Raw genomic sequence first — 72,089 nt, 5'->3', positions numbered from 1 at the left:
TCACACCAAAATAAAAAATATGTAACTTTATTGAAAGGTAACCATTTCCTTGTTGTTAATTGTGTGTACTTGCATTTTTTATAACTTTATAACCCTCACTATCCATTTGATTTTAATGGTAAACATCTGAAACATAATCTCATTGAGGGATTTGGAGCATTTTATACACTTCTTTCTATTCAGTGGTATTGGCGTGCATTCATTTTGTGTTTTTGTGTAAAATTATTTTCTGTATTGTTTTTTTTTTTTGAAGAAACAAGATTCACAGGTGAGTTTCCAATTGCTAGTAACAATGGGCATTGCTCTCTCTTTGGTGTCATATGATAATCATTTAACACATTTCTGAACATGGTATTGGCAAGATTGCCTTACTGTTCATAATTAGAACAGCAAATCGGGATCTTTGATACAATGATATGATAGATATGATATACACTTTCTTTGTTACAAAGATTTGCCCTATCACTACATGGCTCATATACACGCATCAGAAACATTTGATCCTCCTTCTCAGATAGATTTATTTTTTCAAGGGAAGAAATAATTGAAATATTTCTTTTATTTTGAGTAATTTGGTATCTTTATTTTTGTAAACAGAAATTCCATTTATGTTACTTAGGAGCAAAGGGCTCCAAAATAATACAAATATTCGCATGCAGTTTGCTTGTAAAAAAGTTAAAGTTTTAAACAATGTCTTTCATTGCAATAAAATCAAATTGGTTCGGCATAGATTTTTAAAAAGGAATTTAAGAAAAATATTGTTTCACATCATTGATCTTCAAAATCATTTTTATTCTCTTTTGTAAACCACCGACTCATATTATATTAAATTGTTTGAATTTATTTGCAATTGTTTTGAACTATGAGTTTTCCCTTTTTGTAGTCTTCCATCATTTTAAACTGTGAATGTAACTTGCATAGAAAGCTCCTTTAGAATTGTTTTCTTCTTCTAATATTTTATTCTCATCGTGTCTTTTTCGCATTCAGTCGGCCGATGCTCCATGACGTTTAAATTTTTTCGACCTCTCCAGCCTATGCTAAACCTTAAATTACTTGCTGAAGAAAACATGTATACCAAATATTCTCAAATAAAGTGTTTTAAATAATCTGAATAATATCAGTTTATTAATCATCTCTTGTAACGATATAGGGGAGAGGTTCGTGGATTGACTTTAACAAATTGAGGCGGTTTATTTCAAACTATATTGTGACAAAAGTTTTAATATTAAAAAAGTGGTTCGCAAAAAAGCAATCTCCCATTCTCGAAAGAAAATTCAGAATGTAGTTATTATAGATTGAGATAATCTTCAAATCTTGCAGATTCATCCACCTTAACTAGTTTCGTAAGCACAGCTTTACTGATTGTTTCAAACAAAAACGAATAATAGTAATTTCGAAGCAATTTTAATTTTATATAATTCAGAAATTTCCGTTCCGTGTATTTACAAATATAAAATTTGTGGTTTAAGCTGGATTGAGAAGCCTGGATTAAAAAAGGATTTTGAGTTTGAACACATGTCCTATATTCCATTTGTGCTTGTCAAACATTTTTCAGCAAGGAAAAAAAGCTGTCATAAAAGAAAAGAATATTTTGTTGAGAATAACCATTAATAATTAAACCTGACAGTATTTGCAAGGCCCCTTTTAGTCAAATGACGGTATTCTAAATATTAAAGTGTTATTTTCGTTTGCATAGACATATTGGACAGAAAGATCTTTTATATATAAATTTAAAGCTAGGTCAGTTTAAGTCAGTGAGATCATATATCCTATTACATCGCGGCTTCGATTCCGACTGAGGGACATGGAGACCGTTCGTTCGGTTGAGAACGTATAAAGCGATCGCGATGTCCCGTGTCGAAGTGGGTGCTGACACGAAAAAGATCCCTCACTGCTCAATGACCCAAAGTGCCGAGAACAGGACAACATTTGCAGCTCTCTGCTAGCATGGGATGGAGAATACATATGCGTGAAAAATTCTCGAGAGATACCTTAAACAGCATGTAATCATTAAATCAATCAATCAATTAATATATGCTTCCTTTACCTATTTCCATCAAATTCAAATTTTGATTTAAAGTTGTTTTGAGACATATCTGTGTTGAGACATATCCGCCTATTTCAATGCAAATTATTTTAAAAATACATGTATATCTTTAAAGTCTTCATTGATAAAACTGGTAATGTTTGTTTTAAGCCTCATTTTAAAGTTTTTCAAGAATTTTAGCATACAAAATTTAGATGGCATGGATGTCTTATTTAATCATAGAAGAATAAAATAAAACAACTAAAGTTTTTTTCATTCAAAATAATTATATAGCCAATTCAAAGAAGACACATTTTGGCAACGTTAAATACTTTTCAACTCAGGTAAAGGTGCGATCACACGATGCGACTTTTCATCCGATTTTCCATCCGATTTGCTTTTGACTAAAATCTTACCGTGTGACCGCCCAAGTCGAAAGTCGAAAGCAAAGTCTGAAAGTCGTTTGGAAATCGGAAGGCCGTCAGATTTTCAATCGACTTTCTGAAGAAAATCGTGACGTCACAATGACATTTTCCGCGACACGAAATAAAAAAAATATGTAAAATAATAGCAGTTTTTAACTTTTTATATATAGATAAACATGTGTAATGAAATAAAAAGAAAACTCCTAAACCCAAAATCATTGTGTGGAAAAGAAAAATTACTAGTACATGCATATAAAAAAATATCATGTATTCTTCAGCCATAATTTGCAAGCACGGAAATTCGTGTCTTTATTATGCATTTATGATTTATCACAAATACTTTTTCGATTATTTAAGAGCTGAATTTAATAGATTACACTTCATTCAATTCGTGAATATTATCCAAAATGGGGGTATTTTAAAAGCAGCATGTTACATGTTACTGATTAAAATTAAGATCTTTCACGCAATTAACGCTGTTAATTACTACCGGTATCTACAAAACATAGCAGAAACCCCAAGCGACAACTTCATTCTGTACCTGAAATTCCGAATTCTAGAAAATTAAAGTAAACAGTTTGAAATAAGTTAAAGAATTATTTTTATATAAATCTTACATAAATTAGTAATTTCTTGATGGCGAACGCTTTAATTAAAATACATGCGAATACAACGTATTACATGTACATTAAAATAAGCGATCATATTATTTGTGTAGGCGTCAGAACCTGGAGGGATTAGCCCCCCTCCTCCACTTTTTTTAGAAAGATAGACATAATATTTGCATTAAACCTTGGGATGTAGGTTTAGCCCCCCCCCCCCTTTTCATGACATAAATAAGTTGCATTTCAGGTAAGAGGTAGGCTTTGTGTTTGAAAAAAATGGCACTGAAAGAAGATCGAGCCCCCCCCCCCCCCACTTACGAATTATGGTTTTCGTATTTGACCAATGGACACATTTTTTTGCTTGACGTCAAGTTTTGCTTGTAAGTTTGTTTGTTTTTTCACTTTCACTTAGCCCGGCCCCATTTCAATTTGCTTCCGATGTCAATGATTTGGGAGGGGAAGGGGAACTCCTATTTCTCTTACACAATTTTTTTCTAAAATAATCAGCAGTAATTTCCTTAAAACATTTCAATAATCAGTTAATTTACATACTCTCAGTAGAATTTATACTTTTTTAAATCTTATTTTTAATTATATAATAAAGAAAATAGTCTATCCTTTAAGTAACTACAAAATAATTTTGTTCCGCTTTTATCTTCCCTTGAAGAGCGTCTTATAAACTGTTTCTCGCCTATTCATTAATACCTTTTTCATCAACGGCTGGCCTATCATACAAAGTTAACTTTTGTGATGCATATTATTTTACCTTTGTTGGTAGACCAAAATATATTGCAGATTTTCTTTTTGCCGAAGTAGAAAGTAATAAACTTCGATTCATCATTACTTTTGAGTGATCATTGACATGTGTACCTGTATACTACGTCAACATCAACGTCATAATGGGGTAAAATGACGTAATATTAAATTGAGGGGATTTTTCCCCATTCTTTTATCCCGACTGAACAGAGACGTCTTTGAACAGAAATATATGTATTTCTTCTGAAAAGTAAAAACAAGTACCTGTTCATTTCTTGCTGAAAATCTTTTGTAAATCGAACGTAAAATCGGATCATGTGACCACCAGACCAATCGACTCCATTCGACTTACCTGAGCAAGTCGAATGAAAATCGGATGAAAAATCGTATCGTGTGACCACACCTTAATTCACTCATCGTATTGTCGCAACATCGAAACAACAATAATTGCAAGAAATTCTATCGTTAAATATACATCACAATAATCATTTGAAGTAAAATACAATATCCCGCACTACAATAAACAGGTTAAGAAAATATTTTAGATGTAGATAATATGAGAGCTTGCAGTAGTTGGTACGTAAAAACTTTACATTTTTTCTTTGGAATTTGTGCTCAACTAAAACAAAGAGAGAGAGAGAGAGAGAGAGAGAGAGAGAGAGAAAGAAACTAGACACGATCTCACTGCGAGCAACGAGTGAGTCTTCCGTCCGATTCTTGATGAGATGAGATAAGATTTTAACTGAGATTTTCATTCAGAATCATGATAAAGATTGTTAAAAAGAACGATTTTGCCCCCATTATGTGTAAAAAGTATTGAACATTAAACACTTATAAATTCGACTTTTGGCCTCTAATATAAGTGATCAGCCCTTTTTCCTTCATATTATCTCTATGCTCTCCGGATTTTGAACACTTTTTGTTCAACAACTATTCAGATAATTCTTTTTCGTTTCTGAGATATTTGCAAAAGAAATATTTCAGGGGCCGACCCTTTAACTCCTTAATAGAGACGTTTAGCAAAAAATGAAAGATTGCATACTATTAAGAACATTATTTAAACATCTTTTGTTCAACATTACTTATCAAAATATTTTCCACTTTCGAGATATAAAGTGGCAAAGATTCAGCATTCTGGCCCCTTTTGACCCCTATTTATGTAACATACGATATAAAAATCATAATATGTAGTTATAGATTGTTAAGATAATTATTTTCGCTTCAGTAATGTATAACAAAATGTGGTTTATTAAAGAGTTATAGATTAAAGACTTTTGGCCCCTATCGGCCCCTAATTGTAGTGCCCAGTCCCTTTTTCTTGATGTTAATGTAAAGCTCTAAAGATTTTGAACACTTTTTTGTTCAACAACTATTCAGAGATTTTTTTTAGTTTCTAAGATATTTGCAAAAAAATATTTAGGGGCCAACCCTTTGACTACTTAATGGGGACATTTAGCAAAAATTGAAAGGTTGAATATTGTTCAGAACATTATTTTGAACATCTTTTGTGCAATATTACTTATCAAAATTTTTCCAACTTTCGAGATATTAAGTGTCAAAGATTGAGCAGTCTGGCCCCTTGTGGCCCCTATCTATGCAACATATGATATAAAAATTCTAATATATAGTTGAAGATTGTTGAGATAATTATTTTTGCTTCAGTAATTATAACAAAATATTGACTATTGAAGAGTTATCAATTAAAGACTTCCGGTTCCATTCGGCCCCTAATTTTAGTGCCCAGCCCCTTTTACTTGATCTTATCTAAAAGCTCTCAGGATTTGGAACACTTCTGGTTCAATAACTATTTAGAGATTTTTTTCGTTTCCATGATACATGTATTTGCAAAACAAATATTTAGGGGCCAACCCTTCAATCTCTTAATGGGGGCATTCGGCGAAAAATGTAAGGTTGCATATTGTACAGAACATTATTTTATACGTCTTTTATTCAATATTACTTATCAAAATATTTCCCACTTACGAGATGTAAAGCATTAAAGATTTAGTATTCTGGCTACTTGTGGCCCCTTTTTTGTGACATGCGATAAAAAAATCATAATATATAATTGTAGATTGTTGAGATAAACATTTTTGCTTCAGTAATGTATAACAAAATATTGACTGTTAATAGTTATCGATTAAAGACTTTTGGTCCCTATCGGCCCCTAATTTGAAAGCGCAGCCCCTTTTTCTTGATGTTAACTTGAAGCTCTTATGAGAAATGTATAAATATTGATAAGAATAGTGAGTACATTTTTTTTAAATACTCTAATATGTATAAAATTATGCATAATATGCATAATTATAACTATAAAATCCTGAGAAATTTAATTAAATAAATTGCAATTTTTGTTGAATTCTGCTAAAACTGTTGCAATTTTGTTGATTTCGTTCAAATAATTACTAGTATTTGTCTTTAAATTAAAGATAAACATGACAGCAAAATTCCTGATTATTGAAAATATATAATTTCCTGTGAGTCTCTTTTATAGATACAAGAAGTTTGAAATAATTTCCTATCAATATGTACATTGAATTATTTTGTAGTGTGGAAATTGATAGACAAGAAAATTCAGCGAGTTAATTTACCTCACCAGAGGTCGAATTCTGTGCCATGGAGGAGTGAGCATCCTTTGTCGAGCGGTCAAAATCGCCGTGTGCATTTTCTCATGATCGGGAAATAACGGGAAAATTCGTCATTAACTAAGTTTAAATCTTAGGAAGTCGTTTATATTGCAAAGAGCAATATATGATGTGTCGTAAAGGGCCCCTTAAAATGAATACCGTAATTTTACTTTAAATTTAGCTCTAATTTACACGGCTATACATGTGTTCTTTATTGATTATATTTAATTAGATCAAAATGCCATTAATTTAGAAATATGACATAATAAAGTTCACGTTTTCCCGCCCGCCATTTTTGCATATTTTATATAAAACTGCTCATTTTCAAGCATTTTTCTTCTAAAAAATATTGTATCTGTACATGATTAATTATTTACAATTTTTTTTTTGAATGTTACAAGCTGCGCTCTATATTCCCCAGAAGAAAAAATGTCAAAAAAGTCCATTTTTATCTACTTATGGTTGGATTGCAAAAATAGCGCCATTTCTGACATGATTTTTAGCCTGTGAGTGCATATAAATGTTATGTAATCTCTCATACAGATAAAAATCAATTATACACATATGAATATCGTTCTAAAATGTTGCTTTTAGGGGACTAAAATTGACTCTTGTCATACATGTATATAGCTCTTTCCTTACCTGTTGTTTGATACTAAGTTTTACGTCGGTGGAAGATGCAATCGTTTTTGGCGTATCAGCTTTAATATATTCAGAATAAAATATAGATCTAACATAATGTATGAAACAATTAAGCCAAAGTTTATTTCAATGCTAGATAGTATTTCTTAATAAAGTCATTTTAAATAACATAGAATTTACGAATATCCAGGGACGTTGATTTCCTAAAACAAGAATTTGTGAGTAGAATAGCTTGCTTTATAGCTACATGAATATATATCGTATCTGAGCTAAAAAAATAAAAAATACGAGATGAAATGTAGATTTGCATAATGCTTATTTTTACGTTGAGATAGAAGTTTTTACCGAATTTGAACGTAAATATCCCCACGTTTGTATATATAGTTAGTTCCGAATTAGGTCTGAATTTGAAGCCCTTCACAGGTACACATCATAAAATTAATTAATGATATAAAACTTTGCTGTGTGAATGTCACAACAAAATCTAAAATATGTAACTTTATTGAAAGTCAACTTTTTCCTTGTTGTTAGTTGTGTGTACATACATTTTGAATAATTTCATAACCCCCACTATCCATTTAATTTTTAATGGTAAACATCTGAAACATCATCTCATTGAGGGATTTGGAGCATTTCATACACTTCTTTCTATTCAATGGTATTTGCGTGCTTTCATTTTGTGCTTTGTTTAAAATTATTTTCTGTATTGTTTCTTTGAAGAAACAAGATTCACCGGTGAGTTTCCGATTGCTAGTAAACAATGGGCATTGCTCTCTCTTTGGTGTCATATGTTAATTATTTAACAAATTTCTGAACATGTCATTGTCAAGATTGCCTTACTGTTCATAATTGGAACAGCAAATTGGGACCTTTGATACAATGATATGATATACACTTTCTTTGTTACAAAGATTTGTCCATTATCCACATGGCTCATAAACACGCATCAGAAACATCTGATCCTCCTTCTCAGATAGACTTATTTTCTTAAGGGAAGAAATTATTTAAATATTTGTTTTATTTTGAGTAATTTAGTATCTTAATTTTTCGTACTTTGTAAACAAAAAATCCATTTATATTACTTAGGAGCAAAGGGCTCCGAAATAAAACAAATATTCGCATGCATTATGCTTATGAAAAAGTTAAAGTTTTGAACAATGTCTTTCATTCTAAAAAAATCAAAAGTCGTTTGACATATTGTTGATGTTTTAAATGTAGATTTTTAAAAAAAGAATTTACAATAAATATTGTTGCACATCATTGATCTTCTAAATAATTTTGATTCTCTTTTGTAAACCACCGACTCATGTTATGCTTAGTTCTGCGTAATTTATTTGCAATTGTTTTGAACTGTAAATTTTCCCTTTTTGTAGTCTTCCATCATTTTAAACTGTGAATGTAACTTACATAAAAAAATTCCTTTAGAATTGTTTTCTTTTTTCTCTAATATTTTTTATTCTCATTCGTGTCTTTTTCGCATTCATTCGGCCAATGCTCCATGACGTTTATATTTTTACGACCTCTCCAGCCTATGGATGCTAAACTTAAATAACTTTCTGAAGAATATAACAAATATTCCCAAATAAAGTGTTTTTAATTATCAGATTAATATCAGTTCGTCAATCATCTATTGTAACGATTTGAAAATAGGGGAGCGTATCGAGGATCTGATTTTCACAAATTGAGGCGGTTTCTTTCAAACTATATTGCGACAAAAGTTTTAAAATCAAAAAAGTGGTACGCAAAAAAGCAATCTCCCATCCTCGAAAGAAAATTCAGAATGTAGTTATTTGATATTGATATAATCATCAAATCATGCAGATTCATCCACCTTAACTAGTTTCGTAAGCACAGCTTTACTGATTGTTCCAACAAACGAATAATAATAATTTCGAAGTAATCCTAATTTTATATAATTCAGAAATGTCCGTTCCATGTACATGTATTTACAAAAATAAAATTTGCAGGGATTGCCATTATCTGTTTTCCTTTTGTGGTTTAAGTTGGATTGAAAAGCCTGGATTTAAAAAGGATTTTGAGTTTGAACACATGTCCTATATTCCATTTGTGTGGAAAAAAAACTGTCAAAGAAAAAAGTGTTTTGTTAAGAATAACCATTAATAATTAAACCTGACAGTATTTGCAAAACCCCTTTTAATCAAATTACGGTATTCTAAAAAAAAGTATTATTTTCATATAGACATATTGGACAGAAAGTTCTTTTATACATAAATTTAAAGCTAGGTCAGTTTAAGTCAGTGAGATCAAATATCCTATTACATCGCGGCTTCGATTCCCACTGTGGGACCTTGAGACCATTCGTTCGGTTGAGACCGTATAAAGCGATCGCGATGTCCCGTGTCGAAGTAGGTGCTGACACGAAAAAGATCCCTCACTGCTCAATGACCCAAAGTGCCGAGAATAGGACAACATGTGCAGCTCTCTGCTGGCATGGGGATGGTGAATACATATGCGTGAAAAATTCTCGAGAGATATTGAACAGCATGCAATCATTAAATCAATCAATCTTATCTCCTATGCTTCCTTTACCTTTTCCATCAAAATCGAATTTGGATTTAAAGCTGTTTTGAGCCATATTTTGTTGAGATATATTCACCTATTTCCATGCAATCATTAAATACATGTACCTCTTATATACTCATTGTATTGTCGCAACATCGAAACAACAGTAATTGCAAGAAATTATATCGTTAAATATACATCACAATAATCATTTGAAGTAAAATACAATATCCCGCTCTAAAATGAACAGGTTAAGAAAATATTTGTGATGTAGATAATACGAGAGCTTGCAGTAGTTGGTACGTAAAAACTTTAGATTTTTTTCTCTGAATTTATGCTCAACTACAGAAAAAAAAAATAAAAAAAATAATAAATGCACTATTATAAACGCGCACTATAAGGGAAACAAACGGATAAAGATATACACAAATAAATTTAGGAAAGAATTTATTTTGAAAACCCTTTAGTTAATTACATGATTTAAATTTATCTTGAAATGCATAAACTAATTTGACGCTATCATACATTCACTTTATTTAATAATTTTAGTGATACATGTTAAAATTATAATGTAAAGCATGTGAGCTTCATATATATTTAATATACAAAATAAATTTTGATATTGCAAAACGCATTTATATAAAAATATTATTGAATGTTTATATCTCTCTCATCCTTTAAAATTCCCTCAATATAAATGTTTCCGTAAAATATTCATTCTTTACATTTAAATAGAATTTAGATTCTTTGAATTTCAGGTAAAATTATTTAAAATATGTATGGATCTATGAAACATTTTATGTGTTGATTAAATAAAGTCACAAAATCAACAACAGCAAAAAAGTAAAAATACTATAATCTTTAAATGAATATGAACATTGAAAATCGTATGGTCTATAAAAATTATTAAATTTAATTCAGATTGATCATGAAATATTTCCATTTCTATTTTTTTCTCTGTGATAACTCTTTGAAAGTTAACTGAGTTGATTTCTTGATAATTCTACTGGAATGTAAATTAGGCAGGTCGATAGGTTAGGAGCTAAGGAGGTCAAATATGCATGCAAATCTCGTGCGAATCTGTCTCTGTGTATGACGCTAAGGAAGTCAAATAAGCATGTAATTCTTGTGCGACTGCCTTTGTGTTTGACGTCAGTGGCCAAAGACTATTGAAATTCGCATGGAGGTCCTCGTGTAATATAAATCTGTGTCTAAAATTTTAAAATGTAAATCATCAATTTTATTTCACAGTGAAATGGAAATATAAGGAATCACTGTCTAGTAAGTATAGTATGCCAAGAACATCAACGGTAGTGGGAAACATTGGATAATTATTATTATATATTATGGGGTAACGTAGCAATCGTTGTGTTCTTGCAAGTCGTCTTTTACAGTCATACCTTTCAGATTTTACTATCATAATACAGAAAGAGATAAATGTCATATCATTTCAAACCTTAAAGCTTTTCCCACATATAAGCAATAAGCTAATCTGCAAGATACAAGAAAAAAAATAAAAGTAAAGTATTTTTAAAAACGCAAAGATAATCTCTCGATCCTTTTACATGGACTATACAATAAAACATATTTAAGAAACATTTTTTTCGTTTAGTAAATAAATACTAAAAATAATTAGAAACACTTTTTATGTACAATAGAAGGACCAGATTCTTCATATTCTTGCTTGCTGATCGACATCTCACGGAAGTTTGAAAGGGAAGCGAGGATCGATCCACCAGTCCAGGCGGCGTATTTCCTTTCAGGTGGCGCGATGATCTCAATATTCGTTGCTAGTGGAGCTAAAGATGAAATTTCTTTCTGCATACGGTCTGCAATTCCTGGGAACATGGTGGAGCCTCCAGACATTACAATACTTGCTGACAAATCCTTGCGAATATCAACATCACATTTCATAATGCTATTGAATGTTGTTTCATGTATGCCATCAGCTTCCTTTCCAATTAAAGAAGGTTGGAACATGGCTTCTGGGCAAAGGAATCTTTCCTTCCCAATAGATATTACCGTGTCATCGGGTAACTGATAAGATTTTTCTATGGATGACGAGGACAAAGCTGCTGTCATCTCCTGTTTGAAGTCAAGAGCAACATAGCATAGTTTTTCTTTAATGTCTCTCACAATTTCCCTTTCATTCGACGTCGTAAGAGAATGACCACGGTCTTCCAGAATTTTCGAGAGATAATTGGTAAGGTCACTGCCAGCAAGATTCAATTTAATGATTCCATGAGAAAGAGCATTTCCCTCATAAATAGGCACTGCGTGAGTAACACCGTCTCCTGAGTCGAGAACAGTACCTGTTGTAAGACGAGAGTGAAATAAAGAAAGTACGGCCTGGACAGCTACGTACATGGCTGGAAATCTGAAGCTTTCGAACATAATCTGTGTCATCTTTTCTCTATTAGCTTTGGGATTGAGCGGTGCCTCAGTTAAAAGAACAGGGTGTTCTTCTGTTGCCACATGAAGTTCATTATCGAATGTGTGGCGCCATACCATTTCCATATCGTCCCAATTTGTGACAATGCCCTGTTCGATGGGATACTTAAAGTTGAGAAAACCTCTCTTTTTCGTAGCCTCGTATCCAACATAACTGTCCTTTAGATTCCTATTAGGTATCATGCTCTGAAACTATAAATATCAATTTTGTAAAACGTCAATTTATGCGTTCATTTGAGAGCAATGGAGAATAATTTCATCAATAGAACTATAAATGACACGTTCTTAAAATAATTGACAAGATATATAATAAACGTATTAAATTTAACTGTTTAATCTTTTAAGCACCTTTGGCTAAAAAAAAAGCTTCCACCAATTGAAGACCGAGACTAAATACATTTTGAACAAATATTCATTATAAGAACATAAAGAAATGCGCTAAATCAAATTTACGCTAATTTGCTCAAAAGTCAATTTCCGTCAGATACTGTAAAACAAAGTCTTGATTGCGTGCGAGAAATTTGCGCGAAGTTTGCGAGAGCCCCGTCATCGGAAATATTTCTTGCCGCGAACCGGTCCTTAAAAAGTTTATGTGCCTATTAACAATAAATTTACGCCTATTAACAATAAATTTATGTAGGCTTTGTCGAGAATATTAATCGTCGCGACCTAGTTTATTCTTGGTAAATTACAAAATAAAGTAGTTGCGAATAAAAGTTTACAGAATCGTACACACCAAATATTTTACATTTAACAAACAATCATTATACAGAACTAAAAAAATATGCAAAATGAGTACAAGTTTGAGATAATCACGAACGTTTCATTTATTTATAACTTTGACAATGTCAGATGATGTCGATGATTTAAACAATGTTGTTGCAAGGACATGCGTTCTGAAGAACATTGTCGAAAACTTATTAATCTGTAATATTCATCTCTTGTAAATGTTATTATATAAATATTGCATGTAGTTGAGTGTAACATTGAAAATGTTCACCCCAAGAAAACTATTGTCTATCGAGGCGCAGCCGAGGCTCACAATGGTTTTCGAGGAGTGAACATTTTCAATGTTACACTCAACTACTTGCAGTATTTATCATATTATACTGAATGTTTTATATAAATACATATTACAGTGAACCGTGCGCGCATAAATTCCGCGCAGTCGCTATTTTTTGGAATATCACCCGTCGTCAAGCAATGTTGACTGTTGCTACGCAGGAGGGCGTGGCTTCATTATTCAGAGGGTAGTAGTGTTTTTATCAAATGTTTCTCGACGAATCAGATTCAAGTAATTTACATGAAAGTATAATATTATCTTTTATTGCATTTATTATTGCAGTTATTAACATCAGATCTTATAACTGAATGAAGTCTATATACCTCAGTCTATTCGATACACAATGTATCCTTGAGTCAAATGCTGACTGACGTTTTTTTATACTAAGTGCTAGTCCGTTATTTATACACTAATTTGACAGAGCATTTTTTCGTTCTTTCCCGATCATATGACAAGAAGCACACGGCGGGTGTGACGCCTAAATAATGAAAATGAAAGGTATAACAAACAAAATTATTGACTGTGTTCTCGGCAAAATGCCTCCGGGAGACAGTTTGGTTTTTGGGTCCGACAAACGCATGTTGCCGTCATAATAAATGTATATTGTTTTACCCTTTCTCACTTTTACCCTGAATTTCTTACTATTTCGACTGTTTTCCACGACTATCGGTCAAGGAACTGTTACAATAAACTGTTAAAAAGGACTTGCCCTCTGACGTCAAATGGCTCCAAACTGAGTCATTTTTTCATTCGGTAAACGAGTGAGAAAACATTTCTAGATAGGAGTCTCTATAAATAGTCGATATCTTATACCGGAGTGCAAATTGTTGCCCGTGGCATACGAACTTTGGCTTGCACTCCTGTCCAACAGATCGACTGTTTCCCTCTACCCCGTCAACAACCGTATATATAATTTCATGAATGTTGTTTTTGTATTTCGATAACAGATGTTTTATAAAAGATGTTCCTAATTTTCTTTCGATTTCATCTTTATCTAATGTTAATAAATATGGTAAACACTGGCTTTCTGATACTACAATTCTGCTGAAATATCACTCCGAAGTTACAACTTCTTTCGTTTTTAATACTGCATGTAAGAAATTTCGCAACTAAAAAACTACGTATACCCTAAGCGTATACTTATGTTCATCAATGCAGCTGTACGCAGTAAAAGACAAGTATAACGAACAGTTATTACGGTAACCGTTGTTAACATTATAATTGTAAAAATGTCGAAGATATCCCTTCAAATATATACGCTATAAATTTTTGAATATCTTTGAATATGTAACAACATTTAAAAATAATTCTTTAATACTAAAAAAAAACAAAAACATTATAATAATGGTTATTTTGTGAATGAAAGATTAATATGTTTCTATCTTAATTTTTTGTACAAGTAGTATTTCTAAGCAAACGAAAATTACTTTTGCACATTTTCTCATTTCACTAGTACAATACATATACAAGCTAGGTCGGAAATATAAAAATAATGAAAATATCTTGTTTCCCTACATAAAATGCCTAACTTTGGCATTCAAATTGTTTGAGAAACATGGAAAGATCTAAAACTGATGAACTCTAAATCCATTCTCTTGCAATAATTATTTTTTTTTTATTTTTTGTGCTGTAATCTTGCGCACGCTTTAAAAATTGTGGTTGGAATGCTTTTTAATAATTTTGAAACTTTTTAGTATATGTACTTTTAATTATTATATTTATATATAACTTATTCAATTTGAGAAATAAACGAATTTGGTCTTTTGCAAGTATTTTAACTAAAGTCATTTTATTTAGACTGTATACTTAAAGTGACTACCTGTATCAGAAAAAAATTTAAGTGAAAATGAAAACAAATTTCATTCAACATAAAATAACTTGTCTCTGTACCTGATGTTTTGGGCGTCCTACAAAGGCGGGAAACACGACTCTCGGGGCGTCATCCCCTGCGAATCCTGCCTTGCACAGTAAAGATCCATTGTCAATAACTAAAGCTGCACGATCTTGGCTCATTCTTTTTAGATAATTAATCCTTCAATAATAGTATTACAAGGTAATAAGTGTTCTTGGAAACTTGGGTAAGTGGGCTGTGCAAATGTTTAAATACGACATGCAGATATTTTCAAACAGATATATTGCCTTATATGGTAAAAGCTCCATTATATAAATATTTAGAAATCATTTGACCAAAAACAAGGCATAATTTATGGGAGGTATAATATAAGCAAGTGACAAAAGGAGCAGACATAAAGAGTATTTATTTATCATACGTTAGTATCACGCAATAGAGTAACTTAATATGCTGTGAATGCAAACACCAGAGCTCTTGTCCTACCTATTTATTTTGTAAGGAAGATGCTCTCAATACTAAGTATTCTATCGACTTTTCTTTTTATGTTTTTGCACAAGAAGACACCAATGATTCAAACACCTAATGTCAAGAGTTTTTAGCTGTGTTTAAACATAAATCTGCAGACTCATTTTTTTCTCTTTTTTTTTAAACTGCCTTTCAAATTTTTTCAACATCTGCGATTTTGTTTTAACTTCATAAAGAATAAAGGCTATTATACTGCTATTATACTTATGTACATGCAAAAGACCGTCCCTTTGAAATACTATTGTGTGTAATCAAATGGGTATCTATAAATTCATAAAAGGGGGTAATTATGAATCAAATATAAATTATACAACTAATAGTTAAGCTGTTGCAGTAAACAATTAGGACAAGTTAATACAGACCTGGAGCTCTCTGCTTAAGAAAATCTACGCAGATAAAACAGATAGCCGCGGATCCAAGCGCTGATAAAACTTTCGACTTAATGCTTTTCATCGCTTTTAAAACGATTTTTGATAATCCATTTACTATGTTTTTGACTCTCATTTTAGGACAAGCGGATTTTCTTTGAAAGAATTTTTTTTTACACACACGATCTCAAATATGGACGTTGGAATGCAAATTTTGTAAACAGACATTCGAAAACCATAAAAAGAATGCTTGGGCCATTCAAAGGTAATAAAGTATCAAGGATAGTTGTGAAATATCAGAAATAATTAATCAGAATTTCAGATTCGGGGAAAAGCTAAAAATGCAAGAAATAATACCTTGAATGCGCAAACAAAAAACGTAAATGGAAGGATTTTTTTTTACAATACTTGTATATGAAACTCTCTGCTTTATCTGTCTTAATTTTTTTTTTTGCAAGCTTAGAGTTACAGTTTTGCAAAGTCTAAAGAAAAAGGAAGACTCTTTAACTGCGTAATTATATAATTGGAACCTTTTTTTATTTGTATCCGTCAATAATTTTAACAATTTCCTTACATTTACACAAAATACAGAATAGATACAAGTACATGTAATGATACATAAATCACGGCTCTTGACAAAATTAATAGAAATTGAAATCATCATATCTTTCCAAATACTAATACCCCTTATATTGATATTAAGTAAGACATACAAATATGAAATATCTTTGATCTTTGCTAAACGTTCCTTTTCTCCGTGTAAAATTCTTCCACGCTTTGAACACAGTTAAGAACATAAGTCAATATGAGCTGCAAGTTTGATGTCGAAAATTTCTGTTGCAATATTTAATAAAACGTAATGGTTTTAATTATATACAGATGTATCTTAAAAGCATTTATGAACAATAGCCAAGTGCAAATTCATTTTGACATAATAACTAATTTATGGAACTTTCTCGTTTATTAACATTTTCGTGTACTGTCGTGAACCCAACTCACAGTTATTGTACTATCGCAGAATTTAAAGAAACCGCCCTCACTCTCCATTTTCATAAACAACAAGACACTTAGGTATGTTGCACTTTGCCACTAATGTGACTTTAATTATAGAAAAAAAATTGGTAATTGATATTTAATAATTGATCATGAAACCCATAAAATTATTAATAAACAACTTATTATCTGTATCAAAAATTCACAACAGAATGAAACCGAATTATGAATATGATTAATATGTTGACCGTGATTACATAATACATGGCGTAATTTATTGCATAATATATCAAACATTTTTTTGGTCTGAATCCGAAAACAACGTAAAACACATAAAACACCAAGAAAATAAGATATAGACAGAATTTAACGTCTTAAAAAATGGAAAAGGTGGCGGGGTAGAGGCGGCTTAAAATAATTTGAAGCTATCCAACACACATGTACTTTTCACGGCGTCCTAAAAGAAACTGAAAAGTGACGCTATCTGGACGACCGGGTCCAGATTTTTATCGCACACTATTTTCATTTGGCGTTTACTAAATGTTCCCATTTCCAAGAATCGCTTGCATCTGCCTCTCCTAATCTGGACATACCAAAAACTTTCCAAGGATAATACAAGCGCGATAACTCTTACACGCAGAGCATTTCAATGTACATAAAATATTTTAAGTAAAACTTAAAAAATTCATTTATGTACAATTGCCAATGCAAATTCATTTTCACACTAATATGTGGAACTTCTCGTTCATTAACATTTTCGTGTACTGTCGTAAACCCAACTCACAGTTATTGTACTATCGCAGAATTTAAAGAAACCGCCCTCACTCTCCATTTTCATAAACAACAAGACACTTAGGTATGTTGCACTGTGCCACTAATATGACTTTAATTATAGAAAAAACTTGGTCATTAATTATGTAGAAATTGATCATGAAATCCGTAAAATTATTCATAAACAACTTATTATCTGTATCAAAAATTCACAAAAGACTGAAACCGAATTATGAATATGATTAATACGTGAACCATGATTACATAATATATGGCGTAATTGATTACATAATATTTCAAACATTCTTGTGGTCTGAAACTGCCATGTACTTAATTAAATTTATACTTTAAATTAAATTTAATCAAGTCCAGACCCCAAGAAAAAGAAGCAAAACAAAGGGGCAAAGTACAGATATATATGTATCCGTCAAATTAAAAATTGTACATTTAAGTCAGCAGAGATAAACATAAGCCCTGCTTGTCCTTTTGAATGTTTGTATAATATATAGTTCTACACATATGAACAGATAGGAATAAACATATGTCCTATGATGTACAAAATGAAACCAAGAGTCATATACAACTAGAAGAAAAATTCCAAGTCAGAGATAAACATATGCCCTGCTTGTCTTTCACAGAAGTAATTAAGTCTACTCAAGTCAGTTTATGAGTAGAACTAGAACTACTGCTACCGAGTGAATAAATATGCCACAAGTGTACTGTTTATTTAATCCAAACCAGGGATAAACATATGCCCTGGACTGAATATGTCAAGAAAGGTTTATTCACCGACAATGATATTAACTTTGGTAAATTATGCCCGACGACATCATATAAACACGTGTTCTTGCCTAGGTGGAACGTTTGTCACACCCCTAGGTACGAATGATGAAGGGTTCTCATTTAACATATTTTTTTACATTACTGTTAAAACTTGTCACTAAATGTTGTATGCATCAGAATGCATATTTTAAAAGCAAAACTATTTTTTTTCCAAAATGCAGCTCATATTGCTTTTAAATATTACAAACAAAAGTTAAAATTTAAAACTAAAGTTATTTAATCTATTAATTTTTTGTGGAGGAAGCACAGCGGAAAAACGTATCACACTATTTTCCTTGAGAGTCATTTTAAAGTCTTGATTTGTGTATTTTAGAAATATTTGTATCATTTTTGTATGAAAACGTTTACTTTAATTTCATGTACTTATATATGTGCAGTTGTAATTTCAAAGCCACATTCAATGAATCTCATGAAGCATACTAAGACAACAGTCAGTCAATAATGATAATTACACTGTGATAATAATATTTTGAATAAGACATGTTCTTAAAATAAATTCAGAAATATCTGCACTAGTTTATTTTAGTCCTCTTAATTTATGGCAGTAAACCCCTTTCCTAAAATCAAGTAAATACAACATTTTCAAAACTGTAGTTAGTTTACCAGCTTATTACACTACTAAACATTTAAAATACATGTGACAGTTTCCTTTTTACACAAAAATGAAACTCATACATCAATTTCCTATTATATGATTTATAATATTGATAATATTTAGAAGATGCTTAAGTTTCTATTTGACAATATTTATGTAGTTTATAGAGATCTAGTTAGTTTTCAAAGAATCATTCGGAATTCCTATAGACCTATTCTGTATACTAAATTGTCGCAGAACGTATTCAAAATTATATACGAGTATACAGTGTATGAGAAGGAGAAAAGTTGTATATAGACGAAGTATTTATGTTAATGATATGTTATAATCACAACTAGATACTTGATAAAAAATATTACAAAGTCAGATTCATCCGTTTCAAATTTTGATATTTTAGAAGAAAAAGACATTAACTGTAACTCTAAAATAAAACTAATTTTGATAAACGCAGTGACTTTAGTGTCTCTAATCCCAACGTACTTTTTCTTGGATGTAGAAATTATACATCTTCAATCTGATTTGGTACGAAAAAGCAATCTCTGGCTCATAAAAGATTCCAAAACGAAAACGCTTTGGGTAAACAAGTTGATAAAACAAGGTTTTCAGCAGTATCGTTTAAATTCAACATTTGCAGGATCTATCATCAATGAAATAATCTTACTCGTAAATACATTTTTCATCATTAAGTCGAAAGCTTACTGACTTTTTCATAGAAATTTTAAGGTTATTTTACACATTAAACTGTCTCGATTTTTTTCTTTTCGCCTGATCTTGACAATGAGCCAACGACAAACAAAAATGCTAAGGTAAGCATAGTTTTCTACAGTTGTAGTAGATCAAGTTTCAATGATTTTATTTGTATTTTTAGTAAATGAAATTTTCAAAGTCTTCTCTGTAGTAAATCAAACTTCAAACGTTTTTGCTATTATTACATTAAAGTTATCACCAACATGAATTACAGTTGCATCTTGTGCGGCTAAAATTGCAGATTTCTATATTCTAATAGCTGCATAAACTACACATATCAAAATACGCGTGTGTAATTATTGGGAGGGGATGGATAGGTTAAGAGTTAAGATGTATCTTTAAGTCAGATCTAGTAATGAAATAAGCCAACAAATTTCTAAGCCTTGGGAAGTAAATTCATTCAGTTTAATAATCCTTTATTACCTTATACCAAAGTCAAATACTTCTGTTAAAGAGAGGTGCAAAATTTTGTCCTATACTCGGCACTCACGGCTATTGAGCAAGGACGAATCTTTTTCGTACCAGCACCTACTGCGACATTGGACCACGGTTTATTTGGTAAGTCCATATGCTACAGTTGGATTCGAAAACGGGATGTAAGGATCAGCTCCTTACTTCACGACTCTTGAGCAGATGCTCTAACTCTGTGCCACGCGAGCACCGTATACAAAAAACAAGAACAGCAAAAAAAAATTAAGGTACTCCGTTCCTCAAATCCTACAAGCAGGCATCGACTAATTGAAAATGCTCACAATTCTCAAAGTTATGTGTTTTTACCCACGATAATTCTTCAAACTTCATCTTTAATGTTAATCATATCATATAGGGAAAATTAAATTTCAAATAATTTTTCAGTAAATGCGAACAAAAACACCTACTATGCATTTTCCAATTCAAATGTGATCAACAAATACATTTTAGAAATAAAATCATAGGTATCCAGGCTTGAGGAAATCGCACGATTTTTATACATACAAGATACTTTCGTAATTTCTCTATACTTTGATCATTTAACAATGCATTGACATAGTGTATATTTTTTCTATCATTGCAAAACCCAATAAATCATTTCTAATTTTACCATGTTAATAAACGTTGCTATCTATGGTTAGATTAAAAGAACAATATGTAATTTCAAAAACCTTTTATTAGGTAAAAATTCGACTTTTAAAAAGACCTTTCTGAGAACCTTAAAGAACCTTGAAGTCCATTGGGAGGTATAAAATGAGAATTGTTGCGTAAAAAATTAAATTTTCAAGCTTCATTTTGAGACGGTAAAAAATTAAATTATAAATTTAAGAGTTATCCATCCTGGCTGCGGATAGGAGTACCTTAAAAAAGTACTTTACTTGTTTGTTGTACCATTACATTTAAATCTAAAATCTCCGTGAAACATCTGGTGAACAAAATGCATTTATAATATCATATTTTCCTGTCCGACCATCAATTATGATATATATAAAACGTAAGTATTTATTATAGTATACATGCATAAAAATCGTTGACCTTTGTCGATTCTATTTGTTTCTGGCTTTATTCTTCTAAGGTAAGAAATATTAATATTTTTTTTAGAATACTAATTCTTAGAAGCATGGAAACAAATCTTATGTACATTTGCTCTCACGGACGATTCATTCACAATTACCGAGTAATTAACGAAAACACGACTAAAGAAATGTTTATCATGTCATATGGTGGGTTATCATGGAGTTTCGAATTAGTTAATTTAAGCTCTTCTATCCATTGCATTACATATTTGCACTTAAAATTAATATGGGAAATAACAATTAAGTCATGTTCAGTTCAGTGAAATATATGTAGATAACGAACAATATTCGCGCTCAAATGTCCAGTAAACAATACTAATAAAAACAGAGCAAATACGGACCTCCAAAACATCAGAGGTGGGATCAGGTGCCATGGAGGAGTGAGGATCCCTTTCTTACAGGCCACACCCGTGTGTGCTCCTTGTCATGATAACGAAAAAATCGTCGACAATTCCATATTTATACATGTATAATGGCCTAGAAATCAGTATTAAAAATGTCGAAATACATACAGGGATACATGGATTTAATAGTCAAAAATCTTCCATGTTGTGTTCATTTAGCAAAAAAGCTTAACAATCCAGTCAACGTACAAGTAGGTTTTTTCTATTCTGATAAAAATGTAAAGATAAGAAATTTCATATTCCATCGTAAAACACTTTAATGAGTAGTCATTTACTTATTCGAAATTGTACTATTTTTAATGTGGTTCAATGCAGTATGGTTACAAATGACAAAATCATTCAATATAGTTTCAGTATCCGGAGAACAAAACTTACAGTCTAAGTAAGAATTTTTATATTTTAATTTTGCAAGAAATTAAATTCATAGGGATGATTTTAGAGAGAATCTGGTATTGTAGAAAAATATGAGCAAGTCTTAAAACGAACTTTTTAAAACATCTTTTATACAGTCCCTGAAACGTTCTACTTTCCCATCTGAACGGTGAACGAACGGTGAACGAACGCAGAGCGAACGGTGAGTGAACGATGTGCGAACGCTGAACGCAACTTGGTGAAAGATGTGTGAACGGTGAACGCAGAACGCGAACGGAGCGCGAGCGCGAGCGCAAAGTGAACGGTGAACGAACGGTGAACGCAAGATGAACAATTTCTTCGGAATGCCTCCGATCTTTTCCTTGCATTGGAATTATTCTATAATTCTAATTTCAGGTACTTTATTACAAATACACAGTAGATAAATAAATAAAAAAAAAATGATAAAAACATTTTTTTCTGTACATGTATATGTATACACCTATGATTTTAATCGATAGTTTTATAACACGATTTTAATTGCCGTAAAACATGTGTATATTTCTTACCGAACGCGTGTAGTTTAAATATAAAATTAATCTACCGGTATTTATATATATATATAGTAAATATGCTTATCTTTTCACTAATAGAAGAGTTGACTTAAGAAGATAAAATTACTACTTATAGAATTAATTAATTACATTGTACGCGGTTGAATCAACCATACATGTATTTCCGTGCAAAGGCGACTCTGAATAAAATAACGGATTTCTTTTTTAAATTCACAATTGTCTGTTGACGTATTGCATAAAACCTCTCGTTTTTTAAAATTCTAATGCAAAATATTCTTAGTTATGTCTCTTTTGTATTATTTTTATGATAATTATTTTACGTAACTTCTACATGTATATGTAGACATTTCCCGGCCGTGATTATACTCTGCAAAATGATGGAAATTAAGAGGCATTCAAATTATTTGTAATATATTAAATTTTCAAAACTGAATAAGTAATGTGCTGTGTTGCAACCACTGTTGAAATAATTATATCCAAAGTGGTTGAGAGTGCATTTCAATAGCAAACATAGTTAGTAACCACTATTGTAATACGACCGCTATTGAAATAATTATATCAATAGTGGTTGAGAGTGCATTTCAATAGCAAACATAGTGTCACAAGTGACATTGTGTCAATGTTTATATTAGCTTATTGTACAGGTATTGGTAAGAGTTATCTTTATTTGGGCATTAAGAGTTATCGTTTGTTTCATTTACGCACTATTGGTCACTGGGTTGTACTTGTTGCTATTTTTATCAACGTATACTTGTCGAACCCGTTTGAGTAGTTTGGTCAGTTATTTGTACTGCTGGGTGTTGGCTAGTGTTTGTCAGATGAGGTCTGGACGCCGTGAGTTATGCTTTACCCATGCTGAGTGATCTTGGGTGTGCCTTTTATGTAACCCATGCTGTGTGAACTTGGGTGTGTTTTAGCTGTTTCCCCTACTGTGTGATCTTGGGATTCAGGGATGTTTTGTAGCGGCGTTGAGAGCAAGACCTGGGGGCAGACAGTATGATTTTTATGTGTAAAATGCCACAGCTCAGTAAGTTTTTACACTTTACAATATTTTTGTTGTTAGCTTTAAATAGCAATTTTCTATGTAAAACTGTTAGCAATATAGCGAGAATGTATATATTTACGCTCTAATTCATTTACTTGTTAAACGGCAAAAATACATGTTTTCTTTTGTAATTTGTTTGTAAAATCTAGTATTTTGAACAGATAAGTGTTTTGAACATTTTATTAGAAAACCCTATGAAAATTGTAGGTGACCAGAATTGTATATAATCTTTATTCGGACGGGAGGATTTGTTACGTAGTAAGGCTACTTAGGATATGGTGGACCGGACGGGACACTATGGTGGACAACATGGACAATATGGTGGACCATGGACGTGGTGTGGAGTGTGAATTTGTCCAGTGATGACCATGATTGAACTTTTGGCCGGTTTCATGTTTATTGTACATATGTAGATAAATTTGTTGTTAATTTTTATAAATCTTGTTGTTTATTGGTACACAGGAGGTCTTCCAAAATATTATTTATTTTTGGTTAGTAAATTCTATAAAGAATCCATCACAACTTGAGGTCAGTTGTGACACATAGTTAGTAACCACTATTGAAATACGACCACTATTGAAATAATTATATCATTAGTGGTTGAGAGTGCAGTATAATAGAAAACATAGTTAGTAACCACTATTGAAAAACGACCACTTTTGAAATAATTATATCGATAGTGGTTGAGTTTGCAATTCAATAACAAATATAGTTGTAACCACTATTGAAATACGGCCTCTATTGAAATATTTTTTCAATAGTGGGTGAGACTGCATTGAAATATAATAACCATAAGTTTCAACCACTATTGAAATACTAGCACTACTGAAATAATTATTCAATAGTGGATGCGAGTGCATTTCAATATGGTAACCATAAGTTTTTACCACTATTTAAATACTACCAGTATTGAAAGAAAAGTTTCACCTCGTCTGCAACTTTTGAAATAATTATTTCAATATATTGGATTCATTGTTCAATGTACTATTGAAATCAATAATTTAATCCATATTAAAATCTTTATTTCAGTGATCATTATTTCAATAGTGGTTGCAACCAATGTTTGTTATTGAAATGAATCTCACCCACTATTGAAATCATTATTTCAATAGTGGTCGTATTTCAATAGTATTAATTACCTATGTTTGTGAAATGCACTCTCACCCACTATTGAAATAATTATTTCAATAGTGGTCGTATTTCAAAAGTGGTTATTACTTATGTTTGTTATTGAAATGCACTCTCAACCACCATTGAAATAATTATTTCAATATTGGTCGTATTTCAATAGTGGTTATTACTTATGTTTGTTATTGAAATGCTCTCTGAACCACTATTGATAGAATTTTTTAAATAGTAGTAAATGAGTTGTATTTCAATAGTGGTTACCAACTATGTTTGCTATTGAAATGCACTCTCAACCACTTTTGATATAATTATTTCAATAGTGGTCGTTTTTTCAACAGTGGTTGCAACAGTGCTGTCATAGTTTTTACTGAACAGAGAAATGTACGAGAGAGAGAGAGAGAGAGAGAGAGAGAGAGAGAGAGAGAGAGAGAGAGAGAGAGAGAGAGAGAGAGAGAGAGAGAGAGAGCCTCAATTCTCAGATATCCGTTGTATTAAATAAAACTTCTTTTTATTTTTCCTAAATATTCCAAGCAGTAAAGGTAATCATTTTTTTTTAGATAAACAAATACACTTGACAGTAATCATTGGCTTTTATTTTCCGTCATCAAGTTCACACGGTTCACAGGAAGTGCACGTGTTTGTCCTGTTAATCAATATAATTCGACACAGTGGAGGTGTGGAAATCGCGTTTCACCGAACATGCCGAAGGCAGTCACTTAGTATTTCAAAGAAGTTTTCATATTTTTCCCTATCATTTCTAGATCTGATTTTTGCATTCCTGCAGAAAATAAATAAATAATGGGAATATATATTTGGAAGAAATAAGTTTTAAATTGAGTTTGAAGAATATTCCCTGCTAATTTGAAATACTACTGTCGGCATAAGTCTATTCTAAAATACTATTGTTTAATGACTGTTTAATGTTGGTTTTAAAACTGATTTTCTTGTGGTACAAAACACATTAAGTACGTATTAGTTAAATAGTGAAAATACTCACTAAGAATTTTTTTCTGGAGAAAAGGCACGCCGGGGTGCTGTGTGTGTGTGTGTGGGTGGTGGGGGGTGGGTGGGTGGTGGGGAGTGGGGATGGGGGTGGTCGGGGGTGGTCTTAATTATGCTGAATGGCAAACATATCTAGGAAGAGTGAAGAAAGGAATTTTCCTTCTCTAATAATAAACTATTTTAAACAGTTGGTCTTTTCTAGAATTAAAAATCACGCTGTCAATGGATATTTAATTAAATGAATATTTGCAGCACTGTTCTTAATCCTCAGACCTAAGTGTAGTTTAAAACACGTGTTACTGTAGAAATGATTTTTTTGTGAATTCTCGTCTTGTAAAAGACTTGGATTAATTATTATACATTGATTTGTCGACTTTGACTTTGCAAAAATTGTTGCCGTGCGATTTTCAAAATTCATACTCGTGATCTTAGAGTGACATAAACATAATATTTCTGTCTTTCAGTCCTGTTTGGTGCCTTTAACTAATGAGTAAGGAAAATAATGAACCTGGGTAGCGCCAGGTTCCAGAGGTTAGTCTCTGAGTAATTTGTGCAAAGGCACAGGTCGCCCCCACGGTGACCCGCTTACTTCCGCGGGACGCCTGGGTAGTTGTGATCTGCCCCTTTTCTATGTATAAATGAAAGTGAAAGGTGGGTGATGAAAGTATCCGATTTATTTTTTTTTTGTATTATGAAATATTTTACAATAATTCCAGATTTTAAAGTTAAGTTTCGGTCAAAGAATTAACATGGGTTATCTTATTAACATTGATTTTGCTCGATAGCAAATATTTCATTGGATTGAAACAGATCGATTTTTCACCCGTCCATACTTTAAACTTTGGCACATGGTACAAGAGGTAACAATATGGTAATAATAACCAACTTCATCAGCAGATTTTGAATGAAGAAAAGCGTATTTGGTGAAATATTATTTAAACAAAATGAGCTAATGTAAAAATAGCTATGAACTTCAACTTTATTCGGTCCATGTTATTCAAAGTCATTGGTCAAACATCCATACACATGGTAGCCTACATTTAGATATTTAGTTCCCTTGGCCTATCTTTCAGAGGTTTAGAAAATTCAAATGGGAATATCCATAATTATAATTCTTACAATATGAGTATGCTTTTGTAGCTTTGGGTTTGTTGCATTCTATCAGTTTATTTAAAATATTTTGTGATATTTTGATAAATAAATAAATAATAAATAAATAAATAAATAAATGTTCAAGGACAGGGCTACCCTAGCTGCGCCATACTACCTTTTTCCTTAAAACTGAATAAATAGAAAAAATAGATTGAGAATTAATAAAAGTTTGATAAATCGCTGATGTCATATTCTCGTCATTCCTTTTTGCGAGAAGCACTGACTTTTACAGTTAACGATTTACTTTTAGTTGAAATTGTGTATATATTCGCGAGGCTTGCCGATCGAATATACACCTTTTTAATGAGTAGGATAAAACCAATATTAAATCACACAATTATAAATGTTTTATTTATCTCATGCGTTTTTCGTTTTAACAAAACTTTGAAACTTCCCTTGTGAAACTACATGAATGATTTCTATTTTTGAAAAATTGATATGTATAACTTGATGACGTACATGTGGCATTGTTGACGTTGATGAAATGTTTTTAAAGAAAGTTGATTGTGTTCAAAATTTAGATTTTTTGCTATCTATGTCTTTGAAAACTTTTTGTGAAAATTGCTGGAGTTTTACTTCAAGTAAACTTTTAATGAAAGTTGTAACGACCAAAGGAATGGGGAAAATTAACTCTTTGTACGGTGGCAGTAAAAAACGTGCTACGCAAGGGTACTTTAAGATTCATTGTTGATCCAGGCAGAGGTTGATCCCAACGGTACGATCATCTACACGTATGAGATAAATTTAGAAATCATGCTATTGATCCAACCAATTCACGTGCTCTAAGCCCCACTTTTGTCTCTATTTGTATCGCCCGCACGTGATTGTATTTTAAACACCTTTCGTTGATTCTGTACATTTATGTAGAAATATGTACATTAACTAATTTGTAATTTTATCTCGGACAAAGGCATTGTGAAAGATAAATATGTGTAAATATGAGTTTAGCAGATTTCATTGGTGTTTTTTACTACCTTAAATGGCTTTCGTTTATTTAAAAATGCTATCCAAAAATGAGCAATTTTAAAAATAGAGTTAGTAAATGCACTTTTCATATCACAACCTGTGTCAATCGAGGCTCAGCACAAGTATTGGCAAATCTCGCACTATGAATTATTTGCGAGGTAAACGTTATATTCATGTAGTACTTCTTTATCATTTTTTTCATATAGTATTTCTTTATCAAAGAAAACCCTGAGAACAAGTCAAAACCCTCAACAAATCAAAATGTTTACGCTTCTTCCGCATATTTGATGAGTGCTTTGAGTTTATAATTTCTTTATACAAGGACAATAGAATGTATACGGTATTTGTGTACTGAGATATTTATACCATAATAGATTCACACATAATATGTATTCTTGAGAAAACAAAGATAGGCAATAAACCTGTATCAGACTGCATATTTTTTTGTGTATTTCTTTGTCGAGCATTCACAAAATGAAACCAGAAAAGGAAGAATTTTGGTTGAAAACAGATGATGTTCCAGCAAAGCTATCTATCCAAGCCTTATCTCCTGCCTCCATTCTTACTACAACCATTTTGCTGCAAGACATGTATATACTGTGGCTGTTGTTGTGACAGTGGTTATGTGCCCTTCTTTTACCTTTCAAAACCAGTGAGGTATAGGCCGGACTGTTGGCGTCCGTCATTGTTGTCCAATCGAAGACGTAAACTCCCGATTTTAGGGCGGTGAAAATTCCTTTAACAGGGATGTATCCACCTCCTATATTCAAATCTACTTCACCAAACATGACAATATTACCCTGACTTACTGACTGAACACTTCCGTTGGCGTTGGCGTTGAATGCTATTACCATATTTTCTAAAAAAAAAAAAATATACATGCAAAGAAAAGATACTTTTGTTCATTGCTTATGTGTTACATCAAGAATGCAGTCGATTTAATATCTTACTTCTGTCCCGGCTATTTTTACAGTGATCCTTAACATATCCAACAGCCACACACGTTTTAGCGACACTGTCATAGTCGTCTCTGAAGGATTTCAGGCTGGGCCGGGGTGACACTTTGTCAGTGTTAATGATGCCAAAAAGTGAACCAAATACCACGATCAACACGAGGGAATGCATTCTATAAAATGCATGATAAACTATGGAGAATAAAATTTTGAGTGCTCTTCATATTTGGAAAATTAGATTTAATTATTGAAAGTTCTATGACTATAAATAGTCTTTTATTCACTTCACAACATGTGAATTGTCCGTCAAACATTTAAATGTGGTAGTTTTCAGAATTAAAAAAATATGAAGAGATGATATGAAATACAGCATGTTTTTCAGACAAATTTATATACAACTTTATAATTCCGTCATTTTGTTCAAATATTCATTCGATCATTTATTCGGTAATTCTTAAAGGTGCACAGACACAGATTTGAAGTAAATATTTTTTGTATAATATCAAGATTCATTTATTGTAACGGCATTTCACACGAAAATAAATTAAAAATCTTATTTCATCTAAAAGTTTTTTTTAACTTTAAATGTTTGGATGGATTTGATTGACACATCCTTGCACTTTCACAAAATTTGATTTTATTCTTAATAAAAAGGAAAAGTTGCAATCTTGTTGTGTATTAATGAAAAATATTAAAACTATAATCCAGAAAATTCAGAGTAAAATTTTTCGAAAGCAAGCCATAAACACAGTATATTATTAGTCCGTGCAAGTGTGGTAAGTAGACATTAACAAATATACACACCCAGTGAATCGTAAATATTAACAATAACAGAGTTCGTGCCCTGTTTACAAAAGCTGTGTACGTTTCACGGGTGTGTTCAGTTTGCTTAACTCTGTACCTAACATTAACATATGACGATACCTGTTAAGCGGTTTTGCTTTCAAACATTTCTAAGTTTCAATAACTTTTAGATGAAATAAAATTTTTAATTTATTTTCGTGTGAAATGCTAACACAATTTTTTAGGGTATGCTTAGTAGTGTGTTAACACGTTATAGTATAGCGTTATGATAATTTATACACTTCATACAAAGTTACAAATTTTTTATCAACGATTTTTAACGTAATCTTCTTAATTTATTCTCAGCATGAACAGGTTTCTTACCTTTCGTTTTGAATACTGGATAACGCCAATTGAAGATGAAACCTTTTTTAAATACCAGTTTTTATACATTTTATTTCTAGCGTGCTACCTTATCATTTGGTAACACATTGCAATCATATCATTTGATACAGGCATCGAAAAAATTGTAAATATTTACCAAATTCCACGAAAGCTATTTCAAAAGTGGCTGTAGATACATACATATTCTGTAAAATTATTGTCTCAGTATATATTCAATTTGTATTATTTTCTTATTCAGCAGAAATAAGGGGGGCTATTTTTTTTTTAATTTTTGATACCGGTTTATCCGTTTTTTCACAAGTCTGGGCTAGGTACGTTGTGAAGCTTACGTTGGTCTGTCACATACTGTAGTTTTATATCTGAGATAAAAATAGTTTTTAGAGACAGATTTTTGACATTATTAACATTTTGATATAGCAAAAAATGAATCAGTAAAACTGTATATAACAAAATTAATCTATTTCAGCGACCATAGAAATATTTCATTGACTCACTATACTGAAAGAAAGGAATACACGCATATCTTCGAAACTAAGCATCTAGATACGGGAAAAATATTAATGAAAAAAATAGACATTAGGCGTTCTGAATATCGAGAGGTCTACTGATTTACGAAGGGTAATTAGAAACAGCTAGTGGACTAGCGCGATGAAATTACCCTCCAATGTTTATTTTTGTGTGAATATGAGACAACTCTTTATAAGAGCAATTGTCATCCAGACATTCCATTCCACTAATTCGGGCATGTGGCTTGATGTGGTGTTACATAATTTTTCCGTTGAATTTGCCATTTCACCCCATTCTATGTAAATGCTATAAGATTTTAGAATTTTATATGGAGTGCCCAAACAATGAAAAGCTGAAAAAGACATCAAAAACGGGGAGAGTTAAAAAAAAATATTTTATAACATTTTCCAAAATGGAAACTGGTACAGACCTCGAAAATATTAAAGCGAGATGCAAAGAAATTTAATTCACTCAGAATACTTGCTTTTTGCTAGCGCGCTTCAATATAATTTGATAAAAGTATGGTTGAACTATAAGGTAAAAATATGTTATAAACTTATAATAATTGTTTTGAGAAAACAATTCAAAATCATGATCCCTAACCTTTTTGTCAAGTATTTTAATAAATATACCTTCTGGAAAAAAATGGTTCTCTCATTGATCGATACACAATTTATTACACAATTTATTAAAGGGCATTTTAAAACTGGGCCTCAAAATACAACTATGTCGAATCAAAATTAAAAAAAAAAAAGTAGGTGCACAATGGCACTTCTGTTACAAATGTTTCAAGATTGTCTAAGTATAAAAAGGATGTATTCAAAATATTTGAGTGACCTAGGTGAGAACAATTTTCCGGGAAAAGTCATTTTAAAAATCAATAAAATAATGTTCTTAAAATTTTTTTCTATCAAATAATTTTTAGAATCTTTTTAGATTTTAATTTTAAACCTAATTTTTTTTTTCATTATTTTGCAACTTTGAAAGTATATCAAAAGATAGTCAAAACTGCATTTTGTTCGTGATAGCACTTTTCTTTTATATGGCGTTGTAGTCCTTCAGGTAGGCCTGCCCATTAATTAAAGTATATATTTTTGATAGACCTTGATCAAATGAATAATTCAAAACAAGATAAAATAATAAAGTGATATACAATTACATAGCACTAAGTTATAAAATTTGGTAACAAGATGAACATATATGCCTTTCATTGTCTTTTTTTATGTTTTATTACGCAGTTCCCATCAATACCCATTTACAATTGCCATTAAACCTGGGTATTTAGGATAACTAGCATAAAAACAAAAAAAAAAAAAAAAAAAAAAAACAATAAAAAACAAAATATATCAATATAACAAAAATGTTAAAAGTTTAACTTGGTCTTTAAACATGCATGTTTGACTTATTTAACACGAAATCTATAAAAAGGTTTTCTAATGAACCTCTAATGCTTATTTCTAACGTGAACTTCTCTTGAATAATATTTTCTATTCTGCTTTTCATTTTGAATTTATATATTTTATATGCCAAATATGATATTACAGTATTTTAGAAAAGAATTCTTGAATTTGTTTCCAAGTAGAATCCTACAACAATATGTTTCCATCACACATCATAGTTCATAACAATATTTAACTTTTGCAATACACCTTTTACATTATCACAATCAATAATTAGATGTTTTATATCTTCATTTTCATTTCCACAAAATTCACATTTTGCATTTCCTCTTGATTGACATTTTTTTTAAAAAAAAATAATTACAACATAGAATATTATTCAACAATTTATAATTAAATTCACTAAGACGTTTATCATACATGAGTTTAATTTTATTTCTATAAATATTACACCAGTATTTTTTACTCACACAAACGGTTCGACCTAAAATTGATTGATAACATGGATGTCTAAACTTTTTAGACGACATATTCTCATAGAAAAATTTACAGTTTTATCTGTAATACAATGAAAACCACTGTTAAAATTGAAAGAATTTACAGAAGTTGACTTTGTAAAAATACAATACTTCATATCAAACATATTACTCTGTTTCGCTACTACTTTTTTTAAAATCTTCTATTCACACAACCAGTTAGATTTATTTGTCAGAGTGTTTGAAATTTCTTGCAATGTTTCAAAGTTACCATTTTCATCAAGATCTTTCGTATACAAAATATTACTTGCAATCTAGTTTTTAAAACATATTGTTTTACCTTAAAAAATTATTTAAGATTTTATTCCAAAGTGGTTGTTGTGCAGATTTGACATTAGATAAATTTGATACTTCTATTTCCTTTTCGCATTCATTGAAATAACAGAACATTTCTTTATAAAAAGTAAACAAGTGAGATATAAGTTAGTTTTCGAGTTTTCCTTCAGACAATGTCAATATATACATGTAATTAATTTCTATATTATTTTCATTAAATGACTTTTTTCAGTATACAAGATTCATCACTAAGTCTTGGTACCCAAATTGCCTTTAAGGCCTTTAATTTCAGTTCAATATCAACTAATCCTATTCCCCCACCTTCTTGTTTGCCTATAACAGTGTCTCATTTAATTCTACCTTGTTTGTTCCATATAAGATCGAATACACTACTTTTTAATTTTCTTATTAACTCGTGGTCTGGAATGGATAATATTGAGCCAAAACATATTAATTTTTGTACAGCTAAAGAATTACCTACACAAGACTTTCCAAAAATTGTTTTTTTTTTCCATGATTCAAACATTTTTTCCATATCTTCATAAATTTTAATATCATTCAAGTAGTAGGATAAGTCTTTGTTATGATCAATAAAAATACCTAAGCAGCGAACAGCATCATTAGTTACTTTTATACCACACACATTTGAGTGCCTATCCTTGAGACTACCTAAACTTATACACTGTATTTTATTTAGATAAATTTTTGATCCAGCATGTTTGCAAAAAGTTTGAACAATATCAATTGCTGTTTCTAGTGAGGATATATCTTTTAAAGCGAAAATTATATCATTCGCATGTTGTAGATTTTTTTTCATTTCTGGCGAAGTTGCATTTAATTTAATACCTTTAATATGTTCATTATTTTTTTTATTTTCATAGCTTATATTTCTGCAACAAATAAAAATAGCAAGACTGAAATAGGACACCCTTGTCTTATGCCTCTAGACATAGAACAAGTTTTTGAAATCAAACCATTATTTTTCTTTTTTTTAATCTTTCATTGTCTCTAATTTACCAGATGTAGCAATATGTTTTCATTATTTTTTTTATTGGACATCATATTCTCTTTTCTAAATCAATAAAGTAAAACAAAGGTTTAATTTTTGTTTTAAGGTTCAATTTCTTGTTCATGCTGTTACATTTATGCCCCCTCCCCTGTTACACCAAGTCTTTACAGTTACCAATGCAAATTCCTAGTTTACTTTGCTTTGACTAAACATCTTTATACTCTGTAATCAAGTTTTTGATTGTTTACTCTAAATACCAAAATAATGTTAAAACCGTATTTTATCCCTCGATTTCAAGCATTCTGCAATAATGTTTTCCTGAAAGGAGACTTTTGCTTCTGCTTACTTTAATCATGTATACAACAGTATGTTAGTTAGTCAGGCTTTACAACACCAATATTTTTTTTAAATGTCTAACATCCTGGCATTCAGCTATAAATAATTATGAATTTTAAATATTTTAACAATTTATGGAAGATAAAGACTATGAAGATAACTAAAATACAGAATTTAATTTCTCTGTTAATAAATGTAACAGGAAAGGCATTTCATTTTGAATGACTAACTAATGGTAAAATGTCAGTATTATAGAAAGAATTTTATTTTCTACAATACGATAGATCTATGTAGTTTAACAATGTATTAATCAAATAAAGTTGAGAAAAATATAGTTTACCGATTTTCACACCCCCCCCCCAAAAAAAAAGAATGCCATTGAAAAACTTGCAAAAAAGAAACTAATGTAATTGCCCCTTTTCCTATCGCATTCTGGTCAATCCGAGAAATTGAATAAGTGATGTAAAATACATCGTCTCAAGCCAGAATTCAGAGTTTGCGTGTAGTTCTCTCCATAGCTCTTTCCTACCCGACCAGAATGGGAGATACCGTACATTTTGCCCTTGGTTTGCGATTAGGTGTAAAATGCTACCATGCATTTTCTCACAAAGTTTCTTTCACTTTCCTATGTATATCTAAGCTTACCCCGGACAGGTCAAAATGTTCAAAATGTTCAAGCTTATTCAGCATATTTGATTTTTTAAAGCAATTTTGACATTGAAATTCCTTGTTCGATGGTAGCAGAATATATACATGGATATTTACAATTGCATTCGCATATAACATATAAGCATATTATACTCATGGAGAACCTCAGATAGACAACAAAACTGTTACTAAATGACTTTTTAATTTTTAATTACGTATCTCTTTTGAGTATTTACAACATGTAGCCAGAAAAAGAAGAATATGTGTTGTAAACAGATGATGTTCTATGAAAACCATCAATCCATGCCTTATCTCCTACCTCCATTCTTACTACAGCCATTTTACTGCATGACATGTTGACACCGCGGCTGTTGTTGCCACACTGGTTATATGCCCGTCTTTTACCATTCAAGACCAGTGAGGTGTAAGCAGCTTTGTTACCGTCTGTCATTGTTGTCCAATCAAAGACATACACTCCTGTTTTAGGGGCGGTAAAAATCCCTTTAACTGCGTTGAAACCTCCTCCAATATTCAGATCAACGTCTCCAAACATGACTATGTTCCCAACACTTAAACTCTGGGTGCTTCCTTTTGCTTTTGCATTGAATGCTATAACCGTATGTTCTAAAAAAAAAAGGTACAAATATAAATGAAATAAATGGACTCAATGTATATGTATATGAATTAAGTATGTGATGTTCCACGGTAAGTAAGTAACTTACTTCTGTCCCGGTTGTTTTTACACTGCTCTTTAACATATCCAACAGCCACACATGTTTTAGCGACACTGTGATAATCGTCTCTGAAGGATTTAAGGCTGGGCCGGGGTGATACTTTGTCAGTGATAATGATGCCAAATATTGAACTTAATCCCACAATCAACACTAAGGAATGCATTCTATAAAATTCATGATAAACAATTTGAAAACAAACTTTGAGTGAGTTTTCTAATTGAATGGTAATATTTAATTATTGAAAGCTCCATTATTGGAAATAGTTTTTACAGACCTCATGAAATGTGAATTGTCGGTCAGAAATTTAATTATTGAAGTTTCAAGAATAAAATTTATAAAGCAATAATATAAGAAAAAACTATTCAGACAAAATAAATAGCTATACCGTTATAATTCCGTCAAGTTTTTTTCATATATATATTTTTTTTATGTTATTCGGGTATTCTTAAAAACCAATTTTACAAAAAGGATTTCTGATTCAAAATCTTTCTGTCGAAAATATAAGAAAAAAAATAAAATTAATAAGTATGTTTTGCCTTTCAGAAAGTTAACGCCAAAACTTCTTCAAATATAGGACCATGATCATTCATATACTCCATACACAGTTACACAAATTTTTTTTAATCAATTTTTTTAACGTATTCTTCTAATTTATTTCAAATACAAAATGTTTTCTTACCTCTTGTCAGGAATACTTGTTAGTTTGTTCTAACGCCAATTTGAAATTGAAGCTGCAATTGCTCCTTTTAGTATCAGCTTTTATATAGTTTATTCCTTGCGTGCTTTCTTACTATTTGGTAGCATATTGCAAACGTATCATTTGATACCAGCAACAAAAATTATTTATTGTGCACGTTAACGAAATCCAGGAAAGTCTGCCAACTCAGAATTTAAATTCTCTATATTTTTTTTTCTAAAAATAAATTTTATAATGTTATGCAGCAAAAATATACCATTTCCATTGAAACACGACATTTAGAAACAGAAAAAATACTGATATAAAAAAATTAAAAAGCTTGTTAAGTGTTTGTATGTCTAATGATTAACAAATGATTATTAAAATAGTTCGTCAACTATGTGGCATCATGAAATTAAAACTGCATGCTTTAGGTACATCATTGAATTTTAATACATTTAGTTATAATAATATTTTCTTATTATAGAATGAGCTATACATCAGAAGTTTTATTTTTCAAATTAATTGCTAATGTTCTTGAAAGCAATGGTATTGTCTTCCCACAAATTTTTATTAAAATAGAAAATTTGTTGTCCAAATTTTCTATTTTAATAAAAAGTGGGAAGACAGTATTTTCAGTCGCCACATCTTCCAGTATTTCATATAAATGTAATGAAATAATTCTTGTTATACATGTGTATGCATTTATCATCCAAAAAATCCAGTTTAGTCAGTGTGTGGTATCATATGATTTTCCTTAAATTTTGCTTTTACCCAATTTTAAGTAAGTTCTATGAAATGTTGTAATTTTTTTGTGAAGTGTCCGATCAATTCAGAGCTGAAAGTGACATAAAAATGGGAGAGGTAACTTATTCCAAACATTTAAAAAAAAAATTCGCATATAGAAATTGTTATAGACATAGAAAAGGTTTCGAATGAGAACGGTCTGCAAGCAATAAAATGCATAGAGAGTATTTGCTTTTCAATGCCCCAAAAAATCATAGAGATGACAGATGCACAGTAAATGTCAATTTGCACTACGGGTGTTACAAGTCAGGAAAGTTGAAAAAAGACGTTGATCATGTGCAGCAAATATTGAACACCAACAAAAACATATACGCATATTTTTTCCTGTGTATAAAACATTTACAGAATTATATGCATTGAAAACAGCTGTTCATGACACTGTAAATTCAGGTAAATTAGACGGGTTTTGGTCCTTACTTAACTCTAGAGAGGATCATGTATCATAAAAATATAAACATTTAAGATAGAGGGAACGGTAACTGAGAAACAAGGACGTATTTAGACATCATGAGAGTAAATGGCGATAGTGCCTGTTGATCAATTGTCTTTTCTATTTTAGAAAAAAATAACTCTTATCAAATATCTTTTAAACATTTTATTAACAGCTAACGAATAAAGCTAGATATGTCTTTAACTTTAATTTTAGTGCATATATATGTTTTATGTTCTCGATAAGTTTCAAAGACGTGACGATATTTTTGATAGCCCATTATAAATACAAGGAAAATATTTAAAAAAATATTAATGACATTGTAAATTTAGGAATATTAATCGGGTTTAAGTCCTTATGAATAACTTAACTGCATGAAACCTCATCCAGATACCTGTAAGTGTATAAGTGAATGGACACTGAGAAACAATGACGTTGTCTCACGTCATGAAAGTAAACAGTAACAGTGTAGGGTAATCATTTATCATTTCTATCTTAAAATAATAAATTTTTTGTTCATTTTTTTAAAATTTACTTGCAATTTACAAATCTAAGTAAATTTTTAAAGCTGTTACATTTTTTAATACATTTGCTGGTATTGTTTTTTGTTTCTTATAATTCACACATTGGTAAATGATTCAGTCCGCTTTCTCATCGGTAAGCATGCTATCGAGTCTTTTGGACATTATATTTCCTTGCTCAGTATATCTTATTCTATACAAAAATTATGATTTATTGATATATTAATTGCATGCTGTCTGAAAGTTTTATTCACGATCCCTGTATTCCTCTAGAAACGGCACAGAGTGTCGTCGGTGATGTCTCTTAAACTTTGGACCTATGCTCGGCACTCAAAGCCATTGAACGGTGAGGATTTCTTACCGTGCCAGCGTCTTTATTGACATGTATATCGGCAGTTTTAAAGCCACGACGTCTTTTTGATTCCTTTATGTGTTTTTCCAGCTAAGTCAAGATCTTACTATTACCAGTACAATATCCCAGTTTAATGTCCTTCGACCAAGCACCTGTCTAATCAAGTCACTGTAATTGTTTATTGTAATCAATGAGATGCTGTACAAGAATGTATTTAGACTATTACCAATCTCCAATACTGTTATGATGAAAAAATCTGAGTATTTTGCTTCTACTTAGTATGTGGCCGTTTGTCATGAGTTCAACTTCTTGTACAACGTATATTGGATAATTGTACATGTCAAGTTTGTTGGTATATATTAATTCATAAAAAAAAATCATTAATAATATTTTTAAGGAGAACGTGACAAAACTTAAATAAGGAATTATACAGTTCTTTTTGTAAAAGTAACAGGATGGATATTAAATGAATGACGTAGATAAAATTTCAATATTTAAAACAAATCTCTTATCTGGATGCTTTTAAATTTTTTTATACTGAAATACTGTATTATTCATATGAAGAAGAGAAAAATTATATTTAAATTAATTCTAAAAAAAAGTGTATACACTCTTTTGCATATTACATCCTGTGTCAACTCTCACAAGTAATACAAAATATAATAATAAATTTCTTAATTATTTGGCATACTGGTAAATACCTTCCTACATGTATATCGAAGAGAACCTAGTGCACTTCAAAATCCCTCAGCTTATTTCGCATTTTCATAAGTATTTTAATATTGCAAAATTAACCACGAGAGCAATATGTACTTTTCGTGTGCAAAGGAGGCAGAACAAACTTATAAACAAGGATATTTACAACTACATATCACACATAGCATAAATATTTGTAGAAACCCAGATAGATAACAAATATATTCCTACTGATTACATTTTTAATAGTGTATCTCTGTTAAGCATTCACAAAATATAACCAGAAAAAGAAGAAAACTTCTGGTAAACTGATGATGTTCCAGCAAAGCTATCAATCCAAACCTGATCTCCCGCTTCCATTCTGACGACAGCCATTTTACTGCATGACATTTGAATTCCATGGCTAATGTTGTGACAATGGTTATATGCCGTTCTAAGACCATTCAAAACCAGCGATGTATAAGCAGCTTTGTTGGTGTACGTCATTATTGTCCAGTCAAAGACGTAAACCCCCGATTTTGGAGCGGTGAAAGTTCCATTAACTACGTTGAAACCGCCTCCTATATTCAGATCGACATCTCCAAACATAACGATGTCCCCAGCACTTACTGCCTGGGCACTTCCTTTGGCTTTGGCGTTGAACGCTGTATTTTCTAAGAACAAATAAAGTACATATGTATATAAATAAAAAGCTTGTGAGCTCATTGCATATTCAAGGATGTATCTGGGTAAGTATTTTACTTCTGTCCAGATTCTTTTTACAGTTGTCTTTTACGTATCCAACAGCCACACATGTTTTAGCCACACTGTCATAGTCGTCTCTGAAGGATTTAAAGCTTGGCCGTGGTGACACTTTGTCAGTGTTAATGATGCCAAAAAGGGAAATTAACCCCACAATCAACACTAGGGAGGTCATTCTATAAAATTCATGATAAATAATGGAGAACAAATTTTGAGTGAGGTCTTCAAATTTGTATATTCTGTTTTTAAATTAAGGAAAGTTCCATGATTATGAAAAGTTTTTTATTAACCTACTGACATGCCATTTAACCGTCATACAATTACGTGTGGTAGTTATCAGTATGAAGGAATATTATCAGAGAAAAACGAAATCAGACAAATATAGCAATAACGTTATAATTCCGTCACTTTTCATTTATATTTTGTAATTTTATTCGGGGATTCAAAAATGAAAATTTTTTTTTTAATGTTAAAGTCTTTGGATTAATACACTTCTTTTAAAAGTAAAAAAAAAAAATTATAGGTATATATGTTTTCCTCACTTGTTTTGAATAATATAATTGTTTGATTAGTGATGAAAGTTCTTCAATTAATGAGTTATAATATAATAATTAAGTTTTTTTATGCATAGTAACAAATTGTGTTTTTTTTTCTTTTTCGTATAATTCTCAATCTATTTTCAGTAAAAAAAAAATATCTTGCCTCTCGTGAGCAATAAGTGACGATTAGTTTTAATCCCGTCTGAAGGTACTATCGTTCTTATTAGTATCAGCTTTTATATATTTTATTCCTAGCGTGCTGTCTTACTATTTGGTAACATATTGCAATCGTATCATTTGATACTAGCAAAAAAAAATTATTTATTGTGAATGTTTACAAAATCTAGGAAAATTTGCCAAAAGTGACTCTAGACGCATAATTAAACTTTATTGTCTGAGTATACATTGTGTAATATGTTATTTAATAAAAAGGGGTTGGAGTTATTTTTTTCTCGACAGCAGTTTGTAACAAAGATTGAATAATTAGTACGCATATTCTTGAAATGCAGTTGACAAGCTCATGTTGTTAATTGACATAATTAGCTTTTTTGGGACTCTAGTTATTTTAGGGACATACGTTTGAGGAAAAAAAAATAACATTCTTATTTAGCAATGAATTGTAAATTTGGAGAAATGTTAATAGGTAAAACTGTATATTAATACTTCAGCCACCATAGAGATATTTTTTACTCAATTTACTAATAGAAACGAATGCATGTAACTTTTCCCTTGAAACCCGACATTTAGAAGCAGGGAAAATATTTCTGAAAAAAAAAGACTGAAAGCGTTTTGAATGTCTTTAAGTCTACCAATTTACCAACAGTTGTTAAAAAAAGTTCATGAACAAGCTCTATGAAAAACAAAAATTGTTGATGTTTTGTAAAAAAAAATGATTCAGTCGTCTCAACTTCAAATATTTATTTTAGCCGATAGTAACTAGATGAGATATTTCTTTCGATATGAGCATTTGTTATCTAATAATCCATTTAATTCGATTCAGGCATGTGGTATTGTATTAAAAACTCCGAAAGACTATCAATCGATAAGGACTAAATAACGTCGACTTGCGTTGTATAAACCGGTGATGCGTGAAGTTAAGTCAACCTGACAAATGTTTATTTATTGTAAGTGTGAAACAGCAAATATTTTCTTTATCAATTTATTTGTAATTATTTTTTAGATTCATTTATGAAAAAAGTTTGATTTTTGGAATGTTTTACGTACTAAAAGAGAAGGAAGAGTTAAACGGGTGTGACCAGTCAGCAGAGGATGCTCACTCCTCCATGGCACCTGATCCAACCGCTGATGCTTCGGAGGTCTGTGTTTGCTCTGTTCCTTTATTGTATTGTTTTAGTGACTTTGATATTGAATACTGTATATTATTTCCACATCCTTCTTTCAGCTCTTTCATATGCAAAGACATATATTTAAGTGACCTGAATTTCAAATGACGTAGCGATGCTGTCACAGTTCAATAGGCGTTTGCATATTTATAATGCGACACCTTCATCGGAAAATATTTAATTATCATATAAATTAGAAACACATTGTGCATATTTAATCAATCTTGTCCATATAAATTGTTGATAAATTTCCATGTATTTATCTATTTCCTTTATGGGGTGAAAATCTTCGTCTTAAAAATTTTAAAACAATTTTTACAGTAATGGATAATTACGTCACGGGTCTCCAATCTCAGGGAATGATAATGCAACACAATAGTTCCTCAATAAAGGTTCATATGTTTTTATTACTTGGCAATTGCAGGAACGATGAAAATAAATGAAGTATAAACAAACGAACGAAAAAACGAAGGTGACCTGCGATGAAAATGGCACATTCGTACAAATTCACACACACTTAATATTTATTTAATTTCAATAATTTAATATCAAAATTACAATTAAATTATTCTTACCAGTCACGTTAACAATTCAGGCACTAAGATTCCGTAAGGAATTTCTTAGACAAAGTGCTAATAGATTTCTCGCAGGAAAACATCCAAATTATCGTCAAGATTAAAAAGGAATAGTCCATGCATAAGTATATATTCCAGGACTCACACATGCGTACATAACTACCACACCCCATACATACTGGTTCTACCACTCACGCCTAGGATAATAATTGACCACAAGACAATCACGTGACAACCAAATACTCACGTGACAAGGAACACCGGACAAACAAGAATATAATACAAACACGATGACAATGAATGACCAGGTATGAGTGAATGAATGAAAGGAATTTACTACAGCTATCTTATTTGCTACATTTACTTACTATACCAGCTGTACTAGATAATTATACTAAATAAAATAAAAACAAGTAATTGTCACCCTGTGACAGAATCTCAACATCTTAAAGCATTATTAATCATCCTAATATCAAATTGCTGCTAACAAAAAAAAAAAAAAAAAAAAACAAACAAACAAACAAACACGATAATAAATTAAATAATAAGCATTTATTAATTAATATAACATCATATTATATTTTGATTTAATAACTTGGCAACATGTATGCAACACAAGTTCGAGTGTAAATAAAGAATTCAAAGTAAAAACGTATAACAATACATGTACTTTGTCGATATGAATGTTTACAGTTTGCAATATCACACTTTATAATGTTATGCAAGAAACATCTTTTATTTAGCCAACTTAAATTTACTTTCTTTGTACAACTGAGGGCCCGCTTTCGTTAAATTTAAAAGCAATTTCTATACACAATGGAAGGACCGGATTCTTCATATTCCTGCTTGCTGATCCACACATTTCTGAAGGAGGAGAGAGAGGCAAAAATAGAACCACCGATCCAGGCGGAGTATTTTCTCTCAGGTGAAGCAATGGTCTTAATTGTGAATTCTTTAGGAGCCAAAGTTGTCAATTCTTTCGCCATACGGTCTGCGATGCCTGGGTACATAGTTGAACCCCCAGACAATACTGTATTTGCGTACAAGTCTTTTTTAATATCAGAATCATAGAGCCTAATGCTTGTGTTTGAAATTATCCGGAAGACTAAAAGCTTCCATTCCAAGGACAGATGGCTAGAACATGACTTCCGGACACCGGAATCGCTCGTTGTCAATAGTGATGACCTGGCCGTCAGGGAGCTTGTAGGTCTTCTCTAGGGTTGACATTGACGATGCTGTTGCCATTTCTTGTTCAAAGTCAAGGCAACGTAGCACAATTTCTCTTTTATATCCTTGACGATTTTTCTCTCAGCTGTTGTTAAAAAAACTCGTTCTGTGAGGAGTTGCATAAGATTATCTGTCAGATCACGTCTAGCAAGATCCAATTTCATGATAGCGTGTGGAAGGGCATAAGCCTCATATATGGGTACTGCATGGGTGACACCGTCTCCAGAGTCCGGTACAATTCCAGTTGTACGACTAGTGGAATACAAGGAGAGTACAGCCTGGTTATCAACGTACATGACTGGGGTATTAAAGGTTTTCAAACATCAACTGTGTCATTTTTTTCTCTGTTTGGTTTATGGTTACGTGGTTTTTCGGTTAAAAGAACAATATGTTCTTCTGGTGCTATACAGAGTTCATTATAGAAGTTTTGAAACCAGATCTGCTCCATTTCATCCCAGTTTGTAATGATGCCACATTCGATAGGCAATATAAACGTTAGAATATTTCTCCTGCTTTGGACATTTTCCCTGACATAGCTGTCCCTATTTTGATCAACCATACCGCCCTTAAAATCCAAATTAAAAAAGTTTTTTGCAACCGGTTTGGGACGGTCAAATTTCTTTTTTATTTTGAATTTCGCTTTTTTTCTTAGTATTACCAAATCAAGATATGTTTAAACTCGACATTTATGATTTGTAGAAATAAATCCTTCCAGAAATGATTTTTCACCCATAAAGTATTATCTACTGCCTAAAGACTTTGAGATGGCTTAATTGTAACTTAAAGATGATGTAAATATTACTTAAAGGCGCTTAATGGTGACTTAAAAAAAAACAATTTAACCATCATTAAGGACCTATAACCCACCATTAAACCAAGTTTAATGATTCAACGCCCATTTAGAACATTAGATATTACACCTATTGCATTGTAATAAAAAATTCTTAGGACTGAACTTTATGAATCAAATATTTTTAATTACTTAATTTACATCCGTCAATGCTAAACTAGATCTGTCCAATAGGAACAAATACCCCCGCTGGGTTTTTCAGAGAAGGTGCCAATTCAAAAATACTTCATGGATCTAGAGGTGTATACAATTTACTTACAAAAATTGTTAGTGAAATATAATTGCTTATTATGTTTCTTAATGAACGAAACAAAAGGTGCAACCAAATGAAACATCAATACTAATACAACTACAATAAACTAAGATAAACATCTATTAGAAAGAAAGAAACAAGTACAGCGAAACATAGGATCTGCCATATTCCAGTATACGAAGGGTCATACTCAAAAATGTGTTCTAAAGACAATTAGAAATATTTAGTTAAATCAAGCAGACTAAATCATCCAAAAGCTTTTTTTTTGTTTCTTTCCGAGCCCCAATGACATTATGTATTGAACGCCCCTCGTATATGACCATTTAGCTTAGGTTGTAAAGCATCAATAAAGGAATTTATTTCTCAAATTTAATAAATCTGTAGGCACCTTTCATTTACTAGATCTTGACCTTAAAAAGGGTTTATATATATTCTTTTGAATATGTACATGCAGCTAGAGTGATATTCTCGAAAGTATAAGGACATTTGCGAGAGGATACAAATTGTTCTCATGATTTATTTTAATTACAAAGCATTTTACTCTACGGTTGAAAGTCTTATATGCTTTTGATGATCAGTTACAAACTAGTTTTCTCTCACTTTGAAAATGAACAACGTATTGTTATTCATGTTATTGTAAAATGTCCCAATGCAAGTTTGTACAATCTGACATAAAGTTCGAATATTATACGAAAATATTTTGTCAAATACGTCCTATACTTCAAAGGACTCAGGTGTAAAGACGAATAATGACCCCCACCGAATAATGACCCCCGGTCAATATTCTACGGCGAAAAATGACCCCCGGTCATTATTCGACGTCGAAAAATGACCCTTTTGCCAATAGAAAAAGTGTCACCATCCTAAAAATTTGCAGAACCCACGTGAAGAAAAATGACTCTTTTCCCCCTAATGCATTACATCCTTTACCCCCTGATGCCACCATTTGACGCTATGCCCCACTTCCCTGTTGACGACTTTTGACGCATACACACAACAACCCTAAATAGCTCTGTGATTTCCCCTGTTTCTAATCAAATTCAGCTCTAAATAAAAGCCAAACATGTGTATTACACATTAGGTAATGTTACTATATTTAGTGAAGTCACAGCTTAGTGTGAATTCACGTGAGATTTACCGGTGTGAAAAAAATGGCACCCAGTCTGTTCACAAGAAAAAATTGGGCCTTGTCACAAGCAAAATTCAGCCCTAATACATGTAATGCATTTTATGTAATATACCTTGGGATGTATTAGCATTCACAATGTTTTAACATTAATTCTAAAGTTGAATTTAATAGAAATAAAATTTTACAATGAACATGATGAAAATTAGAAGGAAAAACTTCAGAGAATTTTTAACAAGAACAACAATGGCGGGCACAGATTTTCCATGTGTTTTATGAGTATGAAATACTCTACTTTAAGCATTTTTTTTTCATCAGGGCATTGATTAAGATAAATATTAATTTATTTCCCCCAAGAGACTTTTGCAAGAAATGGTCAAATAAATAAATAAAATACAGCAAAACTCGGTTATAACTATGTCGCTGGGACCTTTGAAATTACTTCGCTATATCCGAATTCGCTATAACTGTATAAGAAATTCATCAAATTTTTATAGTTGGGGATCGAAAATGACTTCGCTATATCCGGGAATTCGCAATATCCGTGTTCGTACTAAACGAGTTTTACTGTATTTATAAACAACATGTCTGCATGAACATGATTGTGAAGTTTAGTTGGCTCTAGTCTAAGATAATAACCTATCATTATTAATCTAACTTAATTAATAATAATTTTGAAAAAAAATGAGCCTTTTAAATGGTTTGGTATTATATGTTTGGTTTACTGGTATGTTTTATAGAAAATTTCTCTCATAGTGAGGATAATAGGAAGATTAGTTGTGAAAATTTCATTTTACCTGGTTTCACCTATATATTGCTAATTGTAGATTAATTATTCTTAAAAAAATGTATGGCAATACTAAAGTTCAATCCATTCCCCAAACATTGATATATAATATGTGACACTTTGATTATGTTAAAGTACTTAATTATCATGCTGTAAATGTAATGGTCAGTCATTTCAAGTCAGTCAAAATGGCTTCAGGGGGCAGCCAGATAAACACTCTTGGGAAATCGCAAGTGCGTCAAATGGTGGCAACAGGGGGAAAAGAGATAAAGCTGAATTTTTTTTTGGGGGGGGGGTAAAAAAAATGAGATAAAGAAGCATATTGGACAAAATGGTCACCTGAGCTAATTTGGAATAAATTGATGATATGTTGATCTCATAACAATTTTACATTATACAATTATAGCTATATTTTAAGGTCAATGCGATGATTCAGAATCTAAAGGAGTAAAAGATTTATCGAGCCTAAAGGGTTAGCTAAACATTGTTTTTCGATGGTGGAAATCATCGTACTGACAGAAAAAATCACCATATTATATATTATTACATGTATATCCTCCGCTTGAAAAGCGGGAGGGTATATAGTGATCGGGATGTCCGTCTGTTACGCTTTGGGGATCAATCTCTTATCCGCAACTGCTCTTATATATAGAAATATGTGTTTGTGAAACAGCTATGCCCCTGTATGGCAACATAGCGACGATTACACTGTTCTTAAATGGAATTTAAATATATTTGTACCCAAAGTAGGGTCTTCTCACAAAAACTACAGTTGCAAAATAGGAAAGCCCTAGCACCACTTGTTCAAAAGTAACGGCTTAGGATAAGTTCTTGAAAGGTAGATCAAACTCAAAGGTCAAAGGGTCAAAGTTGATGGTTTCTGAAGAAAGATTTAATGTAACAAGGATTACATATGTGAAGTATGAAAACCCTAGCCCGTACCGTTCAAAAGTTATAGCCCAGGTTAAAAAAGTTTTTTCATAAGTACGGAAATCTTCAAGTTAAGGTCAAAAGGTAAAAGTTTTTAGTATCCAATGAAAGGTCATGCCAAAAAATACATATGTGAAGTATGAGAGTACTAGTATCTACCGTTTAAAAGTTATGGCCAAGGTAAAAATTTGGCATTTTTGTGTAAAATGGGACAAACTCCAAGGTAAAGGTCAAAAGGTCAAATTTGGTGGTACCCAAAGTAGGTCTTGTCAAAAGGAATACACATATAATATATGACAGTCATAGCTCCAATAAATGAAAAGTCATGGTCTATGTTAAAGTTTTTGCGGACAAACAGATTGCCAGATAGATAGACAGACAGACATACAGACGGACACGATAAAATTATATACCCCCGAATCTTCGATTACGGGGATATGAAAAGAGATAATCTTCAATTAATTTTTCATATTATGATACAGTATAAAGAAGACGTTTAAAAAATGATAGGTTTGTTCTGATTTTCATATTAAATTCTCTGAAAAATATTCTCAGAACTGAGTAAAAGGGTGGGGTAAAACAAGAATGGAGAATGTAATGAATACTGTGTGCTATATCAAAAGGTTATATTTACATGTATAGTTTTTTTGCATTAGAATGTGTATTTTACACTAGCCCATAGCTTTACAGAGTATATTTTTGGTGTTATACCCACCCCACCCCCTTACTTATTGAGGAGGAAGTCGATTATCAACAAAAGCAACAATTAAAAAACTACTCTACCTTTATTTTTCTATAAGGAGGGACTAAAAATAAGCTTAAAATAATATACTATTCTACTAGTTTTCAACTGTTACTTTTCCACAATACTTTCAAGTATACCCCCACCAACATTTAAAGTATGCTTTAATCATGGCGAAGGAAATTATGATATGATAGTACTTGTGTGAAGGCTTAACTTCATTTCAATATTTTATCTAGAGTCTCTTTCAGTATTATTGAAAGGTATAAAGTTTTATGTATATTTTTGATTTTCATTTTTTTTTTATTTAACTTAATGTTTTTTTTTGGGGGGGGGGATAAAAATTTCCTCCTCTTTCATTGTCAAATAGGATTTGCCAAACTTATACAAGCTAAAAGTTGAAATGAAGGAAAAATTAATTTTTCCAATTAAAGAGTATTTAAACTTGATTGTTGCATGGTTTGATTTCTAAAAACAAGTGAAATATCATTCTTTAAGCAAACATTAAAGGGAAGAATATTGAAAAGAAATTTTATTTACTTTACAATTAAAGAATGTCTTTTCAAACACAATTTTAGCGTTGAAAGACAACGTGAATCTCTTAATTTTTAATTTCTCCCTTGAAAATGTTCATTGCAAGTCTGGTTGTTCTACCTGGAAGGGGGGGGGGGGTTAAAAAGAATATGTATTTGCAAAGATTTAATATCTTTAATCATATTGTGATAGTCTGCATGAGTAGGATGGACCATATGAAAAATAAACAGCATCGAGGCGTCCTGTCATCCATTTCTATTTTTATTCACTCGTCCGAATGAATCCTTATTAATTCGAACAAATTACTTATATGTACGCACTGATATCAATTCGTCTGCTACAAATTTCTACTATTTCCACAATTTTTTTTTTTCCGAAACAACGTAAAGAAAAAACATTTTATTCATAAATTTCATCTTCAGCGTGCGTTTGATCCATTTACATGTACCATCTTTGATTTTCTAGGTTTGCTCCTTTATGAGAGAAATGAAGATTAATTGATTGATTGTTAATTGCCAATTTATTAATATTTCGACAGAGAGAAATGAGGAACTTTATTACCTCTACGTGCTAAGAAGAACAAAGATCAAATCTATTCGAACAAATGCATGAATTACTCGAAGGAAGAACAATTATAACCCTAACAAAAAAAAATATTATAGTTAACTATAGTTTACATTAGTTAACTATTATCAAAGTGTCAAAGTTTTCGTCAAAGTTTTTCAAAGTGTGAAAGTTTTCGCCAAAGTTTTTCAAAGTGTCAAAATTTTCGTCAAAGTTTTTCAAAGTGTTAAAGTTTTCGCCAAAGTTTTTCAAAGTGTTAAAGTTTTTGCCAAAGTTTTTCAAAGTGTTAAAGTTTTCGTCAAAGTTTTTCAAAGTGTCATAACTATCACTATAGTAAATCAAAGTTTTCAAAGTGTCAAAGTTATCACTATAGTTCAGTACAGTAAACTATAGTTAAGTATAGTTAAATATAGTATTTTTTTGTTAGGGAATACACAGCATTTTTTTTCCCTTTCACCTGTTATAAATTTTGTATCACTTTAAAGGGGGTCATTTTTCAATGGGGGTCAATTTTTTATAGGACTCACATATAAAATAATGACCCTAGGACTCTTTTTCTACAAAAAATGATTTTTTTTCTACGGGTAGGGGATCATTTTTTGTCGTTGAGAAATGACCCCTGGTCACTATTCGATTGGGGTCATTATTTGTCTTTACACCTGAAATAATCTGAATATTACAACTTGATATAGCATTTTAAATTTACTTAAAAATTAAAACAATTCTAAGTCCATCATTCCTTGATTATAGTATACAAAAATGCAGGGCAGGAATAAGTATCTTATTCACATATAACATATTCCTGTTGAACCTTATTTAGTCCATGCTATTTTTGTTACAATGAAAACAGAATATTTTAACATTTCTTTTTAACATTTCTTTATTTATATCTGCTGAACATTCACAACATAAAACCAGAAAAAGACGAGTATTCTGCGGAAACAGATGTCAATGATCTAGAATTATTATCAATCCAAGCTTTATCCCCGACTACCATTTTCACGACTGTCATTTTACTGCAAGAGCTACGCAATGAGTGGTTGTTGTTATGGCAATAGCTGTAAGCCTTTCTTTTACCATTTAAGACTAGAGAAGTATAAGCGTATTTGTTTTGGGGCGTCAATATTGTCCACTCAAAGACATACACCCCCGATTTTGGAGCGTTAAAAAATCCTTTAGTGGCATTATAACCACCTCCTATATTCAGATTTACGTCTTGAAACATCACAGTCTGACGCTCTCTTAATGTCTGGGTACTTCCTTTAGCTTGAGCATAAAATGCTATAACAATGTTTCCTGAGAAAAAAAAACTGAAATATTTTATATAATGTTTAATGTGGTCAGTGCACAATATTTGATAAGAATATTATGTAACTATAATTTACTAACTTTTAAACTGATTGTATTTGCAGTAATTCTTAACATAACCAACAGCCTCACAGGTTTTAGCGACATTGTCATAGTCATCTCTGAAGGATTTAAGACTCGGGCCGGGTGAAATCTTCTCAGTCGAAATGGTGCCGAAAATCGCACCTAATCCAACAGCAAATACGACTGAATGCATTCTATATAATTTAAGATATTAAACGATGAAAGACACATTTTGATAGATTACCTCATGTAGCATGTTAATATTAACTGACTGAAGTTGATGTTATAAATTTAAATCGACACATACACAAAGAAAGAGCTATCACAATAAGCATTTAATTAAACTCATTTGACATTGGAACTTATTTCATATTTTTTATCGAAAAATCTCAGTAGTGATATTTCTAAAATCAATAATTATAGGATTTCTAAATCTGGATATTTCTTTGGAAAGTTCAGAAATTAGATTGCAATCTATTTGATATTTCAGTTATTTTTTAATAATCAATATTTTTTCTCAGTATACCGCAAATTACAAATGTTTAATTTGGTGGTTGTGGGGGCTTTGATATTCTATAAACTCTACGCAGATCTACAATTTGTTTCTCTAAAATCAATCTAGATTTAATTCTATAGTTATTTATATTATGTGTTATTTTTCTTACCTGTTATTTGTGGCAATAGGTATTTAGTTTTATCTCCAGTATAAAAATGCTACCACCTCCTTCTGATATCCTTATATATATTTAATGTAAATACAATGTAGCGTGATACCATGCCATTTGAAATATTATACCCAAAATTAATCGATTTTATCGAAAATTAATATTTTGTTTGTACATTCACCAAAGTGCATGAAAAATGTAAATCGATGAAATGTTACAAAAATATATTTAAAAGTCGAATTTTTTACGCCGTAAAAGCAATTACATTTATCAAGAAATTGATGTTCATTTTAATCTAACCATAGATACGAATGTTTGTTAACACGATATGAAATTAGAAGTGATTGTGATTTATGGAGCTTTGCAATGACAGGAGAATCTTTGTACACATTGCATTGTAAAATGATCAGAGTAAATAAAGGAAATTAAAGTTCATAATAGGTGCGCTTATTTATAAACCGCTTCGCGATTTATTAAGCCGTAAACTGCCTCAAGTTATGTTATATCGTAAAACAAAAGTTGATATAAACTTCATTCCTAAAAGAATTATATGTATCATATATTTGGCTGTACTCTGTAGCAACGTGTTGAAAATGATACATACAAACAATCAAGTTCTAAATGTATAGAGATTAACTGGTGCAAATGCAAATGAAATTGACAAAAAAGATGATTTTCTGTTAACCATGCAAATAACACTTGAAAAATTGTCAGAAACTATATTTTAGTGGCATGTTGAGCATTGGGATTTCTTAGAAAGATCGTGGGGCACTGGGATGCATGTATGTTTTTGGTCGTGTGAATTCAGAGTAACGCATTTGAATAAATCTGATTGTTTAATGAAGGAGAGTATCATACAACAATAAACGAACTGTAAGCTTCCTAGAAAATAACATAGAAGAGGATAATTAATATTCTTATCTTGTTATCATGGGGAAGAAAACAATGGAACTGACGTATGTCCTGATATACAAATATATTAGAATTTTTACCTTAAATGTTTGTCTTAGCTCCTTTTTAATGAGTGTCTTTAAACGAATTAAATCTCCTGAAATATTCAACTATAATTTCATATCTTAGTAGTATGAGAAACAAAACAATGGGACTGACACAAACATCCAAGCTAAAAGTAGGAAAGAAATTCGGGATTTCGCAATTCTAAGATCAGGAAAGAAAACGAAAGTAAACCCCGAAAACAATACTTTAATCAGAATATTTAACACCAATGGAAATTCTCTCTTTCTTGACAGCTTTACTCTGAGAATTGTTTCTTGATAACAATTTTCACCTCAGGAGCTGCTCTTAATAAACACATAAACGGCTATTTCTTGGGAAAACAGCACACATGGAGGCAAATGATATTAAATCCCGCATATTCGATAAATATTTTAATCGTATTATTTGAACATAAATTTAATTGATATTCGACAAAGCTTGATATTGAATGAAAACACAAAATATAACCTTTTCTCCTCCAAAGCAAAGCAAATTGTTACAAAGAACTACAAGATAACATTTATGCAAAGTAAGAATGAAGGATAATATCGTAAATTACGGCAAATATTTTGTTTGCATAAAATAAATAATAACAATTATGTCAAATTTTAGTCAAGGCGATCTTCAACAAAATGTGAAGCATGTTCTAATGTTTGCCTGATTCTAATATACGAGTAACAATCATTTTGTAATTAACAGCAAACAGAACATAGCCATATGATAAAATCAAAGCTCTAACCGGCACATGCGTATGTTACATCAACACTAGTACTATTGACAACACATTGTGTTAAGGCGTATCAAGAAGCAAATACATCATGTACATAGCAGTATAAAAGTTCAGTATGGTTGCAATTTATTCACATAACATAAATAACCAAAAAATTTATTTTAGTTTTAAAAAGTGTTTTGAAAAGCATGGTAAGGTGAGTTAAGGGATTAAATATCTTATTGGTGTATAAAGAATAAGCTAAAAAAAGAATTCATACATAAATTAAGTTGTAAGCATGCAAAAAACGTATAAGAATAGATCAAATTAATTTTCAAAATCTGATGTACTGCTTTGACAAGAATGAAATAATGGTAATATAGAAATAGTATAGTTCTTTAAAGTCTGATTTAGGAAAGTTGTTTGAGACTTAGATAACTTAAAAGCACTTACTGTGCACGACAGAAGGACCGAATTCGTCATATTCTTGCTTGCTGATCCACATTTGTTGAAAGGTGGAGAAGGAGGCAAGGATAGAACCGCCCCTAGACGGAATACTCCCTTTCAGTTGGAGCGATGATCTTAATCTTCATTGTTGTAGGAGCTAAAGCTGCGATTTCCTTCTGCAGACGATCAGCAAAACCCAGAAACATGGTTGTTCCGCCCGATAAAACCGTATTTGCGTACTAGTCCTTTCGAAGATCAAGATCACATTTCATTATGTTATTGAAGATAGTTTCATGCACACCAGAAGATTCCATTCCAAGGAAAAAAGGTTGAACCAGGACTTCAGGGCACCGAAATCTTTCGTTACCAATGGTGATAACATGTCCATCAAGAAGCTCGTAATCCTTCTCAAGTGAAGAGGATTTTGAAGTGGCTTGCACTTCCCCTTCAAAATCCATAGCAACAAAGCAGAGTTTCTCTTTAATGTCCCTGACAATTTCTCTTCCAGCTGTAGTTGTAAAGACGCAAACATGTTCTCCGAAAATTCTCATAAGATATTCGGTGAGTTCCCGTGCAGCAAGATCTATTCTCATGACAGCGTGTGGAAGGGCGAAGCCCTCATAAATTGGTACTGTGCGTGTGACACCCTCTCCAGAGTCGAGTACAATTCCAGTTGTTCGACCGGAAGCATACAAAACGAGTACGGCCTGTGTTTCCACGTACAAGCATGGAACATTGAATTTTTAAAACATAATCTGTGTCATTTTTTCTCTGTGAGCCTTTGGATTAAGTGGGGGTTCAGTCAAGAGAATTGGATGTTCTTCTGGATTTGTACGGAGTTCATTGTAAAAAGATTCCAGATCATCTCCATACCATCCCAATCGGTTACAATGCCGTGTTCAATTGGGAGTTCCAGAGTGAGAATGCGCCTTTTACTCTGAGCCTCCTCTCCTACATAGTTGACTTTCTGTTCTTTGCCAACTATCACTTCCTAAAATTTATTCATTTTAAAACAAGCATGAGGTGATTTTATTTGCCCTTGGTACAAGAAAATGATTTATCATAAAAAAAGATTATAAAACAGGCTCATTGTTTTCGAATACAATATTTATAAAGGTAGTGCTAATTGCACAGGGAATTGTTAAAGATGTTCCCCAACCCCCAACCCCCTTCCACATTTCCTGCAAATTTTATCAACCTAGGCAATTCTGTAGTTCAATAAACCTACAGAATTTTCATTGGCAAATCAGATTTCAGCGTACGTGATTACCCTTTGTAGATAGTTCATATATATTTCATCGATAATAGATAAATATACCCTTTGTAGATATTTCATAAATATTTCATCGATAATAAATAAACATACCTATGTGTGAAATTTCAAAGATATATATGGAGAACCAAGAAAGTTATAGGCATGCTAAGTTTAAGCCAATCAAATTGCAGCTTACGTGCATGCGCATGATTTCATAAAAAATCTCCAGAACTCCATAACTTATGAATATGTTGAGACTATATAATTTCAATGCATTTTGTCAAAAAAAAAAAACAAACAAGAAAGATATTGAGACGTCTGTTTAAGTCAATCAGAGCGAAGTGCACGCACATGCTCGTAAGTTCATGCTGTTTTGATCACAGCATCGTGTCTTCAGTATTAACATATTCTTATATTATTATTATTATGAGTTTCAAAGCATTTCATAAAAAATGTGAAAGTTATATATGGTATACTGGTCATTTCACATGATGCACGTGCGCGAACATGCAAGCCCGTGTGGGCAAAATAACATTCTTTCTGCAAATCTACATAACATTTCTATCAAACTTAAAAAAGTTTTCAACTCAATTAGACTAGTAGTATAAGAGATCATAAGGGGCAAATAAATACCTATGAAGACAAATAAAAGAATAACAATAAGAAGAAGAAACTGCGTAAAAACAATACATCCCTAAACGTCGCGTGGAAAACATAATTAAGAAATATATAACTGGTATTCCCTCAAACATCAACAGACAAGTACATGTGATCTCTCTGAAACGTTGGTAAATTTATACGCACAATGTACTTTAATATATTTTTATATTATAAATCGAATAATATAATCATACGATATTTTTCATACTTTATCCTACAGGAGTTCATATATAACCTAATATGTACTATTTAAAAACATTATTTGTTTTGAAGTCAATTATAAAAGAAACTGAGAATAGAAAAATGGAAGACACGTAATATGGGGATTAAAATATTATATATATTATTATATATTAAATATTATATATATTTTATATCAAAAGAAACAATGATTTTAAGAACTTCAAAGTAGTTGAATACAAAGAAATATTCATAATAAATTTATTTTTATCTGATACCTGGGGTGTGCAACAATGGAAGAAAACACGACTTTCGGAGCCTTCTCCCATCAAATCCAGCTTTACACATTCCTGATCCATTGTCGATAACTAATGCTGCCTCGTCTTCGTCGCCCATTCTTGAGATTTTGACAGATTTTTTAATGTCTCTATACAAACATATTATTCTTGGTACAGTTATGGTCAGATCGTGTATTATTTTTATCTTAGATTCAACACTTTTATTTTAAGTTATCAATAATGACATTCACATGTACTTGAAATTCGCAATAAGTATGGGGTTTGTGATTTCTACGAAATTAAAGGGAACGTTTGGTCAGAATTTTAATTTCTATGTATAAAACTGTACCTCTCATACAAAAAAGAAAAACTGCATCTTTTAACACGACACTTCTGATAACAGCGGTTAAATTTGATTTTGATAGCTTCATTGGAGCAGCATGGGAAAACCTCATCATGGCCGCTGCTGTAGTGTCTTATTACTTTATAATTAAGTAAAAACAAATGGCAGTATCAGGTAAATTTCTTTAATGACATCCAATGAATGATTTAAAAAAATATTCTAGACCTGACATTTCCTTTAAGCTGCATGATACAACAAAATATTGAACAAAACCAAAATAAAATTCTTGGAAATTCATTTTTTCTTTTTTATATAATATTGCCCTTAAATTGACATGCATAACAAAATCAGATAGCGAACCTTGAAGGCTGGTTTCGAAGGAATGCTATATGATAAGACTGACAATCTTGACATCTAATATAAGTATGCACAATGTCAAAGATCAAGTTACAATTGTGCTACACGATTTTTCCTCTTATTCATAAAATATTTCGAATAGAATAAAGATGAGAAAATATAAAGGAATTTTAATAATAATACCCCTTGACCTTCATTTCGTGCACTCCTATAATGTTTTTTTGTGTGTGTGGTGAATGATGATTAATGATGAATCTAGTACATTCAGGCTTGCATATCTTTAAAATTTACATTATATCCTTACTATTATGCTTTGTGCGTTTATTTTTCTCTCTTTTATGTCCTTTTTTTAACAAATGTGAAAAATAACTTAAATTAACATAAAGATCAGAAATCTTTTGATTTTCTGTTTATAAATTGTTACATGTATATGTAATAAAGGTATTTCGTTTCAGTGCAGACCTTCTATTGATTCTTTTGGTTTCAATTATTTTTCTTTGTTTCCTATTTTCTCATATTCGTTTGAATACTCATATCTTACAGTTTCCCTATGGAATATGGGCACATTTTTTGAGTTAACAGATGTTTCAAACTTTTCCAAAATACTCTAAGTTTCCATTACCAGTCGATATGATATATCCCCGTGAGGTTGGAATAAAATATATACCACAAAGTCCGACACATCTGTTTCACATTTAGATATTTTACTTGAAAAAGACGTCAATGATAATCTTACAACCAAGCTCTATGATAAACGTGATAGTTTTAACTTTTCAATCGTCAACTTCCCTTACTTCCACAGCAATGATTAAACCTTTATCACCTGCATAACATTTGAGGTTTATAACTAATGTTCTTTTTATCAACATATGCCGGAACATGCTATAGGCAAAATAATTTCTTAAACAAGGTATGTTTTTGACAAACATGTTGAAAAAAAAAGAAAATCAGGAATCTGGTTTCAAGTCATCATTTCGTAAGTTCTATGGTCGATATAATGACTTTGTCAGCAAATAATGTAATCATTAAGTCAATCTGAAAGATGTTTTTCATACCAATTCTTATGCCATTTCATGAACACTGAATTGTAGACCGATTTTCTTTATCTCTCTATCATGCCAATGCGGATGTGACTAGTTGCCAGGGGATGCTTACTACTACATGGCACCAAATGTTTTAGAGGTCCATTGCAGCTCTGATTTATATTGTCTAATGGACTTTCGAGATTGAATTCTATTCGTATCTCCATGTATTTCATTTTACTTATTAGGCTGTTAAGAGTCTGTCGAGGCTTTTCCTTTTTTATACAGGTTTCTATGACATGTAAGAGAAACGCTATCTGTGGGAAAAAAAGTACAAGTTAAAAATGATAATCCCTGTTATTCACATAACGGATTATAAAAAGAAAAATCTTTTTATTTATTCTGGGCTTGATTTAATCAATAATAGTGTATTTATCAATTGCAAGTGCATAACTGGAACGCAGTCACCCCGACATCAGTATTATAGTATTATTATCATAATGAATGCATCCCACACTAATTATTCAGAATTCTAGGGCGCGTGATTCATTTTGTCTGTTCGATCGACATTATATCAACTGAAAAATATGGTGGGTATTTTCACGACAGTCAAGTTCGACGAGAATGTAAAGCAGTGCAAATCGACAGTTTCCTGAATATAACAGTTACTGCCAGTCTTCTGTCAAATATTCTGTCATTTTATAGGGGGTTAAAAGTGTATTTATTTTTTCAAAGATACTTTGGTCTTTGTTCATACATATGTACATGTATATACCTAAATATACATGTATGTACATGTACCTAAATGATATTTTAAGAAAGTAAAGTACATTTTTTGCATATCAATAAAGTACCTGTGTATACATGCTTATAAACAATCCAGATCTTTTGGAGGTCGTCCCAATCAGTAACAATACCGTGTTCAATGGGGTATTTGAAGGTTAGAATACCTCTTCTGGTTTGAGCTTCATCTCCTACATAGCTGTCCTGATGATCCGTGTCGACAATATCACCTTGTGCAGTATCGTCTCCATCGCTTTTCTCCTTAGTGATAACAACCTTTCTATTCTGCAAAATATCTATAATCTTGAGTATTCAACTATACACATTAACTTACTCCAATAGTAAAAATCGTGTGTGATACTTAAGGAATATTTTAAAGTTTAGTTTTTGATGAGTAAATCAAAGACTTTTCACGTGGGCATATTTCATGAAGCACTAGGTGCATGTACATACAAATAGCTCACACTTAACTCTTAAAAAAATCTTATATATCGTATCAACGTATCAAAAATATATGCAATGTTTGAATTTCTCCCCTGTCCTAAATCGTTACATTTTTATTAAAGTATCTGTAACCTCATCATTAACGTCATGTTAGCGCAAGTTTCTCTTTGCATATTTCATTGCGTTATTATACACGAAAATTGTGTTCAAATTAATTTCTCAATTGAATAACTAAAAAACGCTGCAAATGTAAATATTTGTTGCTGTTTTATTTATGGTCGATACAATGACCTTGTCAGCAAATACAATTTATCATTGAATGAAATGCTGACTGACGTTTTTCATACCAATTGTTAGTCCATTATTTATACACTGAATTGACCACGGATTTTTTCCGTTATTTCCTGATTATGACAACGAGCACACGGCGGGTGTGACCGGTCGGCAGGGGATGCTCACTCCTCCATGGCACCTGATCCCACCTCTGATGTTTCGGAGGTCCGTGTTTGCTCTGCTCTTATTTTGTATATTTGTTTAATGGACGTTGAGATTGAATACTGTTCGTTATTTCCATATCCTTCCTTCACAAACTGTTTATCTATACTTTAATCTGTTTTATCATGCATATTATAATGTACGTTTTAATACTAATTTATTCATAGGACTTAAACTTTAAGCATAGATTTAATGATAAAAACCTTACCTGGTTAAAAGTTGAAAATAATTTTGCGAGAAAATATTTTCCTGCCTATAAAGTTAACTTAAATTAAGTCAAATTTTGACTGACGTTTTTATTCATATATTACATTCACACCGTTCGGATTTTTCCATTTGTCTTTTTATGATAATGGCACAGAAAGGGTATGACACAGGGAATGTTTTCTCCCTAATTCGATTTTTTAAGAGGTTTGTATTTGCTCTGCTTCCAAGCTTTATTGCTAAGAAGTGTTCATTATATTCTATTTTTTAATCAAAATATTCATTTATACCAAATTTTACAGATCAAATTAAAATATTCATATTCCGAATATATTGATTGTTTTTCTTACCTTTCCTTTTGGGCGCCCGACAACTGAAGTAAACACAGCTCTGGGGCAGTCGTCCCCGGCAAATCCAGCTTTACACATTCCAGATCCATTATCAATTACTAATGCTGTACTTTCCTCTCTGTCGCCCATTTTTGAAATGCTAAAGCTTTCGTTTCTCACATGCATTTAAAAGTGGGGAGTTCTTGGAAAACAAATATTAGATGAAGGCATGCAGTAACGAGGTCTTTCAGGGTGCAAGATTAATTGTTACTTATAGTATGAGATAACACAGTGAAAATAGTATATGGTTTAAAGTATGCATTACAACAGTTTTGTATAATGCAAAGTATAAGTTTAAAAGGCAGGACACTTAAATGACACGTCATGATGATAAATCAGTAATTTGTTAATTCTTCTTAAATGGTATTTGTTGTGATATTATAATTTAACATTACCGTTTTGGGAATTCTCAAGAGGTTGTGTGTGTATTTGTTGGAGGCAGCTCCTACACATGCCATTACCTCCTTTAACCATCACCAAAATTTGCATGTCAATTTATTATTGACATGTTGTAAAGGTAGACAGTAATAACATCTAAATATTATTTTTTTATTACAATTAATCGATAATTGAATACTGTGGTTTCATCAATTTTCGTTGGCATCAATTTTCGTGGATTTTGTAAAACAGACGTTTTCGAGAATACGCAATTTCGTGGACAAAAGCATTACCAATACAAATGAATGTCATATTTCATATTTCAATGAACATTTGAATTCGTGGATCTGCTCAACAACGAAATCCACGAAAATTGGTGCTCAACGAATATTGATGAAACCACAGTAGAATATAAATTAATGCTTTCAAATATACATGTGTAATATGATAAAAAGTGAATTAATTTGCAACACACGAATTAGATCTTTTTTTACATTTAAGAATATATCAACCGGCTAAAACCTTTGTCACTAATAAAAGAACTAAAATCTCAATATATGGAAGAAAATTAATATATTAAACACGTTTTTTTTTTTTTTAATATTTTTGTCCCCAGTTCCCTTACATTGCACTATAATGATGATACTGAACCAATGTATGTTTGTTTCACAACAAGAACTAGGGCTAATTGTAACGGGGACCGTTACAGATGTTCCCCAAATGCTCCCCAACTCCCTTTTGGTGCCATATTCGATGTAAGCCTCATTAAATAAGACAAACTCTACGTATTTTAGTCTTCAACAACGTTTTCCCAGAAGTATACCAAGTATATTTCAATTTTAACATTGCACGCGTGCGCATGTGAATGCATGTGCGTAATGACCATATTATCTTGTCTACACTTTCAATGTATATTAAAATATACACAATATTTAAGCATTTAATCCAAAAGTATTAAAAATACGCTCATTTAAGAGTATTTTTAATTTTATTCATTTCACGTGCACGCACGTGCATGCATGTGCATAATGACCATACCATCTTGTAGGAGTTTATTATGTCTATCTATGTTCTAAATCTCATCCTGTTTGGTTGAAAACTAAGGAAGGTATAACCATTTAAAGTTTAAGCCAATCAGATTGCAGCGCAAGTGCATGCACGTGATCTCATGAAAAATATTATATATCATATTGTAGGATATCTTAATGCATGACTATGTTTAAAATATCAAAGCATTTCGTCTTAAAGCAAAAAAGATATTGAGATTTTTGTTTCAGCCAATCAGAGAAAAGTACACGTGGAAACAAGTGCATGCATGTGCATGATGACCATACCCTCTTGTAGTAGTCTATTATGTCTGTCTATGTTCTAAATCCCAACCTGTTTGGTTGAAAAACAAGGGAGTTATAGCCATTTAAAGTTTTAGCCAATCAGATTGCAGCGCACGTGCATGCGCGTGATTTCATGACAATTGCTATATACCATATTGTAGGACATCCTAAAGTGTGCCCATGTTTTAAATTTCATAGCATTTCGTCAAAATACAGAAAAGATATAGAGATTTTCGTTTCAGCCAATCAGAGCGAAGCACACGTGCATGCACGTGAGTTTGTGCTAAATTGACAGTGTCACATTATTTACACTATTAATACATCTTTATATAATGAGTTTCAAATCATTTCATCAAAACATGTAAAAGTTATTGCTATATTAAGTATATAAGTCATTTCACGTGTTGCACGCGCCCGCACGTGCATGCGTATGCGCGCAAAATGACCTTCGTTCCGCACACCTACACTACACACCTATTAACCCTAAAAAGGTTTTAGCTCAGTTGGGTGAACAGTTTCTGAGAACACTCGCGGACAAAAAAGTACCGGAGAACAAAGAAGAAAAAAAAGAATAATAATAATAACTAGAGCCGAGCTCGTTGCAAAGCAACGAGTAGGTCTTCCGTCCTGCTTGACCGGAAGTGCATCTGTAACTTTCATTTAAAAAAAAAAAGAGTAATGAAGTTCAAAAATGGTTTAATCCTCCAAATCTATATTAATTAACGCAATATTAAGCCATTTTTGGCTACTTCCGGTTTGACCGGAAGTAACGTCGACGGACGGAAAATTACGATTTAAGCTTCCAGTGACATATGTTACCCAAAAACCTATCAAGAACGGCAAAAATATGCAATTTTTGACTACTTCCGGTTTGACCGGAAGTGACGTCACCGGACTAATTTTGACGAGCCCATTAGATAAAGCTTGACATTTTTAACAACTTTGCTTCTTTGACGTATTACAAATTCTCAATACTTTTTGAGATATAAAGGAAAAACTTTTGGCCCTTTTTTGCCCTTTATTATAGGGGCCAGCCCCTTATCGTTGATATCCTTAGAAAGATTGTGACATTCTCAACAAGTTTGGTTCTATATGTTTTTACAAAATGTTAACATGTAAAAAGATATTGCAGAAAAGGTGTCAAAAATTTCAAAGTCCCTGATAGAACTTTTTTCGAGCCATAGCGAGCGCCGACGTGCGACACTTCCGGAGAAAAAGAGTGGTGTGTGACAAAAGAGCACACATTGCTCTATCATCGCTGAAAATCTCATGTTTCTGTCTAAAGCCATTTTTGAGAAAAATGATGGACAATGAGACCCCCTGAAAATCACTAAATCGCCGAAATCTCAAAACCGGAAGTGACGTCATCAAAACAAAAAATTATATATCAGCTTTGTTTGATGTTCTATCAGTCCTGAAAGTTTCATCAAAATCGAACAAGCCCTTTCCGAGAAATCGTGCACACAAAATCGGTAAGAAAAAAAAACAATAATAATAATAATAATAAAAATAGTGGAAAAGAAACCTAAGAATAACAAGAAGGTCTTCCGCTGAAGACGGAAGACCTTAACTAGTGCTAATTGTAACGGGAACCGTTACAGATGTTCCCCAAACTCTCCCCAGCTCCCTTTTGGTGCCATATTCCCTGTAAGCCTTATTAAATAAGACAACATCTGTGCATTTTTGACTTTAACAACGTTTTCCCAAAAGGATACCAATTATATTCAAATTTTAACATTGCACGCGTGCCCATGTGAATGCACGTGCATAATGATCATAAAATCTTGTCTACACTTTCTATATATTTAAATATACTTTATATTAAAGCATTTAGTCCAAAAGTATTAAAAATGACTCATTCAAGTGTATTTTTAATTTCACTCGTTCCAAATGCACGCACGTGCGTGCACGTGCATGATGACCATACCTTCTTGTTAGGGGCCCTTATATCTATCTATGTTCTAAATCCCATCCTGTTTGGTTGAAAACCAAGGGAATTATAGCCATTTCAAGTTTCAGCCAATCAGATTGCAGCACACGTTCATCCACGTGATTTCAAGAATTTTTTTCTAAATCATATTGTAGAATATCCTAATGCATGACTATGTTTTAAATTTCAAAGCATTTCATCAAAAATCAAAGGAGATATAGGCATTTCAAGTTTCAGCCAATCAGATTGCAGCACACGTGCATGCGCGTGATTTCTTGATATTTTTTATATATCATATTGCAGGATGTCCTAATGCATGACTATGTTTTAAATTTCAAAGCATTTCGTCAAAAAAACAAAAGAGATATAGCCATTTAAAGTTTCAGCCAATCAGATTGCAGCGCACGTGCATGCGCGTGATTTCATGAATTTTTTCCATATAATGTTGTAGGATATCCTAATTCATGACAACGTTAAAAATTTCAAAGCATTTCGTCGAAAAACAAAAGAGATATAGAGATTTTTGTTTCAGCCAATCACAGCCAGGCGCACGTGCATGCGCGTGAGTTCGTGCTAATTTGACAGTATCATATTATTAACACTATTAATATATCCTTATGTAATGAGTTTCAAAGCATTTCATCAAAAAATGTAAAAGTTATAGCGATATTAAGTATACCAGTCAATTCACTCATTTCACGCGCACGCACGTGCAGGCGTATGCGCGCAAAATGACCTTCGTTCCGCACACCTACACTACACACCTATTAACCCTAAAAAGGTTTTAGCTCAGTTGGGTGAACAGTTTCTGAGAACACTCGCGGACAAAAAAGTACCGGAGAACAAATAAGAAAAAAAACTAGATACGATCTCGTTGCGAGCAACGAGAGGTCTTCCGTCCGATTCAGGAAAAAAAACTTGTAAAATCGAACTAAAAAGTGATTCAAAATTTGCCCTTTTTTCTCTTTTCTTCCCAACGCGCGAACCATTTAGCTATTGGGAATACTGCTTTGAATATACTTGTGTATACTTTTGCAACAGTACACCTGCCTAAGAATCATAAAAGGCGGGCCACTATTCATAATTTCGTGTCAAACGCCACGCGTAAATATTCGAACCTTTTCTTTGTACTGATCTATTAAAGAGGAGCATTCAATGAAATTAATTAAATAAAACATTCTTATCACCTTTATTTTATTTCGGCGTTAGGAAAGTATATTTAACACATTGTACACATTACATATCGTATCTAGCCCAGTAACACTAAAGCAGTGAAACGTAAATTAAGTTTTTTAAGATTGACACTGAATTGCAACATACTACTACGTGAGAGTCCAAGTAGTTTTTTGCATTTCATGTATCCTTATGTCAGAATGGTTTAATCAAACGCTCAGCTGCCTCCATAAGCCCCTACTCGCGAAATGTCGGAGTTGACAGAGACAGCCGCCATCTTGGGCCCGCTTCAGATTTTCAAATATTAATATCTTGAGTTCAGATTAACCAATATTAAAACAACTTATATAGTAAGCATCAATAGAGGTGTCTCTATTAATATCCCAAAAATAAATGAAAAATATTGAAAAACAAAGAAAGTTGAAAATTTGGACTTTTTGAATTGGCTTCCGGTAGCGACAGGAAGTACTGACGACGAACGAAAAGTTGCGTCCTGGAAAGTATTGATCATCATCTACAAACTCTGAAAGTTTCACATTGATATCTTTTACCGTTTTTGAGTTTAATCGTGGACAAAATGTCGTTTTAAAATCAGGAAAATGGTCCAAAACTTGGCACCAGAGAGGAATTTCCAAAAACTGTCTTGGAACTTTCAAGAGTATCTTACAACACATCTTTCCTGAAAATTTCATGTAATTCTATCGAATAGTTGTCGAGAAATCGTGTCAGAAAAATAATAATAATAATAATAATAAGAAACAGAGCAATAACTATAAGGTCTTCCGTGAAGACGGAAGACCTTAATAATAATAATAACTAGTGCTAATTGTAACGGGAACCGTTACAGATGTTCCCCAAACGCTCCCCAACTCCCTTCTCGTGCCATATTCCCTGTAAGTTTCATTAAAGAAGGCAAAATCTATGCATTTAAGACGTAAACAACGTTTTCCCAAAAGTATACCAAGTATTTCAAATTTAAGCAATGCAGGCGTGCGCATGTGATTGCATGAGCATAATGACGATATCATCTTGTCTACACTATTTTACTCATATGCACGTGCACGCACGTGCATGATGACCATACCTTCTTGTAGGAGTCCATTATGTCTGTCTATGTTCTTAATCCCATCCTGTTTGGTTGAAAAACAAGGAAGTTATAGCCATTTAAAGTTTAAGCCAATCAGATTGCAGCGCACGTGCATGCGCATGTTTCCATGACAATTATTATATATCATATTGTAGGACATCTTAAAGTATGCCTATGTTTTAAATTTCAAAGCATTTTGAAAAAAAAACAGAAAAGATACTGATATTTTTGTTTCAGCCAATCAGAGCAAAGCGCACGTGCACGCACGTGCATGCATGTGAATGGTGACCATACCATCTTGTAGGAGTCCTTTATGTCTATCTATGTTCTAAATCCCATGCTGTTTGGTTGAAAACCAAGGGAGTTATATTCATTTAAAGTTTCAACCAATCAGATTGCAGCGCACGTGCATGCGCGTGATTTCAGGAAAAATTTTATATATCATATTGTAGTACATCCTAATACATGTCTATGTTATAAGTTTCAAAGCATTTCATCATAAAACAAAAAAGATATTAAGATTTCTGTTTCAGCCAATCAGAGCAAAGCGCACGTGCATGCGCGTGAGTTCATACAAATTTGACCATGTCATCTTATGTACACAACTTATATATCTTTATATAATGAGTTTCAAAACATTTTATCAAAAAATGTAAAAGTTACAACCATATTAAATATATCAGTCATTTTACTCATTGCACGCGCCGCACGTGCATGCGAATGCGCGCAAAATGACCTTCGTTCGGCACATCTACACAACATGCCTACTAACCCTAAAAAGGTTTTAACTTAGTTTGGTGAACAGTTTCTGAGAACACTTCCGGACAAAAAAGTACCGGAGAAGAAATAAGAAGAAAAAAGAAGAATAATAATAACTAGTGCTAATTGTAACGGGGACCGTTACAGATGTTCCCCAAACGCTCCCCAACTCCCTTTTGGTGCCATATTCCCTGTAAGCTTCATTTATTAACACAAACTCTATGCATTTGAAATTTTAACAATGTTTACCCAGAAATGTACCATGCTCATTCAAATTTTAGCATTTTAATATACTTAATATTAAAGTATTTAATCCAAAAGTATTAAAAAAATTCGCTCATTCAAGTGTATTTTTGATTTTACCCATTTCACGTGCATGCATGTGCATACGTGAGCATGGTGACCATACCTTCTGGTAGAAGTTCATTAAATCTATCTATGTTCTAAGTTCTATCTATGTTCTAAATCCCATCCCGTTTGGTTGAAAACCAAGGGAGTTAAAACTGTTTAAAGTTTCAGCCAATCAGATTGCAGCTCACTTACACGCACATGTATGCATGTGCATGGAGACCATACCTTCTTGTAGATGTCCATTATATATATCTATGTTCCAAATCCCATCCTGTTTGGTTGAAAACCAAGGAAGTTATAACTGTTTAAAGTTTAGCCAATCAGATTGCAGCTCACGTACACGCACGTGTATGCATGTGCATGGTGACCATACCTTATTGAAGAAGTCCATTTAATATATCTATGTTCCAAATCCCATCCTGTTTGGTTGAAAATCAAGGGAGTTACAGCTATTTAAAGTTTCAGCCAATCAGATTGCAGCGCACGTGCATGCACGTGTTTTCATGATAATTTCTATATATCATGTTGTAGGATATCCTAATGCATGGCTATGTTCAAAATTTCAAAGGATCTCCTCAAAAAACAAGAAAGATATTGAGACTTTAGTTTCAGCCAATCAGAGCAAAGCGCACGTGCATGCGCGTGAGATCTTGCTATTTTGACAATGTCATATTGTCTATATTACTAATATATCCTTACATTATGAGTTTTAAAGCATTTCATCAAAAATTTAAAAAGTTACGCCTATATCAATTAAATCGGTCATTTTACATGTTGCACGTGCGCGCTCTTGCAAGCACGTGCGCGCAAAATGACCTTTGTTCGGCAAATCTACATAACATGTCTATTGACCCTAAAAACATTTTACCTTAGTCGGATGTGTAGTTTACAAGATCACTCAAGGACAAAATTTTCCCAGGAATAATAATAATAATAATAACTAGTGCTAATTGTAACGGGAACCGTTACAGATGTTCCCCAAACGCTCCCCAACTCCCTTTTGGTGCCATATTCCCTGTAAGCCTTATTAAATAAGACAACATCTGTGCATTTTTGACTTTAACAACGTTTTCCCAAAAGGATTCCAATTATATTCAAATTTTAACATTGCACACGTGCCCATGTGAATGCACGTGCATAATGATCATATAATGTTGTCTACACTTTCTATATATTAAAATATACTTTATATGAAAGCATTCAGTCCAAAAGTATTAAAAATCACTCATTCAAGTCTATTTTCAATTTCACTCGTTCCAAATGCACGCAAGTGCGTGCACGTGCATGATGACCATACCTTCTTGTAGGAGGCCCTTATATCTATCTATGTTCTAAATCCCATCCTGTTTGGTTGAAAACCAAGGGAATTATAGCCATTTCAAGTTTCAGCCAATCAGATTGCAGCACACGTGCATCCACGTGATTTCAAGAATTTTCTTCTAAATCATATAGTAGAATATCCTAATGCATAACTATGTTTTAAATTTCAAAACATTTCGTCAAAAATCAAAGGAGATATGGCCATTTAAAGTTTCAGCCAATCAGATTGCAGCACACGTGCATGCGCGTCATTTCTTGAAATGTTTTGTACATCATATTGCAGGATATCCTAATGCATGACTTTTTTTTAAATTTCAATGCATTTCGTCAAAAAATAAAGGAGATATAGCTATTTAAAGTTTCAGCCAATCAGATTGCAGCGCACGTGCATGCGCGTGATTTCATGAATTTTTTTTCCATATTATATTGTAGGATATCCTAATTCATGACAATGTTGAAAATTTCAAAGTATTTCGTCGGAAAACAAAAGAGATATTGAGATTTTTGTTTCAGCCAATCAGAGGAAGGCGCACGTGCATGCGCGTGAGTTCTTGCTAATTTGACAGTGTCATATTATTAACAATTTTAATATATCCTTACGTAATGAGTTTCAAAGCATTTCATCAAAAAATGTAAAAGTTATAGCTATATTAAGTATATCAGTCAGTTCACTCATTTCACGCGCACGCACGTGCAGGCGTATGCGCGCAAAATGACCTTCGTTCCGCACACCTACACTACACACCTATTAACCCTAAAAAGGTTTTAGCTCAGTTGGGTGAACAGTTTCTGACACTCGCGGACAAAAAAGTACCGGAGAACAAATAAGAAAAAAAATAATAACTAGTTCTAATTGTAACGGGGACCGTTACAGATGTTCCCCAAACGCTCCCCAACTCCTTTTTTGTGCAGATTTCCTTTAAAACGTTTTTTCAATATGTTTAGTATCGCAGGATTTCATAAAAGAATTTTAAAAGCTACAATTATATCACTTTTTTGTCATTTAACGCATTGTTCGCAAACGCACGTGCATGCACATGCAAGGTGATCATGACATGTTGTCTAAACCATTAACATATCCTTATATTCCAGAAATCAATAACAAGTCATACAAATATAAATTTTACCGTTTTTCAAACATATTGTTCATTTTACGCATTGCGTGTGCACATGTGCATGCAAACACGTCCTTGCATTCAATTTTGATAGCAATTTTATGTAGGAATCCATAATACCTATTCATATTCTAAACTTCATCCTGTTTTGTTGAGAAACAAGAAAGATATAGGCATGTAAAGTTTCAGCCAATCAGATTGCAGCACACGTTGATTTATGTGCTTTCATGAAAATTCTTATATATCATGCGTTAGATCTTCATAATATGTGACTAAGTTCAAAATTTCAAAGGATTATGACGTAAAACAAGAGAGATATTGAGACTTTAGTTTCAGCCAATCAGAGCAAAGCGCACGTGCATGCGCGTAAGATCTTGCAATTTTGACCATGTCATCTTGTCCATACTACTACTTTATTCATGCATTGTGAGTTTCAAAAAATTCCATCATGAAATAGAAAAGTTACGGCTTCATCCATTATCTTGGTAATTTCACATGTTGCACGTGCGCGCTCTTGCCAGCACACACGCATGTACGTGCTTTCATGAAAATTATTATATATCATGCTGTAGATCTTTATATTGTGTGACTAAGTTCAAAATTTCAAAGGATTATGACGTAAAACGAGAAAGATATTGAGACTTTAGTTTCAGCCAATCAGAGCGAAGCGCACGTGCATGCTTTTGAGATCTTGCTATTTTGACCATGTCAACACGTCTATACTACTAATATATACTTATATTATAAGTATCTAAGCATACAATCAAAAAATAGAAAAGTTACGGCTGTATCTATTATTTTGGTCATTTCACGCGTTGCACGTGCGCGCTCTTGCAAGCACGTGCGCGCAAAATGACCTTCGTTCCGCAAATCTACATAACATGCCTACTGACCCTAAAAAGGTTTCACCTAAGTCGGACGTGTAGTTTACAAGATCATTCGCGGAAAAGATTTTCCCAGGAAGAAGAAAAATAATAATAATAATAATAAGAAACAGAGTAAAAACAATATGTTCCCCAACTTCGTTTGGGGAACATAATAACTAGATGCGTTCTTGTTGCTGGGGCAACAAGCAGGTCTTCCGACCGACTTCTCTTCTATGCTGTGTCATCCCATGGAATACTGTAAACGTATTATATTTAGCGTGTACGATATTTGGCGGAAATTGACTTTTGAATAAGTTAGCGAAGATTTGATTTAGCGCATTTCCTCATTTTCTTATTTATGTGTGTATGTGCAAGACATTTAGCGTTGTACTTGATTTAGCGGTTGCTGCGTTCCGCCAAAGCCGCTAAAAAGAATACACAGCCAAATATAATACGTTTACAGTAGATTCCTTAATGTATTTTTTTCGTTTACGTTCATTTACAGTAGTTTCTCAACACAGATCGTGATTGGTCCAGGTATTTCACGAAATATCTCCAAATATAGCTTTTAAAAATTGGCAAAATCTTCCACATATGATATAAAAGAGTGAAAAGTAATTTGCAATTGAAAAAAGACAAAAACAAAGAAAAAATTTTGGGAACGCCCCGAGCGGGATTCGAACCCCTGACAGTAAGACAAAGTTTGGTTCGGTCATATCTTTGCAATAAACGCACGCATGAAAAAAAATGAAAACATATATAGATATCGTTGAAAACGTTCTATAAACCCTGTAAATCCGAAAGAAAAATATTGAAAAACAAAAAAGTTGAAAAATGAGACTTTTTGAATTCACTTCCGTTTGCAACCGGAAGTAGGAACGACAAAAAATGAAGGACGTTCGACACATCTACATGTGATGCTCTTTCATGTCCATGAGTTTCAATGTCATATCTTCAGCCGTTTTCGAGAAAAGTAGTGTACAAAAATCCATTTAAAAAATACAAATTTCCCCAAAAATCGCGAATGGAAGCAAATTTTGAAAAAATGAAAAACACGTCTGGAGATATTAGCCTGATGCATCTTTCCTGTAAAAATCTTTGAAATCTGTACAGACACAGCTGAGATATCGCCATAAATATGAAAAAAAGAATAATAATAATAATAATAGGAAACCGACGGAAAACAATAAGGTCTTCCGAAGGAAGTCGGAAGACCTTAACTAGATGCGTTCTTGTTGCTGGTGCAACAAGCAGGTCTTCCGACCGACTTCTCTTTTGCAATCTATGCTGTGTCATCATATGAATAGATTTTTTTTTTTTCGTTTACGTTCATTTACAGTAGTTTCTCAACACAGATCGTGATTGTTCCAGGTATATCACAAAATATCTCCAAATATAGCTTTTAAAAATCGGCAAAATCTTCCAAAGATGTTATAAAAGAGTGAAAAGTAATTTGCAACTGAAAAAAGACAAAAACAAAGAAAAAATTTGGGGAACGCCCCGATCGGGATTCGAACCCGCGACAGTAAGACAAAGTTTGGTTCGGTCATATCTTTGCAATAAACGCACGCATGAAAAAAATGAAAACATATATAGATGTCTTTGAAGACGCTCTATAAACCCTATAAATCCGAAAGAAAAATATTGAAAAACAAAAAAGTTGAGAAATTGGACTTTTTGAATTCACTTCCGTTTGCGACCGGAAGTAGAAACGACAAAAAATGAAGGACGTTCGGCACATCTACATGTGATGCTCTTTCATGTCCTTGAGTTTTCAATGTCATATCTTTAGCCGTTTTCGAGAAAAGTAGTGTACAAAAATCCATTTAAAAAATACAAATTTCCCCCAAAATCGCGAATGGAAGCAAATTTTAAAAAAATGAAAAACACGTCTGGAGATATTAACCTGATGCATCTTT

At 32.1% G+C, this 72,089-nt stretch overlaps 5 protein-coding genes, 1 non-coding gene and 2 pseudogenes across 6 annotated transcripts; 1 reads left to right on the top strand and 7 right to left on the bottom strand.

The window, feature by feature from the left end:
• Nucleotides 1–11,236: 11,236 nt before the first annotated feature.
• Nucleotides 11,237–15,134, bottom strand: LOC134266956 (actin-3-like). Its single transcript, XM_062749163.1, has 2 exons — nucleotides 15,009–15,134; nucleotides 11,237–12,247 (listed from the first exon to the last, which is right to left on the bottom strand). Exons 1-2 carry the CDS (start codon nucleotides 15,129–15,131, stop codon nucleotides 11,237–11,239), a joined length of 1,134 nt encoding a protein of 377 aa, XP_062605147.1. The 5' UTR covers nucleotides 15,132–15,134.
• An 11,203-nt stretch (nucleotides 15,135–26,337) lies between these two features.
• Nucleotides 26,338–26,488, top strand: LOC134266959 (U12 minor spliceosomal RNA). The gene has a single exon (XR_009992070.1). It is a non-coding gene; the product is annotated as a U12 minor spliceosomal RNA (small nuclear RNA).
• Nucleotides 26,489–28,449: 1,961 nt separating this feature from the next.
• On the bottom strand, nucleotides 28,450–29,121 carry LOC134266946 (multimerin-2-like). The gene is made up of 2 exons (XM_062749156.1): nucleotides 28,933–29,121; nucleotides 28,450–28,841 (listed from the first exon to the last, which is right to left on the bottom strand). Exons 1-2 carry the CDS (start codon nucleotides 29,105–29,107, stop codon nucleotides 28,450–28,452), a joined length of 567 nt encoding a protein of 188 aa, XP_062605140.1. The 5' UTR covers nucleotides 29,108–29,121.
• A 5,946-nt stretch (nucleotides 29,122–35,067) lies between these two features.
• On the bottom strand, nucleotides 35,068–35,732 carry LOC134266945 (complement C1q tumor necrosis factor-related protein 6-like). Its single transcript, XM_062749155.1, has 2 exons — nucleotides 35,558–35,732; nucleotides 35,068–35,459 (listed from the first exon to the last, which is right to left on the bottom strand). The coding sequence occupies exons 1-2, from the start codon at nucleotides 35,730–35,732 to the stop codon at nucleotides 35,068–35,070; spliced, it is 567 nt and encodes a 188-aa protein (XP_062605139.1).
• A 3,586-nt stretch (nucleotides 35,733–39,318) lies between these two features.
• Nucleotides 39,319–39,967, bottom strand: LOC134266944 (complement C1q tumor necrosis factor-related protein 3-like). The gene is made up of 2 exons (XM_062749154.1): nucleotides 39,793–39,967; nucleotides 39,319–39,704 (listed from the first exon to the last, which is right to left on the bottom strand). The coding sequence occupies exons 1-2, from the start codon at nucleotides 39,965–39,967 to the stop codon at nucleotides 39,319–39,321; spliced, it is 561 nt and encodes a 186-aa protein (XP_062605138.1).
• A 3,053-nt stretch (nucleotides 39,968–43,020) lies between these two features.
• On the bottom strand, nucleotides 43,021–43,939 carry LOC134266957 (actin, cytoplasmic 3-like; annotated as a pseudogene).
• Nucleotides 43,940–50,156: 6,217 nt separating this feature from the next.
• Nucleotides 50,157–50,991, bottom strand: LOC134266938 (complement C1q tumor necrosis factor-related protein 3-like). Its single transcript, XM_062749148.1, has 2 exons — nucleotides 50,652–50,991; nucleotides 50,157–50,558 (listed from the first exon to the last, which is right to left on the bottom strand). Exons 1-2 carry the CDS (start codon nucleotides 50,824–50,826, stop codon nucleotides 50,164–50,166), a joined length of 570 nt encoding a protein of 189 aa, XP_062605132.1. The 5' UTR covers nucleotides 50,827–50,991; the 3' UTR covers nucleotides 50,157–50,163.
• A 2,218-nt stretch (nucleotides 50,992–53,209) lies between these two features.
• LOC134266955 (actin, cytoplasmic-like) lies at nucleotides 53,210–59,950 on the bottom strand (annotated as a pseudogene).
• Between the last annotated feature and the right edge of the window lie 12,139 nt (nucleotides 59,951–72,089).

The sequence above is a fragment of the Saccostrea cucullata genome, unplaced genomic scaffold (assembly GCF_032062105.1).
Source record: "Saccostrea cucullata isolate Sc308-1 unplaced genomic scaffold, CSIRO_AGI_Scuc_v1 ctg3084, whole genome shotgun sequence".
NCBI classification, from domain to species: domain Eukaryota; kingdom Metazoa; phylum Mollusca; class Bivalvia; order Ostreida; family Ostreidae; genus Saccostrea; species Saccostrea cuccullata.
Note: the sequence above shows the minus strand (reverse complement) of the source record. Positions and strands in the feature narration are given on the sequence as shown.

Excerpts from the sequence above, each read along its gene's own strand:
- LOC134266944 (XM_062749154.1), bottom strand. The coding sequence starts at position 39,967 with ATGACCTCCCTAGTGTTGATTGTGGGGTTAATTTCCCTTTTTGGCATC. Across the intron at positions 39,705-39,792 it reads TAAAAAGAATCTGGACAGAA|AAAATACAGCGTTCAACGCC; the intron begins GTAAAATACTTA and ends ATTTGTTCTTAG.
- LOC134266945 (XM_062749155.1), bottom strand. The coding sequence starts at position 35,732 with ATGCATTCCTTAGTGTTGATTGTGGGATTAAGTTCAATATTTGGCATC. Across the intron at positions 35,460-35,557 it reads TAAAAACAACCGGGACAGAA|AACATACGGTTATAGCATTC; the intron begins GTAAGTTACTTA and ends TTTTTTTTTTAG.
- LOC134266938 (XM_062749148.1), bottom strand. The coding sequence starts at position 50,826 with ATGCATTCAGTCGTATTTGCTGTTGGATTAGGTGCGATTTTCGGCACC. Across the intron at positions 50,559-50,651 it reads CAAATACAATCAGTTTAAAA|GAAACATTGTTATAGCATTT; the intron begins GTTAGTAAATTA and ends TTTTTTTCTCAG.
- LOC134266956 (XM_062749163.1), bottom strand. The coding sequence starts at position 15,131 with ATGAGCCAAGATCGTGCAGCTTTAGTTATTGACAATGGATCTTTACTG. Across the intron at positions 12,248-15,008 it reads TAGGACGCCCAAAACATCAG|TTTCAGAGCATGATACCTAA; the intron begins GTACAGAGACAA and ends TGATATTTATAG.
- LOC134266946 (XM_062749156.1), bottom strand. The coding sequence starts at position 29,107 with ATGCATTCCCTCGTGTTGATCGTGGTATTTGGTTCACTTTTTGGCATC. Across the intron at positions 28,842-28,932 it reads TAAAAATAGCCGGGACAGAA|AAAATATGGTAATAGCATTC; the intron begins GTAAGATATTAA and ends TTTTTTTTTTAG.